This window comes from Ictidomys tridecemlineatus, chromosome 3 (genome assembly GCF_052094955.1).
Source record: "Ictidomys tridecemlineatus isolate mIctTri1 chromosome 3, mIctTri1.hap1, whole genome shotgun sequence".
NCBI classification, from domain to species: Eukaryota; Metazoa; Chordata; class Mammalia; order Rodentia; family Sciuridae; genus Ictidomys; species Ictidomys tridecemlineatus.
In genome coordinates, this window is record NC_135479.1 from 214071678 (window position 1) to 214140536 (window position 68859).

At 58.4% G+C, this 68859-nt stretch overlaps 1 protein-coding gene and 1 long non-coding RNA gene across 4 annotated transcripts; one reads left to right on the plus strand and one right to left on the minus strand.

Moving 5' to 3' along the window:
* Positions 1 to 37897: 37897 nt before the first annotated feature.
* Sik1 (salt inducible kinase 1) lies at positions 37898 to 48422 on the minus strand. The gene is made up of 14 exons (XM_078044721.1): positions 48292 to 48422; positions 47298 to 47468; positions 46724 to 46840; positions 44437 to 44500; positions 44112 to 44273; positions 43849 to 43973; positions 43639 to 43762; positions 42851 to 43074; positions 42445 to 42594; positions 41965 to 42087; positions 41637 to 41853; positions 40883 to 41167; positions 40348 to 40579; positions 37898 to 40042 (listed from the first exon to the last, which is right to left on the minus strand). The coding sequence occupies exons 2-14, from the start codon at positions 47451 to 47453 to the stop codon at positions 39691 to 39693; spliced, it is 2331 nt and encodes a 776-aa protein (XP_077900847.1). The 5' UTR covers positions 47454 to 47468; positions 48292 to 48422; the 3' UTR covers positions 37898 to 39690.
* On the plus strand, positions 45787 to 54426 carry LOC120890411 (uncharacterized). Of its 3 annotated transcripts, none has more exons than XR_013437098.1 (2): positions 45787 to 46328; positions 53694 to 54426. It is a non-coding gene; the product is annotated as an uncharacterized LOC120890411 (long non-coding RNA). The 3 variants fall into 3 exon arrangements; XR_013437097.1 differs by lacking the exon at positions 45787 to 46328 and adding an exon at positions 48701 to 51105; XR_013437096.1 differs by lacking the exon at positions 45787 to 46328 and adding an exon at positions 51122 to 52761.
* Positions 54427 to 68859: the final 14433 nt, after the last annotated feature.

Below are 68859 nucleotides of genomic sequence, written 5' to 3' on the forward strand. Positions count from 1 at the left end.
AGATGGCGTGTGCCTGATAATGATGCTGCTGGTTATCGTGACAAGTCCTGCTCCCCACATGTCGATGTTTCAACATTAGAGAAGCACGTCGAGGCAAGCACATAAGCAGGGTTTATCTAAAAAGGGGTCACATAGACTTCTCCCGGGAGGGAGAAGGGGCCATAGCTGGTGTCCTGGTATCCCAAGAGGCGAGGTGTTCCGCCTTTTTATAAATCCTAGGCTTCCTGTGTTCTCCTGCCCTCTCCCCTTTCTCTCTCCTTCCTGTGGACGTGACTAGGCCCAGGAATGCTCCGTGGGATGGCCCAAAGGTGGGAGCCAGGTGGGCTGAAGGGGGAAGGGCAGGTGGAGCAGCCCAGGACACAGTATTAACAACCTCCCTGCAGGGAGGGGCAACTCCTGGGACAGGTCACCTTGGCAACAGGTTGGAGCAGGGGCAGGTTCTTGATAAGATCCCTCAGGGGACAGTCTCCAACTTCCCAGACTCACTCAAAGTTGGCCTCCTAGATCTGACCTGACTCGATTTTTCTGGCTACTTCAAAGCTGAGAGGGAACGAAGTGAGGGGGGCAAGCCGCTTTGGAGTTCCCTTATAGAAGTCAGGTTGGTTTGGAGTCTGGCTGGGGCAGAACAGGTTGTAAGTCGTCTGGGGATGGTGCTTCCATGAGAGAAACAAAACCATGAGCACTGAATAAACGTTGCAGCAGCTGGAACATGTCACTGTATACTAGCAGTTCTCACCAGGAGGTGTGAGGGCTGAGAAGTTGTCCCCAATACAAGGTTGGAGAGGACAAGGCCTTTATTTGGGAATGTAGATCTTTAATATCCCCAGTTATCAGGAATGTAAACACTACATTTGACTTTTAATATTACAGATATCCATCCCCATAAGATGTAGTTAAGTAATTTAATGTCATCTGATCTTGTAAAATCCTTCTACTGTTATGACCTCTGTGTCTAGTAGAGAATCCTTTAATTCTGTTACTAAGGGCAGGATAATTATATTAGCAGACATCAAGCCTACCTGTGTAGGTTAGGAATAGCAACAGGCCTTAAACTAAAAACTTTCTCTGCAGTTGCTCTTGATAGTTAGTTTCTTTTGATAGTTATCAGGCATTCCTGCTTAAGAATCTCTCTTTTGTAGCCTTCAGTCTTACTTATTCTTGGGGGCTAACACAAGGTGTATACCTTAAGTTACAATTATTATTATTATCTAAAATGCCCAGGAATGGCTGTGTTTTGGTTTTAACTGACTTTGCTAAGTGTTTAAGATGGAGCAGTCAAACTGACTTTTGTTTCTATCTATTGTTAACAGTCAGCTGAGTTTCCTTGGGAGTCCTGGGGGAACTTGAGGGCAGCTTCTCAGTTCTGCTAGTGCCATCTGTGCTAGGAGCAGCTTCTCAGTTCTACTGGTGCCCTTTGACCATGTGGCTTCCCTTGGAAGCATCAGGGATGTCTCCCTTCTCCTTGACCCTCCTCTTCATAGCAAATGCACTGATTGGCTTTCTGTCCTCCACTGGTCTCATCAATCTCCCTGATCAGGAGGTTATGTGGGCCCAGAGTTGCAAAGCTCTTTAGAAAAGTGCCCTGTTCCTTGGATTCAGACTGACTCAGAAGGCCAGAGCTAAATATTGGTTTTCTTGGCCCATTTAATTTAATTTTAATTTTTAAGTATTGATCTTAAACATCTAGCAAATCAGTCTCCATCCATCTTAAATTAAAAGTACTGGGCTTTAATGTCTATCTCTCTGTCCTGTAGGTGATGGCTCATTATCTTAAATTAACCCAGGTTGTGTGTTCTTAAAGCAATACTCTGCAAACATTAACAGGCAATTTTCTGACCATTTATAAGGAAAACACAAAATAAAATTAACAAGAGTAGAACATTTTTAGTTCATGTAATAGCTACCTTAAATTTTGGCCGAGTTAGACATTATATCCCCTGAACACAACTTTAAATGAACTGAAATCTGGCCCACTGTGGAGTCATTCTGACATGTAGTGAGACGGGACACAGAACCTTATCTCAGTAAGGCAGGGCTCTTCATAAGTCTTTACAAATCTTAAGTGTTCTAGTTCTGAAGCTGATCTTTGCTTCTTAAATATCATTTTACAAACTTTACATCCCATGAATATTAGCTAACACAATATGATATCACATTTAAAACATGATTTAAGAAAGGCTGAACGCTTTTAATCTTTTGTGAAAAAGTAGCAAAATGCTTTTGTGTTTTACAATATTAATCTTTACATAGATTAGACTCTCATTAACTTAAAAATACATTTAAATTGTACCCCAGTATAAAAAGTAACATAAAACTTTATATATCTTATTGACAATAGGTCCTGTTATAGAACATTAAATGATATAAACAAATCCCCAATATGTTATTCTTTTAAGCCTAAAATTACCATACAATTTTATTTTGGAGAACACCAGCTTGATATAATGCTCTTTTAAAGCTTCTACCTTAAAGACTTTTATACCTGGAAGATATGAACATATATAATATACAAGGAAGGGTAATAGCACCACAATTACAATGCTCTAAAATAACAGCTCTTGCTTAACCAGTTGTTTAATTCCTTTAAGAATACTTGCTCTAGAAGAAAGAAACAAAACTTAATGAACATAATGTTATGGGTAAACTAGTGTTTTAAGAAATCTTTGTCCTTTCAACCAATGACTGATTGTAAAAACAAACTTACACAGACCTTCTTTACTACTTACCTAAATTCTCTTATTTACTTTATCACATAAAGACTTTCTTTTCCAGAAACCCTTTTTTCCCTTCTATTAAATATGGTTTCCATAACTAGAACCTTCTATTCCTCTTTCTCATCTGTTAACCTCTTTTTCTGTTCACATTTTGAAATAATTCTTGTAAATTTCTGAATTTAGGCAAAATATTTAATTTAAAAAAAATAAATACTTTATTTTATTTACAGTACTCTTAATTGGAACAGTTGAAAGGCCTTTGTCTATAGAAATCTTCTATAAACCTTTGTATATAGAATCACATCTGTTTACCATTTTATGAAAACACAATGTTTAAGTATATAGAATTATACCTGTTGGGACTTTAAATTTTCAGTCACCTTTTTCAGTGACGACAAAGCAACTTTAAATCCTTTTTTTTCTTCATTTACCAATTTATGAAAATATCAATACTTGATGGGATATTTAACATTTAGCATTTTCACCTTGTAAATTAATCAGATGTCTAACAAAATTAGTCATAAATATGAGTAATCTCATGTCAAATCTACTTTACTTATTTTACCAAAATATCAGACAAGTGTATTGAAGAGTATTAGCCATTTCTTCCTTGTTGAAGAAAAGTCCTAGAACCAAGGGATATTAGACATTTTATTAGTTCTTTGACCACCTAGAAAGACCTGTAAGTTTAATTTTAAAGACATCTTTATTTTTATCTATTTACCCAATTTAAATTGAACTGTTTTAAATCATGTGAATTAAAGGTATTTGAACCCATCTTTTAAGTTTTATGAGCACTCCTTATATATCTGCCAATTTTTATATCTTGTGCATGATATATGGACATACATACAGGCACACAACACACAAGTGTGCACACAGCACACAATAGCAAAGGCCTTGTAGCTTTTCACAGGTGGAATCTCCATTGCAATGTTTAAAAACTCCCTAGCTGAGTAAAAATAGAAACCATCAGAAGAACATTAACCTAGGTCTGTAAGATCAAAATCATGAGCTAAAAAAAACAAACATCTAAGAAAAAGCAAGAGTCCTAGAAAAAAGACCAGCTGGTAATCAGCAACGTGTCGAGCAGTCTACTTTCTGGTCCAGTCTAGTTTGAGTTCAGGTAAAAGACATGTTTCCTTCCTTTCCTGGGCCTCAGATCAGTCTCCTACGGAGCTCGCGGGCTTCTTCCACTTGCATTCCGCCTTCAGTCCTGGCCGAGCTCAGGAAGGAGCAGGGAGAACTTCATTCTGAGCAGACACCTCGGGCCGGAGGCATTCTAACCATTTTTCCTAGTTGGTAATCGGGCAGGTCTGGATGTGGAAGATCATGATGACTTATTTTCTGTTAATGTCGAACACAAAACTGCGACATTAAGCTCCTTTCTGAGCAGGCCCATTCTTTGGTGTGGCCGTTCCTGGGCCTCAGCGACAAACAGGTTGAATTTTGCTCCACAGATAAGTTGAGAACAGGGGCTCACGATAAGGCTTCCAAAAACCTGTTCACAACTCAGAGCAGGAGTGAACTCTTTTGGTAAATTTATCCTTTAAAAGTCGGTGGCCCTTTATGGATTCAGGGTTTAGGGGGTGCTTTTATTGTCTCCCTGAGTTTCTCATGAAAATAGCAAGGCTTTCCCGGGAGCTCTGAGTGATTTCAGAGACTGCGGAATAGTGACCGGGGTTTTCCTGACCCTCCTGAGGGCTTCAGGGACCAACATTTGGAGCTGGGCCATCTTCCAAGCATCCTGTTCACCACTGGGCCGCAGGCAGGATGTTTCTGGGAATTTGCCGTGCTCTAGATGAATGCTTGGGTTTGTTTCTAGTTTGTGATGCTGGGTCATGGGAAAGATGTAGGTCCATCCCCAAATTCTTTAACTCCTTCTTATTGGAGACTAAAGTTTGGCTAAGTCATAATATAATAGCTTTCCAGGTGGGGTCAAGCACCTGGCATAAGTTTGAAACATCCCAATATATTTATTTAGATCCTCCAAAATTCTCCCTGAATTTGTTCTTATTTGCTTTAAGTTGGGGTGCGGGTCCTCTTGATTTCTCTTCCTCAGCAGTTGATTCCTTAAGGTCCTCTCTCATGGTGGAGACTGAGGTTAGCCTGACTGTCAGGTCTGGGGTGGTGACTTAGAACAAAGCAGCCCGCGGGGAAAGAAACATCCATCAGACACCTACAGAAACGCCTGTCAATCAGCAGGACCCCCTGGCCCTTCCTGGAGTTCAGCCAGCTCTCCCGACCAACTCCAGTGGGACAAGGGACTCTAAAAACACCTTTTCCTGTCCCAAGCCCTTCCCTTCCTGCCTCAGCCCATAAAAGTCCAGTCCGGTCGAGCTCCCACGCGGTTTCTCCTCAGGCCCTCCTCCTGTCCTCTCTGTGGGTCTGATGGAGCTCCTCCCGGGAGTGAGTCTCAGATAAAGCCTCGTCGGCGGCTGCCCGCCTCGCCCATCTGACACTGACAAAGCATGAAAAGGAGGCACTTTTCCTGACCATTGCAATCTCCCAGGGTGTTGACCAGTGGTCCAGCTACACACGGCCTTGAGAGAGAGGCTCCACCTGAGCGATGGAAATTTTAAGTTTTCTCCCGCATCAGAGAAAACTCTTTACCCGATGTATCAGGGACTTGAGCTTCATTACAGTCCAGAAAACCCATCTCTCATCACCTGGCTTTGCCAAAGTTATTTCTGCTTCCTTTGACAACGTGCTAGGGTCCCAGTTTGCCCTGTGCCAGAGACCCTGGGAGGATTCGACTTCAGGGCGTTACTGCTTTCCTCCCGGCCACTGCAACTCCTGATTATGAAAAACGAGGATAATTGTATATGTCTTAAGCTTCTGTGCCTAACTGCCGTCCTGTGGACTAAAGGAACCTCCTGAGGATAAGGGGAACATCTGTCGGTTGTTGAGCGCATAACAAACACCATTTTCAGGAGGAATTTATGGGAAGAGTTGGTTAAAATAGAGTGCCTCCCTCTTGCAGCGTTTTTGGTTTTTTTTTTTTTTTTTAAATACATTGAGTATCTCAGCACAGGAACAGTAAAGGGGGACTTTAAACTGCCTCGTGAAGGTAACTATGCAAACAAAGGGAACTGGGTGTTATCTTACTAATCATCCCATGTCTTTCCCTCAGTCCTACAATCTTGATTGCTAGTGTTTCTGATTGGCAAAGGAAGGAGCCTCCAGCGGGGAATGGATGTGGGGGTGGGAGTGTTGCCCCGCCCACGGGAGGCAAATGCAATTGGGGCTTTCCCTCCGTGTAATTGGTATCACCCTAGATACCCCTTAGGGTGGTTGGCAGAAGGAACCTTAGGATTTTCCCCTGAGTGTAGCCCAGGTCAGAAATTCTGCAGTTGTCCCAAACTCCTTCCTCCACCTCCACGCATCCAAGGCAGATGGGGACTAGGGACACTGTGTACTCATGCCAGTTGCTCTCTGGGCCTGAGCGGAGAGTAGGAAGCGGCTTCGGCAGAACCCAACAAGCCTTTTCTGTAGGGAACAGGTGATTGAAGCTCCTAGGCCAGGAAACCTCTCACCTGAGTCTTGAAGAGTGGCAGCTGCACTAACTGCATTTAAGTAGCCAACAGGTGCCCATCATTCCTCCAAAATGAGAGAGGCAGAAAGGTGCACCTCAAACAGATGTGGGGAGTGTGGAGAGGAGCTTACCTCGGTGTACACCTAGGTGGGACCTCCAAATATGATGCTGCTGGTTACGGGTGACCAGTCCTGCTCCCCCACACGTTGAAGTCTGAACATTGGAGAAGCACTCTGAGCCAAGCAGGTGAAGCAGGGCTTATTTAAAAAGGAGGAGAACATGGACTCCTCCCGGGAGGGAGAAGGGGCCATAGCTGGTGTCCTGGTATCCCCAGAGGCGAGGTGTTCCGCCTTTTTATAAGTCCCAGGCTTCCTGTGTTCTCCTGCCATTTCCCCCTTATCTTTCTCCTTCCTGTGGACGTGACTAGGCCCAGGAATGCTCCGTGGGACGGCCAAAGGTGGGAGCCAGGTGGGCTGAGGGGGAAGGGCAGGTGGAGCAGCCCAGGACACAGTATTAACAACCTCCCTGCAGAGAGGGGCGATTCCTGGGCCAGGTCACCTTGGCAACAGGTTGGAGCAGGGGCAGGTTCTTGATAAGATCCCTCAGGGGACAGTCTCCAACGTCCCAGACTCACTCAAAGTTGGCCTCCTAGATCTGACCTGAGTTGATTTACCTATCTGCACTGACTGTCTAATTGGGGCTTCAACATCAGCTCATGCTAAGTGAACAGTCACTGTGCTGTATTGCCAAGGGGACATGATGGGTGACATCTGCACATACGTAATACAGATTCCATGTCCCCAAATGTTCCCATTTGCGGGGGATTAAATGCCCTCGCGGAGCCGTGGATAGAGGCCAACGGTCTGCAGGTTCCACACCAGCTCCAGCGCCTCTGGGTGGGTAAACGGACCTCCAGCTCCATCTCTCTGGTGCTCCCGCCCTACGCCCACCCCCTGGGCTGCTAGGTGACAGCTGCTGAAAGCCACGGATGCGAAGCCACAACTCTGTGCTGCTCAAACCTGGGAATTCCCAAGCTCAGGGACGACATGTGCTCTCCCAAGAGCCTCACCCCTCCACTTCTCACCCCGTTGGCTCAGAGGCACAGGCACCGGCTCAGTGGCTCAGTGGCTGGGGGCTGGGGGCTGGTTTTGATCCCAGGCTTCCGCAGCCTTCTGAGTCTCTGGGAGGCTGCTGAAGAGCCGCGGCAGGATAGAGGCTCTTTCTTGCAGGAAGTTAAGCCTTAATGAGCTTTTTCTCCCTTGCCACACTGGGACCCAAGGGCTCTGCCCTGCTGAGGAAATGACAGCCCATTCCGTGTCTAGCTGGACCAGGAACCCAGAGCCTGGAAACAGGGAGAGAAGCAGGGAGGGAGCCTCCTCCGTCCACGCAGTGTCCTCCGGACCCCCCTCAGGCTGGGCTGAGAGCCCTCTGCTTCTGCCCAGAAGCAAGGCGTGGATTCCAGGATGGCCTTTCATTGCTGAAGAAGGCTGGTGCTGCGTTTGCATTTTAATTAAGGTTGACGAATCCTGCTGGACCCCTGGCCCTTCTGTTGGTGGGGGAGGGAGGCGTGAGCCGCTGCACAGATGAGGGTCTGTCTGCAGTGATGTGGTCAGGTCCCACAGCCCTGCCTGGCTGGACACCAGTGAGGGTGAGGACCCTGGGCTGTGCCCCTCCCATGGGGCTTCAGCAGCGTGTCCCCAAGGTCACTGTACCCCTTCCTCAGCCGCGTGATCTGGGATTCTGCCTCTCCACAGGAGGGAGCACGGGACGCAGTTACGCAAAAGCTTGTTCTGTGACGTCAATAAAGCCAAGTTCACGGTCAAGTTTGAGAAACGCCAGGTTAGACAAAGGCCAACAGTGTGGGTGCTGGTGAGCGCAGGACTCCACTCTCTCTCTCTCTGAGCTTGTGAGGCCCCAGGTCTCGGGAGCACAGGAGGCTCATCCTTCCACACAACTCTGGAATCAAGGTGTGGAACCCGCAGTCCAGGAAAGCACCCTGTGCAGGTGACAGCTCCAGCTGTCCCCAGGACGTGCAGGCACAGGTCGGGCGGGCTGGCAGGAAGGCCTCCTGCAGAACGCGTCACAACCACAGTGCTCTGCTTGCGCCAGCTGACATTGTCCCTGTCTGGCCTGTGGGTGCCTGGGGGTCTTGTTCCCTGGGAGCTCGCGGTCAAGGCCTCCTTTATGGGGAGACCGCGCCCCCCCTTCCAGGACCAGGAGGACAGAGGAGGGCAGGCCGATGACCTCACAGAACAGTTAGTGTCACGGACACCACGGGGCTCCTCAAGAGGGGCCCTTGGTGAGCCGATAGATGCAGCACCGAGGTCCGTGGCAACCCACCCCAGGACGCGGGGACCCGGAGCCGCCCTGCCCCTGAGGAGGGAGGAGCACCTCGGCCCGGGGGCCGCAGAGCACGGCTGTTGCATCTGTTTTTCAGGGAGTTCCCCCATGTCCCTGTGGCTGTGGACGTTGCCCACGTCAAGAGTCGGGCATCAGGGGAGGGGAGGGTCTCGGGGTTTGGGACATGGCCTTTCCACCTCTGCTCGCCCACCACCGTGCACTGAGGTCAGCATGGCCCACCACGGAGCCACATCCAGGCCCTGGCTCTCGTCTAGACCTCCACAGACGAGGGAGACCAGGCCCAGCCAGGGAGGGACTTGGGGAGGCTCTGGGGGCCACGCAGGGCAGTAGGGGCCAGGAGAGTGTTCTGGGAGGGGCGTGCAGGGCCCTGGTGAGGCCTGCAGAGGCCCTGGAGGGACCCGGGGCTCCCCCTGAGGCGCAGACAGCCTTACAGCTGGGCTGGGCGCCTGCTTCCCAGGCTCCCTGTCCACCTGGGGTCTGCCCTAGCAGGGGACAACATCTCTGCTGAATGTCATTCAAGCCAGCAGCCAAAGTCTCAGCACCAAGAGGGCCAAAGGGATGGGCGACCTGCACACCCAGGACAGAGTGGGCAGTGAGGTCATGGCTCTTCTGATGCCCACCATCCAAGGCCCATGTCACCAGGAAGTCCCAAGGCCACCTGTCCAGGGGTGGCATCCCCAGGAGGCCTCAGAGCTGCCAGGACCCTTGCCTTCAGCCAGGGCACAGAACCAGGCTGGAGTTTGGCTGCAGGTTTGCTGAGACACCTGGGCTCTCGGATACCCGCTGGGTGGACATCTCCAGGGGACAGGATGTTAGGGCTCTCTGTCCAGAAGTCAGCAAAATGAGTCTCCTGCTCCTCACTAAGACACCAGAGAGCCCAGAGCCCCTGCCCCATCTGGGAGGGCCCGAGCTGCAGCCTGCCCAGCAGCCAGACGTGGGGTCAGGAATGAGCTGGTGCAGCAGCTCCCTCCCTGCTGGGGCTGGAAGGAGGAAGAGGAGAGGGCGAAGGGGCTGGTGTCCCCAGGGCAGAAGGAACGGGTGTCCCCAGGGCAGAAGGAACGGGTGTCCCCAGGGCAGAAGGAGCGGGTGGCCCCAGGGCAGAAGGAACGGGTGTCCCCAGGGCAGAAGGAACGGGTGTCCCCAGGGCAGAAGGAACGGGTGTCCCCAGGGCAGAAGGAACGGGTGTCCCCAGGGCAGAAGGAACGGGTGTCCCCAGGGCAGAAGGAACGGGTGTCCCCAGGGCAGAAGGAATGGGTGTCCCCAGGGCAGAAGGAACGGGTGTCCCCAGGGCAGAAGGAACGGGTGGCCCCAGGGCAGAAGGAACTGGTGGCCCCAGGGCAGAAGGAACGGGTGTCCCCAGGGCAGAAGGAACGGGTGTCCCCAGGGCAGAAGGAACGGGTGTCCCCAGGGCAGAAGGAACTGGTGGCCCCAGCAGAAGGAACGGGTGTCCCCAGGGCAGAAGGAACGGGTGTCCCCAGGGCAGAAGGAACGGGTGTCCCCAGGGCAGAAGGAACTGGTGTCCCCAGCTGCATGAGAGAAGGAGCAGGCAGAGGTGCAGGGCCAGCCAGGAGGCTGTGTGGGGAGTGGTCCTCCCTGAGGGAGCAGCGGTCCCCAGGCCACCCAGGATCCGGGACAAGCAGGGTGGCAGGGCCTGGGTCTCATGTGTCTGCACATTCGAGTGGCCGGCCTGCAGCTCCCCAGCAGGCCGGTTGATGGGCAGCCCTGGCCACGCTGCCTCGGGTTCCCGTCTTGAGTGGAGCCATCCTGGAGGTGGGCATGTCCAGGGCGGGGCCACCTCCCAGCTCCCGGGCGCACTTCCTGGGGCCTGGGGCTGAGGCTGGCCATGCAGACAGAGGTGACTCTGCCGGGAGAGGCCGCAGGAGGAGCTTCTCTGCAGGCGGGGGTCCTGCAGGCCCAGGCGGGTGGCACAGAGGCACCGAGACGGTGCTGCCTGGGAAACTGAGGCTCTGTGGGGCTCCGCCTCCCGCCACGGCCTCCGTCCCTCGGGAGGGCAGTGCCTGTCTGGGCCCACGGTGGCCGAAGGAGAGGCCCTGACGTCACCTTCTCCCACGGTGAATGTTGTCCGTGACAATTTGTGGAGCCCTGATCTTCAGGAGGAGCAGGAGCGCGTCTGGGGTCCTCTTCCCCGAGGCTCCCGCAGAACGGTCTGGGGCTGTCTGGAAGGGAGCCCTTTCCAACCAGGCACCCCGCACCCTGCCCGCCCGACTGCTGTCTCCTGGCCGGCGACCCGCCTCGGCCTGCGTGACAGTGAGATCCTGACCTCTGGGGCACTGCTGCCCGCTGGTGTGGGATCCCAGCAAAGACGCTGCCCAGGAGCCCTCGGCTCCAGGGGTGCTGGGGCGAGCCGGAGGGACTGGGGGTGCCTGCTGAGCATGGCTGGGGGCCCGGGCATAGCCTGGCCACACCCTACCGTCTCCCCACTTCTTCCTGGCCAGCGGCTTCCCGGCTCTGTCCAGGTGTTGGGAGGGCTGTCAGCAGAGGACCTGCCACTGAATACAACTAAGGTCAGCCATGGCCATTCCCCATCCCTGTCAGAGCCTGGAGGAGGCTGGGTCTCAGCTCCGACCAAGAGGGAGGGGCGAGTCAGGGGGCAGTGGGGAGCCGTCTCCTTCCCTGATGGGAAGAGCTGCTCAGGGAGAAACTCCCCTCCCATTCCACGCATGAGGATGTGGGACTTAGAGCCACGGCAGCCACTTTGTGGTGAGTAGGGAAAACCAGGAGAATTGCCGAGTCCTCAGAGAGGGCTCCAGAGCCCTGTCACCAAGCAGCTGGGCTCACCACTCGGAGCCAGTCGGGGTGAGATTTTGCTACTTTGAGCCATGAGTGTCCCAATGCATAGAGAGAAGACACTGGGCACACTGAGAGGGAGCTCAGAGAGGGCGCTCCAAGGGGACGGGACAGGGGCAGCAGAGGAAGCTCATTGACCAGTCTTCACCTCACTCCTCAGTGGGCACCAGAGAGAAGCCCTGCTGACTCCCCAGCCCTCTCCGTCGCTCGGTGGTGACGTGGGAGGATGTGGCACTGTCTGCCCACATCCCAGTCTGGGGCAGATCACTCCAGCTGAGGGCTTGGCGTCCACGCAGTGTCCATTGATGACTGACCACAGGGCAAGACCCCGGAGGGTGTCACTCATGCTCACCCAGCTGTCCCCTCGGCCTCCATCTGGGGACAGAGACAGATCCATGTGGAGGGAGGGCCACCAGCCACAGAAGCCATCCTGTGCCTGCCAGGTGACCCCCTCCAGGGAGGCTGCGGAGGGAGGGATGGGGCAACCGGGGGAGGCACAGGGAAGAGCCAGGCGTGGGGAGGAGGTGGCCGGCCGCACACCTGGAATCCCAGCAGCTCGGGAGGCTGAGGCAGGAGGACGGCAAGTTCAGAGCCACCTCAGCAACCCAGTGAGACCCAAGTGACTTAGCAAAACTCTGTCTCAAAAAACAAAAGGGCCGGGATGCGGCTCAGTGGTTCAGGGCCCCGGGTTCAATCCCTGGCACCAAAAGGAAAAAGGAAAGAGGGAACCGAGAAACCACTCGTCTGCCCTCGGGAAGGAGGGGGCACAGGGGCGGATGGCAGGGGCTGAGCCAAGTGGCCTCCGTCTCACCAGAGAGCGTGGAGCCAAGTGGTGTCCTGGTGCCCCTCCTCGTGGCCTAACAGGGAGGAGGCGACCCGCCCCTTCCAGCAGCATCTGCAGCCCTGACAACCACACCGCACACTGGGCCCGCGTCCTGGGCTGTGCTGCTGTGTGTCTATCCCCTGTGTCTTTGAGGCACACGTCCATGGGTGTGTCTCTGTATGCGTGTACGTCTAAGGAGTGTGCGTGTGCTTTGTGTGTGAGCCCTGTGTACCCAGGTATCTTTGCAGTGTGTGCCACTCGAGTGTGCAGTGGGGTGTGCGTCCATGGTGTGTCTGTGAATGTGGAGTATGTGTGTGTGTGGAGGGTGTGCCTGTGGTGTGTGTGATTCTGTGGAGTGTGTGTTTGTGAGGTGTGTGTCTGTGGAGTGTGTTTGAAAGTGGAGTGTGTGCCCATGGTGTGTGTGTGTGTGTGGAGGGGGTGTGTCTATAAAGTGTGTTCATGGTGTGTGTGTGTGTGTGTGTGTGTCCATGGAGTGTGTGTCTGTGGATTGTGTGTTCATGGTGTGTGTGTTGTGGTGTGTGTCTGTGTAGGGTTTATCTGTGGAGTGTGTGTGTGTGGTGTGTGTGGTGTGTCTGTGGAGTGTGTGTTCATGGTATATGTGTGTTGTACACTGTGTGTCTGTGCAGTGTGTGTCTGTGCAGTGTGTGGTGCAGTGTATGTCTGTGCAGTGTGTGTCTGCACAATGTGTCTGTGCAGTGTGTGTCTGCACAGTGTGTGTCTGTGCAGTGTGTGTCTGTGCAGTATGTGTCTGTGCAGTGTGTGTGTGCTCAGTGTGTGTCGCGCAGTGTGTGTCTGTGCAGTGTGTCTGTGCAGTGTATGTCTATGCAGTGTGTGTGTGCTCAGTGTGTGTCGCACAGTGTGTGTCTGTGCAGTGTGTGCCGTTAAGTGTGTGTCTGCGCAGTGTGTCTGTGCAGTGTGTCTGTGCAGTGTGTGTCTGCGTGGTGTGTGTCTGTGCAGTGTGTGTCTGCACAGTGTGTGTCTGTGCAGTGTGTGTCTGCGCAGTGTGTGTGCAGTGTGTGTCTGTGCAGTGTGTGTCTGCGCAGTGTGTGTGCAGTGTGTGTCTGTGCAGTGTGTGGTGCAATGTGTGTCTGTGCAGTGTGTCTGTGCAGTGTGTGTCTGCGTGGTGTGTGTCTGTGCAGTGTGTGTCTGTGCAGTGTGTCTGTGCAGTATGTGTCTGCGTGGTGTGTGTCTGTACGGTGTGTGTCTGTGCAGTGTGTCTGTGCAGTATGTGTCTGCGTGGTGTGTGTCTGTACGGTGTGTGTCTGTGCAGTGTGTCTGTGCAGTGTGTGTCTGTGCAGTGTGTGTCTGCGCAGTGTGTGGTGCAGTGTATCTGTGCAGTGTGTGTCTGCGCAGTGTGTGCCGTGCAGTGTGTGTCTGCACAGTGTGTGCCGTGCAGTGTGTGTCTGCTCAGTGTGTGCCGTGCAGTGTGTGTCTGCGCAGTGTGTGTCTGCGCAGTGTGTGTCTGTGCAGTGTGTGTGTGCTCAGTGTGTGTCGCGCAGTGTGTGTCTGTGCAGTGTGTGTCTGTGCAGTGTGTCTGTGCAATGTATGTCTGTGCAGTGTGTGTGTGCTCAGTGTGTGTCGCGCAGTGTGTGTCTGCGCAGTGTGTGTCTGTGCAGTGTGTGTGTGCTCAGTGTGTGTCTGCGCAGTGTGTGTCTGTGCAGTGTGTGTGTGCTCAGTGTGTGTCTGTGCAGTGTGTGTCTGTGCAGTGTGTCTGTGCAATGTATGTCTGTGCAGTGTGTGTGTGCTCAGTGTGTGTCGCGCAGTGTGTGTCTGTGCAGTGTGTGTCTGTGCAGTGTGTCTGTGCAATGTATGTCTGTGCAGTGTGTGTGTGCTCAGTGTGTGTTGCGCAGTGTGTGTCTGTGCAGTGTGTACCGTGCAGTGTGTGTCTGCGCAGTGTATGTCTGTGCAGTGCGTGTGTGCTCAGTGTGTGTCGCGCAGTGTATGTCTGCGCAGTGTGTGTCTGTGCAGTGTATGTCTGTGCAGTGTGTCTGTGCAGTGCGTGTGTGCTCAGTGTGTGTCTGTGCAGTGTATGTCTGCACAGTGTGTGTCTGTGCAGTGTATGTCTGTGCAGTGTGTCTGTGCAGTGCGTGTGTGCTCAGTGTGTGTCTGTGCAGTGTGTGTCTGTGCAGTGTATGTCTGTGCAGCGCGTGTGTGCTCAGTGTGTGTCTGTGCAGTGTGTGTCTGTGCAGTGTGTGTCCGTGCAGTGTGTGTCTGCGCAGTGTGTGTCTGTGCAGTGTGTGTCTGCACAGTGTGTGTCACGCAGTGTGTCTGTGCAGTGTGTGCCGTGCAGTGTGTGTCTGTGCAGTGTGTATCTGTGCAGTGTGTGCCGTGCAGTGTGTGTCTGTGCAGTGTGTCTGCGCAGTGTATGTCTGCGCAGTGTGTCTGTGCAGTGTGTGTCTGTGCAGTGTGTCTGCACAGTGTGTGCCGTGCAGTGTGTGCCGTGCAGTGTGTGTCTGTGCAGTGTATGTCTGTGCAGTGCGTGTGTGCTCAGTGTGTGTCGCGCAGTGTGTGTCTGCTCAGTGTGTGTCTGTGCAGTGTGTGTCTGTGCAGTGTATGTCTGTGCAGTGTGTCTGTGCAGTGTGTGTCGCGCAGTGTGTGTCGCGCGGTGTGTGCCGTGCAGTGCGTGTCTGCGTGGTGTGTGTCCTCTGTGCGGCTGCCCTGCACAGCTTCTTGGCCAGGTGCCTGGTTCTCGCAGGGCCTGCCAGGGGCTTTCCCGGCCGGGTGGCTGCTGGAGGTGGGAGTGGGGCTGTCCTGCGGCGGGGATTCCTGCAGAGGCCAGCTGGGCCCTGTGGAGGTCACACCACAGGACAGAGGGTGTCCTTGGGGCACTCTGAGCCCAGGCCACCACATGAGGACAGACGGGAGATGGGCTTTCCTGAGCCTGGAGGGTCTGGGCCTGAGGCGGGCTGCCAGAGGCCCAGGGGACTGGGCTGGACTGCTGCGCCTTGGGCCCAGGCCTCAAGCCCCTCTTGTCTCCGAAGGCCCCAGATGTCCCCAGCCCTGCCCAGGCTGTGCTCTGACGGTGGCTGGCATGGGTGGCACGAGGAGACCCGGGTGCCCAGGGCTGCTGCTCATGGAGCTGCTCTCTCCTGGCCCCACGGTCAGGCCCTCTGGTGCTAGTGTTTGTCTGGCTTCCGTCCAGGCTGCCCAGGGCCTGGTGGACACTGAAACCCCCTCCAGCCTCCAGAGTCTGTTCCAATGGCACCCAAGCCCCGGTGAGCTCTGCTGACCCCTCGTCCCCCGACGCACCTCCTCCTTGCCGCGGGCCCAAGCGAGGGCCAGGAAGCCCCAAGGAATGACGGGCACCCCAGGGACTCAGCAGGTCGGGTCCAGGCCTGCTGGCCCCAACCCCCTCCTGTCCTCCAGCTGCCCCCACTCTGTCCCAGAGAGCAGGAAGGACCAGGTGCTTGAGCTGGTGCAGAACTTACGGGGCTGCTAAAATGTCTCGGTCGAGTCGGGTATTTTAGTGCAAGACCTTTAACAATCAAAGTCAACACAGAGCTCGGGTGAACAGAATCCAAACTTGTCGCCCAGTCAGCGAGCGCCATTGGCCCACCCGCTCTCCCCAAGCCCAGGGGCCCAGGCCAGCCAAGGGGCTGCAGCCCCTCCCCCAAGGCGGTTTCCCTGGCAACCAGTCCTGGCGGTGGGAGGCTGGTGAGGTCAGGCTGAGAGCGCCTGGAGGGGAACCCTGCAGGAAGAGGCTGGGGACTTCCTGAGAGGACACAGCACCAGGAGGGACGAGGAAATCCCCGCGGGGCTCTCCAGGGCCTGGCTTTGCCTCCTTAGAGTGGATCGGACAGAGGGAGGGGCTGCTTCCTCCCGTCCCCGTCCTGCCCACAGTCGTCCAGGAGGCTGACCGTGGAGTAGGAGCCGCACCCCGGGGCAGGGCCTCCGAAGCCGTGGGGTGACTCGGAGGAGGGTGGAGGTCGCTGCCAGCTTTCCCCGTGGCCAAGGCTCAGGGAGTCCCCTTGATGGCAGTTGGCTGTCAGGGGAGGGGACGATGCCAGGCAGGGGTCTAGCAGGAAGCAGGCGCTACGGTCAAACTGGGTCACAGTGAAGGGTCACAACAGCTCAGGAAGGGGCTGGCCAGCATGGGAGGCAGGCACCAGGACTAACCCCGGAGCTTCCCAGCCCTGTGACAGGGAAGCTGGGGACAGGTGCGTCAGCCTCCCGTGGAAGGACGCAGCCCGGGAGCAGCCAGGGTCTCAGGGACACAGCTGGCCCTCCTCTCCACAGGTCCCACAGCCCGCACCTCAGTCACTTACACAAAATGACACGTTTGCACAGACCTACCCACGCCGGTGTCCACCTTACAGCGACCTAGGTGACACGCCATGCCCCACGCAATGTCAGTGCCATGTGAATCGCTGTTCAACTGTGTCGTTCAGGGCACAAAACAGGGACGACGTCGACCTCTGTGTTCCCTTCACCCACCCAGGCCTGGCCGCGCTCAGCCGTGGACCGCAGAGCTGCAGGCAGAGAGCCGACCGTGCTCAGGGGACCGGCCCACGCCACCGCGGAGGCTGACGCCCGGAGCTGCGGGGCAGGTGGCTGGCGGGACTCAGACAGGGCTGGGGCGGAATCCCTCCTCCTGGGAAGCCTCTGAGGGCCTGGGGCGACTGAGTGAGGCCCCCAGACAACAGGACGCGGCCTTCCTTAACGCCCACTGACCGCAGGTGTCACATCTACAAAATGCCTTCCCAGCGACACCCTGACTAGTGTTATTTACCTGGGTGCCACAGTCTGACCGCAGTGACCTGTGAAACTGACCTCATACCTGCCAGTTTCCCTGTCCTGTTGGCCAAGCCCTGGGACGGCCGGAGGCGGAGGGGTTCCAGCCCCTCTGTCCCAGCCGCAGGATGGGAGGAGGTACCCAGGGCCAGAGTCCTTGGCCCAGACGGGGGTCCAGGGTGCCCGGTGGCCCTCTGCAGGCAGACCCCGGAGGGCTTCTCAGAGCCTGGCCACTGGCCCCCCGCTGGAGAGACCCCACCTGGCAGGGCCTTCTCCTCCCCCACTGCTGCCGAGCATGGTGACCGGGACATGTGCGCCAGCTCTGCCAGGCCCTGGTCTCCTCCAGCAAGAGGTAAGGGAGAGGGAGATGTGGGAGGGACCTCCCCAGGGCCAGCACCAGCCATGGGTGTGGGTGACACCCTTGGCCCCCAGGCACCAGGCGTTGGGGTGCCTGGCTCCTGGTGACAGCACGCACCCCACGGTCTGCAGTGCAGGGGTGGGGGCTTGAGGCTGGGGCCAGCTCCCCACCAGGCTGCGCCAGGGCTGCCCAGGGCCTGTCTCAGCCCACCATCTGGAACTGCCACCACGGGCTGCGTGGGCCCTGTGCCTTGACTGCTCTTGTCATCTACTCTCCGGGCTTGGAACTGGAGTGTCCCCAACGTGTCACGTGCTCAGAGGCAGGCTTTTAGGACATGATTGGACCATAGGGCCTCATCAGTGGACTCACCCTCTGGGTGGGACACTCATTGAACCAATCTGGAGAGATGGCAGAAGGTGTGAGAGGTGGAACCACAGAACGGGGTCGGGGGTGTGCCTTAGGGACTAGATCTTGCCCAGCTCCCTCCACGAGCAGAGCCGCTGTCCTCCCCGTGTCCTGCATCGGTGCTTCTGCCTGGGTGCCAGCCAACCGTGGACGAAGACCTCTAAAACTGTGTGTCAAATCAATCTTTCTTCCTTTAAGTTGTTTGTGTCAGACACTTGGCCACAGCAATGGAAGGCTGACTAACACGTCTGCCGTGGGTGAGTCAGGACAGGTTGAGCCATCATGCAACAACAAACACGCCCCCCAACCTCAGCTCAACACCATGACAACAGACGTCTCCATTGCCAAACACTCTGCAGATAGGCCTGGTCCTCTCCACCAGGTCAACTGTCCCTTCCACCTTGAGATGCCACCACCAGATGGGGCCCACAGCAGGGGAGGAGTGTGGAGCACAAAGCCTGGGAGTCTTTGGGAAGGAAGACTCCCAGGTTACTTCTGCCCAGAGCTAGAGGGGCCATGGCTAGCCACAGGATCGCACACCAGGGAGGCTGGGAGGCCGGGAGGGGAAGAGCGCAGGGGCATATCTGGCAGATATCATCGTCCCTCCTCCTGGGGAGGGGTAGGGCAGGGCCCTCCCGATCTAACCCGTCTTGAAGGATGTTCAGGTGTGTATGGGGAGCAGTGTGTCACCTGTCACCAGGTAGCAAGTTACCCCAGGACTGGGCAGTTTCCATGGGTAGGGGTTGGAAGCAGGCTGGCGGGGTGGTCCTGGCTCCGGGTCTGTCACGAGGTACAGCCCAGGTGTCACGGGGCTGTGCCACCTCAGGCGTGGCCAGCCAGAGAAGCCGTGGCTGAGGCAGCTGAGTCACCTGCTGCTGGCAGAGGCCTTGCGATCCTCAGGCCTCAGCAGGCCTCCGTCCCAACCCGTGGGCGTCTGCATGGGGTGACGGGAGTCCTCACAAGGCACCAGGTCCCCACGGGCAAGTGACCCAGGAGAGAGCCGGGGCGACTCCAATGTCATCTGTGACCTCGGCTTAGATGTCACCACCACATCCCAGAGGCACGCAGACTCCGGGACCCGGGGCTGCTCTGATGTGTCCACTTGCCTGGGCCAGAGGCGGCCAGACTCGGGCTCCCACGGTGTTCCGGGTGGTTCTCTGAGCGTATCGCTGGATGTTTGACTCAGAGTGAAGCTGAGCGCCCTCCCCAGATGGTGGGGCTCAGCCCCCCGCTGGGGATAGAGACCAGGGGGCTGAGGCAGGAGGGCTCGCCTCTCTGCTGAGGGTCCCGGGGCTGGGCCACCCCGTAGGCTTTCCTGGGGCTCTTGCCTCTGTGGTCACATGATCCAATTCCTTAAAATAAGTAAATATTGGCCCATTGGTTCTGCTTCCCTGCAGGACCTTAGGCAGGTCTGAAGACCACCTGGAGTCCAGCTACCGCAGGACTGGGCTTTGCCAGAAGCCGGGTACAGTGGCAGACACCTGTAATCCCAGTGACTCAGGAGGGATTTGATTTTATATGATTAAAATAAAGCAAAATTAAATTCAAAGGATGGCCAGATGCAGTGGTGCTCACCTATAATCCCAGTGACTTGGGAGGCTGAGGCAGGAGGATTGTAAGTTTGAGGCCAGCCTCAGCAGCTTAGTGAGACCCTGTCTCAAAAAATAAAGAGTGCTAGGGATGCAGCTCATGGGTAGAGCACTCGGATAGCATGAATGAGGTCCTGGGTTCAATCCCCAGGACCAGAAAAAAAAAGGAGAAGAGGAAGAAGAGGAAGAGGAAGAAGAGGAAGAGGAAGAAAGAGGAGGAGGAGGAGAGGAGGAAGAGGAAGAGGAGAGGAGGAGAAGTTGTTTTATAAGAGCCCTGGTATCAGAGGCCAAGGGCCACAGATGGACATGGCAGAGGCCCCTTGTCCCCCAGCGCCCCACGCCTACCAGGTCACACTTCCCTACAGACCACCCTACTGCGGGTGCCGGTGTGAGAGTCCTCAGGGTCGGGCACCCGGGGAGCCAGCCCAGAGACTGGGGGGACACGGGGACAGTAATCCCCAGACGAAGAGGCACCAGCCGAGCCCTGGAAGGGCACCCACGGGACAGGAAGTGCCGAGCTGGTGGGCAAACTCGGACCACTTCAAGTGACCAGTGTCGGGGCACCTGCCCCGGGGTCTCCAGGCCAGGGAGGAGAGCCTCCAGGGCCACCATCAGGCAGTGTCCTGGGGAGTGCCCGTCGGTCACTGGTGTGAGTGAGGGAGTGCTGCGGTCACTCTGCGTGTCTGTTTTCAGGAGGTTGGGGGAGAGGGAGAGGGCAGCCAGGCTCGGCCAGCGAGCCTGGGCCGCCCGCGTGCACAGCGGGCCTTCGTCCCTCGCCGCAGCAGTCGGTCCTGGGGTCTGCCTGTGATCCCTGTCCCCAGGTCTCGGGTCAGCGTAGGGGGGCTCAGCAGCCTGGGGTAGAGCAGGCGGGCCTGGCCTGGCCGGCAGAGGGCCTTGGCTCCAGCCGGGGGACAGGCTGACGAGACCCACCCCTCCATAGGAAGCGGATTCATTGTCCTCCCTGCCGACCCGGGAGTGGCAGGGTCAGTTGACAATGGAGCAGAGGGCAATTTTATTTAAAGTCCGCAGGGCTCTCAACAGCAGTCCAATGAGCTGGAGCCCAGGGGACTGTTGGCTTCCGGGACCCAGGACCCCAGTGATGGCCAAGGTGCTGCCCTCGCCAACGGGACAACCTTCTTGAGATGACCCTGGTGACCTGCCCCAAACTTGCTAGGCCACTGTTCCCAAGGTGAACCTGCAGGCCCTGAGCTTGGGTCGGAGTTGGGTGATGGGACACTATGGGACGAGCCGCGAGGCAGGGAAGCCCTCCCTCCCTCAAGCCATCCTGCTGCAGCCTCAGTCCTTCCTCTGGAAGTCACCACAGGAGCAGCCACGACTGACCGACGGCCGGAGGTGGCCCTGAGGCTCCTCATCTCACCTTGTCCCCAGGGCCCCGCTCCAGTCTCTGGTCAGTCTCTGGGGCAGCCCGTAAAGATGGTGCTGGGCACTGGGAAGGAGCCGCTTCAGGGCTGTGTACTCAGGGTGGGACGGCCCAGCTGGGAGCCCGGGGGCTGCAGGGCCTTCCCCAGAGCACTGGGCCAACCAGGAGCTTGTCACACTCCAGAAAGCTGCACTGGCCCTCGGCTGAGGCTGGACACGACACCGAGGGGGGCTTTGCCTGGAGGGCTCCTTGGTGGCCACAACCCAAGGTCAGAAGTGCTAGTTTTGCAGTCTCTGAGCAGAGCTGGGGGCAGGGAAGGGCAGCCTCCGGAGACCTCACCCCGGTGAGTCACGGCCCCCGTGTCACTGCCAGGGCACCAGGTGCCTCCCCTCCACCCACACCTCCCCCGCTCAGGCCTCAGGAGGGAAGTCGGGAGATGTGACTTCCATGTTCTCTAACGGGTGGACACGGTGTCCCAGCTGTGCTGGGACAAGCCTGGAGGCCAGAAGTCACGCAGAGGACAGCAAATGCCTGCGTTCCCGGGCTGAGGAGGGTGCAGCCTCTGGGGTGACATCTCTGCTGTCACACGGAGCCTGGACAGGGGAGGGGCTCCTCCAGGGCCTCTCAGAGCAGGGCTGAGCTGGCGATGGGAGAGCCAGGGCCACAGTTGCGCCAGCCCCTCTGCCCGGTGCGCAGGGGCTGCTCGGCCGCAGAGAGGTCTGCCCTGTGGTTTCTGCACAGCAAAGCCCGCCTCCGTCTGCGCAGGCCCTGGCCCTTGTCCTCCTGGACAGGCCCCACCACGTGGCCTTGCTGTGTCCCACCCAGGCCTAGACTCAAGCGGCGTGGGCACAGCTGCTCCGCTCCCCTGCCCAGGGGCTGAGCTATAGGCTTCCACGCCCTCCTGCCCAAGCACAGCTCGGCACAGCCCTGCCTGGCCAGCAGCTGGCCTGCGTCACAGCAGCCTCAGGGCCCAGACCTCAGGGGGGCTGATGCCTAGGCAGGGTGGTGGCTGGGTGGCAGAGGGACAAGGCACTGTGGATTCCAGGCCCCCAGAGTCAGTGAGCCTGGGCTGCAGGCCTGGGGAGGCAAGGCCCACTGCCCATGGGGGCAGCATCTGTCCCAGGAGCACAGCACACAGGGCCTCCCGACAGGCCAGGACACAGGTGGTCACCCCCACTGAGCAAGGAGGGCATCGTCCCTGTGGTCACCTCCCCCTATGACCATCTCCCCCATGGTCACCTTCTTTACCCCAAGGTGATTTGCCCCATGTGGTCTCCTCTTCCTCTAGTGACCTCTATGTTCACCTCCCCTTGTGGTCACCCTTCTCTCTGCGGTCACCCCCTCCTCTGGCCATCTCTCCCCTGTGGTCACCTCTCCTCTGTGGTCATTTTCCTCCTTGTAGTCACTTCTTCCTATGGGCACCTCTCCCTCCAGGTCACTTCTTCCCCGTTTCCTCCAGGTCACCTCTCTGCTGTGGTCACCTCTCCCCTGTGTTCACCTTCACCCTGGTGGACACCCCCTCCTGTGGTCACCTCTCCCTGAGTTCATGCCAACCATCTTGAGAAGCCCTCTGCCTTCTGCCAGAAGCTGGCCTGTGTCCACTTGGTCAGCCAGGCCATGTCGGTCTTGGGCACCTGACCTGGGGTCACACCCCAGCTCGTCTGACAGGCTGGCTGGCCCGCTGGGTCTCCGGTGTGCCTGAGCCTCAGTTTCCTCCCCGACACGGGCACAGAACAAGGTGCCCTTCAAGCCTGGCGCTGCCTGAGTCAGAACTAGCAGAGGGCAGCTCTCAATCCATCTGCACACCCAGGTTCACACACGTGTGTGTGCAGCATGCACGTCTGGTGGCCCAGCTTGGGCTGCTCCTGGTGAAGCCCTTCCAGCCCAGTGGCTGTCCAGGCTCGAGGGCTGCACCTCCCTGGGGTCAGGGGTAGAGTCCTGGTGGGAGCCTGCAAGCTGGGCGGCACACGGTTCCCCTCTTCTGCTTTCCGCAGGCCAAGTTGGGTCCACTCCCTCGCCTGGCCCTGGAGCTGGCTGGGGCTGCAGCGCCGCCGGCTGTGGACCTCACCTTAGGTTCGTCACCTGCGAGGCAGGGGCCAGCCCACCTGGCTGAGCCAGGCCCATCTGGCCGTGGGGCCATGTGCTGCTCTGCAGGGGTGCTCTGGGGGCGCGGGCGTGGAGCATCTGAGCACAGCCAGACCCTGGTCACAACAGTCGTTGCCTCTCAGGGCCAAGGCCCCTCCCACCCACTGGCCGCTCCTCGTGAGAACTGCTGGTGAGTGGCCTCCCGGGGACCAGGACAGAGGCAGCCTCTCTGCAGAGTGGGACCCCACCCCCGTTGCTGGAATCGGGACAGTGCAGTGAGGACCACCCCGGCCACCCCCGGGAGGCTCAGCAGGGCCCACATGTGCCCAGGGTTCTGATGGGGGTGGGGACCCTGCTAGCCCCATCTGCCACCTCCTCGTCCTGGTCCTGGCGCTCTGCCCTGGACGAGCCCCACCAGTTCAGGGAAAGTCATTTTCCTCGCAGAGTGATCCCATGTCCCTTCTTCCAGTGGGCAGGCCACCGGCCCTCTGCCCAGGACAGGCCCTTCTGTGGGCCCAGCAGCAGTGACAGGCTGGCACATGAGGCTTGGGCCAGCCTGGTGACAGGGACACAGGAGATCTATGAAATTGACCTTTCTCAACACAAAGTCAGGAAGAACCACTGACCCCAAAGTGGGGGGACTTGGAAAGGGCCGTGTGGCCGGCCTCCAGCATGGTCGTGGGGCCACTGCGGCCTTCCCCTCAGGTCCCCGCCAAGGCCCCTGGGCTACAGCTGCCTGCCAGCCCCTGGGTGCCCCAGTGGACAGACCAGCAGGTGGGACTTGGAGCGGGGAGGAGCAGGTAAGCCTCAGCCCCATGGAGAGCAGCAAAGGTCTTCCCCAGACACACTGCCCAGGGATGGCCTGGAACTGCTGGGGGGGGGGGAGGCTGGGGGAGAGCGGAGGAGGCTGGGGATGAAGGTTCCGTGGCCCAGGAGGCTGGGGGGTGGCTCAGGAGGCTGGGGGAGAGGGGCTTGTGGCCCAGGAGGCTGGGGGATGGCTCAGGAGGCTGGAGGAGAGGGGCTCCATGGCTCAGGAGGCTAGGGGGTGGGGGGCTCCGTGGCCCAGGAGGCTGGGGGATGGGGGGGCTCTGTGGCCCAGGAGGCTGGGGGGTGTGGGGCTCCGTGGCTTAGGAGGATGGGGGATGGGGGCTTCATGGCTCAGGAGGATGGGGGATGGGGGGCTCCGTGGCCCAGGAGGCTAGGGGTGGGGGGCTCCGTGGCTCAGGAGGATGGGGGATGGGGGCTCCATGGCTCAGGAGGCTGGGGGTGGGGGGCTCCGTAGCTCAGGAGGATGGGGGATGGGGGCTCCATGGCTCAGGAGGCTGGGGGTGGGGGGCTCCATAGCTCAGGAGGAGGGTGGGCTCCGTGGCTTAGGATCCCAAGGCTGGGGCCTAGGTGGCTCGGGATCAGAGTGACGCGCATGATCACGCACCTCTGCATCCCCTGCCGCAGCCCTGTGCCCACCTGCTGGGGACTCACTGGCTCTGGATGTAGCTGCCCACCTCCTGCCCTGCTAGGCCCCTCATGTGGTTGAGTGGCCATGTCCTCTGCAGGACCCACCTCCACCCTGCTCTCCTGGGCTGCCTCCGTGGCCCCCTCTCTGGGACTGGTCCTCCAGTAGATCTCTCCCGCTTCTAGGCCTGCCCCGTCCCTGCCCTGGCAGGAGTGGCCCTGCTCACCTGGGCCCCCTGGCCTGGTGGCCCCTGGCCTGGAATCAGGCTGCAGCTCCAGCAGGGCCTGGGGGTCTCAGCCTGGGGACTTCTCAGGAAGGACCTGTTTCCAGGAGTGGGGCTGGGGCTTCCCAGGCGGCCAGCCGTTTACCCAGCTGCAGGAGAGGACGAAAGGGCTCTTCAGCTGGCCGGGTGAAGCAGGGACAGAGTGCGTGGCCTCCACATGGGTCAGCCTCTGCTGGCCCAGGCAGTCCAGCCCTGCCCCTGCCTGGGAAAGCACTCAGTGGCACTTTCCGCTGCCTAGCCAGGACCCCTGCCGGTGACGGGACAGGGTCTGATCTCTGTGCATGGTGGTCCCTTCTGAGGCTGTGGGGTGAGGGCCCTCTGGCACCCCGCAAGAGGAGGAAGCAGATGTGGGAGGAAAGGAGGTCGGCGGTGGCTGGGCCATGTCCATGACCTGGAGCCCCCCACACAGCTCCGGGCTCCCCACCAGCTGTCCACCTGCTGAGAAGGCGGGTTTTAGATGCTCTTCTCCAGGCAGAAACACTGGCCCTGGTTGGAGGAGAGTCTCTCCTCTTTACAAGCCAGGACCCTGGGGCAGGGTGTGGGCAGGAGAGCAGAGGACATCACTGAGCCGGAAACCAGAAAGGGGGCTGCGGCCCGGGGTCCGGGGCTGCCGGCATTCTTCACCAGCAGACACCGAGGCCCGTGCCGGGGGTCCTTGGTCCTTCGTGGTGGGAACTTGCCTGTTTGGGTCTCTGAGGGGGTTCTCTGGCTGGTGAATCAAATGGCCACCAAGCGAGGCCTAAGACCCAGGAGTCCGCTCTCAGCGCTGGGGCAGAAGTCTGACCCCAGGTGTTGGAGGGGCTGTGCTCTCCCCGGTTCCAGGAGACAGCCCTTCTTGGTCGAGCACCTCCTTTCCGGCTTCCACCACCCAGGGGGCCTCTGCCCCCACGTCACACGGCCTCCTGATTGACATGCCCGTCCTCCTGTAGGGACATGGGTCATGTTGGACTTGGGGATCCACCCTGCTGGGCCATGTGGCCTCCTCCTAACTCACCGAGTTACACCTGCAGTGACCCCATTTTCAGATGAGTCACATTCATGTGCTTCAGGGCTGGGACTCACGCACATTGTCTGGGGACACAGTTCAACCCCTAACTCACTCCTTCTTAGAAAGAATGAGGGACATTCGGAGCCACCTCCTGAGGCTGAGCCCAAGGCCTTGTCCTCCCCGCTGCTCGGGCAGGACGGGCTCCACAGGCAGAAGTAGCAGGAACACAGAGGCTCCACGGGCAGGCCCTGGCCCCAGCGTCCTGCGCACACCCTGCCCTTCGCCATCCCTGGGCCTCCACCCTGGGCTCGGCCCTCTGTGAACCGGGCTGGCCAGAGGCTGGGGGGAGACGACGTGGGGAGCCCGGGGTGCCCCACGGAGCCCAGGGACACAGAAACTCCTAACCGGGCCAAGAGCGGTGGGCCCATTCCACCTGGACTCTGCTGTGACAGTCAGGCCAGCAGGGCCCCACTGACCCTGTGACCTGTTTCCCCAACTGAAACCCTGTGAGGACCAAGTGGCAGCCACCCATGGGGCCTCGCCTGTGCCTGGGAAGAGGATCCCTGAGCACAGGAGGTAGACACAGCCCGGCCACTCCCACCTCCAGAGTCCGCACCTGCCTCCATGCCAAGGAAGTATCCCCAATGTCCCCAGGTCTGACGGTGGGTCCTGCAGCTGGGGACGGGGGCGGGTCCATCCCCTGCTAACACTGTCCCCAGGCACAGGACCACGCAGACCCAGGTTCCCTGACCTGTAAGACTGCCATGAGCGCCAGGAGGTAGACAGAGGGGGCCACTGTGACCACACCGGGGTAGGCCTCTGTGGGAGGAGCCAGGAGGACGGTCACGGGCCGGGAAGGGGGCGGGGCTTCAGAGCCAGAAGCTGGTCTGGGGGCTCCTGTGGGTGAAGCCCGGCAACCTCACAGGGGGTGGGACTGTGGTCCCTGGGTGGGAGAGGACTCCACACAAGTGCCCACAGCCCTGAGAGCTCAGGCTGAGAAGAGCTGTCCCAGCTGCCCCTGCAGACAGGCCAGTGGCACAGGTGGCTGTCACTGCACCCCTGTGCTGGGCCACCCCCTCCTGCAGCTCCGTTCCTGGATCGGCCCAGGAAGAGTGACAGCATGCCCACAGCACGTGGGGGACAGAGGGGCCGACCCAGGACCTGCCCCACCCCCTCCCATTCTGCCCACTGCTGCTGACCGGGGCAGGCACAGCAGGACGGGTTCCTCTCCTTCTGACGGTGGCATTGCTGAGGTGCGGCCCTTCCCCCAGCAGGATCTGGCTTGGGACTTTATTCACAAAGTGGCTCCAGCTGCCCCCGTCAGCTTTCCTGGGGTCCCCTCCCCCAGCAGCCTGTATACTCTGCAGGGCAGAGTATCCTGTGCCCCCTGACCCCAGTTGCCACCCCAGCAGGGCCAGGGACAGCGGGCCCTCTGAATTCTGAGTGGTGGGTGGCACACCATGCCCGAGAGAGGCAGTGATCACCAGCTGACTCAGACAGGCACAACCACTGGGCCGCCCTGCCTATTTCAGGAAAATTAATTACACCCCGTGCTGAGAGGGAGTTAGGCCCACCCTCCTGAACTGCTGGCCTTCAGCCTGCCTGCAACCCAGGCCCGGAGAGGGTGGGCAGTGCCCAGGAGCCCCAGGTGTCTGTGGGGCTCCCAGGGTGGTGACCAGCAGGACACCAGGCCCGTCCCTCCCTTCACCCTGGAGCTGGAACTGCAGCCTCTACTTAGGGAGGCCCTTGTCAGCCTGGTACCAAGGGGCCTGGTTGGGGCTGGCAGGAGGACATGCTGGCCCTGGGTTGGCCTTGGGAGGCTCCAAACCTCACAGGCTGGTGGTCACCACACATGGGGCAGGCTGCTCTCTGCCCATCCGGCCCTGCCCAACCTGCCTTTCTTCCTCCCACTTGTCTTGAGGGTCGTGTGAGATGGGAACCGGCTCTGGGGCCCCCGGGCTGAAGCAGCAGCTCTTTGCCCAGGTGTGTCCACGCCACACTCTGCTGGGCCTGCCCTGCCGTGTCCTGGGCCACACGGGCACCTGCGGCTGTTATTCCCCCGGCAGGCAGAAGAAACGGGCTCAGGGCCGTCCTGCCACTCACCAGCCTCCGCCCTAGCCAGGGGCTCTGGAAGCCCGCGTGGACAGGCAGAATCCTGCGGGAAGCTGGCCGCCTCCGTGCCAGGCCCAGGACCTGTGGGAACATGAACCCCTCATCCTGGCCAAGCCTTCTTCTAGATCCATCAACAGAGGCAGTGGCTTTAGTTAGTGGTTTTCAAGTTTTTATCGTCATCCTTATAAAAACATACGACCATCATTCCCCGAGACACAGTCCAAGAGAGTGAAGCCCACAGCCCGCCCAGGAGTCCCAAAGCTCCTTGAAAACAAAATAGAAAATCTGAACAGCTCCGAATAGAAGTCTATGCCAAAAAGTAGAGTTGGGAGTTTAAACAAAGCAGCTTGAGCCCCACAGGCCTTCAGTGACGAACTCCATCAACAGCCACTCTGCATGAATAGGTAAGCCGAAATCAGTTTGTATGTTGAAGTTCTGTGGAAATGCCCAGGACTTAGGAATGCAAAACTAATTCAGAGAACAATGGTGCAGACCCAGATTTCTTAGACAAAATACAAAAAATAACTAAACAAAAATAAAATGATGTTGGAGTTCACAAAGTTCATAGTTAAATTTATGGAAATCTTCAACTCTTCAAGTGAAAGGCAAGTCAGAGTGAGAGACGCTGTGGATATCTGCTTGTGCCCATGGTCAGACATCCTCTGTGAAGCGCTTAAAGGTCTCCTGCCGTTCAGGCACACGAATCCAACTGCCCGACTGAAGGTGGACAAGGGCCAGCTGTGGCTCCATGTCAGGGCACGTGCTCAGCACACATGAGGCCTGGGAGTGATCCCAGCATGACGCACACAGGACTAGTAATAAATCTAAATCACTTGAAGAGCAGAGTGGCTAACAGCCCGTTAGACGATGCTAAAGATCAGTATCCAAAGAAAACTAAACACACACACTCAGTAAACTACCGCTGCCCACCATGCAGACGGCTGCAGCGAAAAACAAGGGGATCCACGGTGGGTGAGGATGTGGGACCAGTGGGGCCTGGTGGGGCCACCTGGGGGACAGCCGAGCAGCTGTGTCATCACCTGCCATCCGGAGGCTGCAGTTGAGAAGGGAACCCGCCCACACGGGGACTTGCAGGCAGGTGTTCATGGCAGCATCAAAAACAGCCCCAAGCTGGAAGCAACCCAGATGCCCATCACCAGGGGAATGGATCAACAAACCACGGCACACCCTCACACACTGGGCCGCAGGAGAGGAGGGGCTGGATCGTGGATCTCCACCCGTGGGCGCGTGAAAGAAGCCACAGAGCACGCGCGGCACTTGTAGGGAGCTCTAGAAACACAACCAGCCCACAGCGACAGGAAGCAGGTCCCCGACGCTAAGGGCAAAGGGGGCGCCCTGGGGCAGAAATGCCCCACGGCCGGCTGGGACGGCAGGCGTGTGGGTCCATCGGTGTCAAAACCCCTTGGACTTCACCCTTAGAGTAGGGCCTGGGGTGGCAGCTCGGCTGGGCCTTGGTGGACTGCTCTGCCCTGGGGACCCTGCTCTGCAGAGCTGCCCCTTCTGTGGCCTCGGTCATCACACCCCCACCTGGAACGGGGTTCTGAGCCTTCCCCCCCCCAAGGCTGCCAGTGGACCTGGGGAGGCCCGTTCCACCCCCCACAGAGCTGTCAGAGACGCAGCAGAAGGGCCCGTGCTCCGGCTGCACGAGCGTTTTTAGGTCCTTTTGGTTTTCACATTCAAAGACATAAACTGTGATGACTCAGTGGACCGCGATGCAGGCAGCCCGGGGCCGCCGCAGCGCCCCTCCCTCCGCCGCTCTGCCCTGCCACGGCCCTGCTGGTTTCTGTTCCCTCTTCCCAGCGCTGACAGGAGGCCCGAGAGGGAGCACTCTCCTGGAGACCTGCCCGAGGACCCTCAAGAATCCTCCCCCTGATGACCCAAGGTCAAGTCCCGCCAGGGCTGAGCTCCTCAGGGCCTGGCCGCCCGCCCACACACCTGCTGCCTCTCGGGGACAGCTCCAGCCAACGCTTCTGCTCCCTTCAACCCCGTTGCTCTAAGTCCCATTCAGTTCCTGCCCCCGAGGACCGGCCTGGAACTCCCTCTCCCTGTCCAGTGACCCTGTGCTGGGAGCCACAAGAAGCCAGTCCACTCCTGGGCACAATGCTGCTAGAGGCCCAGGATGGCTCCCTCCTGAGAGCAAGGCCCATGGTGAGACGGGCTGTGGCCCAGCAAGGGGTGTCCCGTCCTGGCCCAAGAACTGAGCTGCTGCGTGACAAGAGGGGCCGGCTCGCTCCACAGAGGCCCGAGGGTGGCAGGCCTGTGCGGCTGGTCAGCTGACAGCTCTCCTTCCCTTGCAAATATTCTGTGCCATTTATACTGGTGGTGACACTCGGGGACACCACTGTATTTACTGAGTGCTCAATGCCTGCTAGGCACTGTGCCAAGCCTCCCATGGGTGGGTGGGCACAGGGTTCCCATGACCCTAAGGCGTAGACACCATGGTGGTGGGTGCCATCTTGAAAACACCCCAGTCATGTCATCTGCCCGGGTCACAGGACTAGAAGGACGCACATGGGGACGCAGACCCCAGTGTGTGACCGCACAGGCCCTGTCCCTGGCCACGACAAAGCTTCATGGGCTGGGCCACAGACACAGGAGGGCATAAGCAGCCAGTTGCTTGGCAGCAGGGCCTGCTCCGGGCTATCCCTGGACCTTTGCCACAGGATTAGAGAAGGAAAACTCAGAACCCAAGCGCCCGGCTGCTCAGAAGCACAGGCATGCAGTCAGGGGTGTGCCCAAACACGGCTGGGCTCGGCCAGGCCCGACAGGAGCCAACCCATCCTCAGCGTCAACGCCTTGGGAAATGCCCTGGGGAGGGCACGGCAGGCTGCAGAAATGTCGTCTGGGCAAGACCTGGGCCGGGTGCACAGGGACTCTCCCGCTCCCCTGGCCCTGGAGACTCCTCCACGTCCGAGGGCAAAGGAACCAGCAGGCTGTCCCAAGGCAGAGCCGGAGGGCCCCAAGCAGCATCTGAGAGCTCCCTAAGGGGGGCCCCAGCTGTCACCTGAGAAGCCAAGGAGCCTCGTCGTCACCATGCGCATCACAAGTTCTAGAAGGACCCGTGAGGGTCCTAGCAAGGACTCATGAAGGGGCCACCACACGGGACTGTTCTCAGTGCCACCGGGCATAACGAGAATCACTCCTCGTCTGCCGGAGAGTGACCATCTACTGGGGAAATGAGACACGTCAAACCGCCATTCAGCATGACAAGAATACCAAGGCCAGATGCCGCGAGAGGCCCAAAGACAAGGTCTTCCTGAGACTGCCTGGTTTCCAAAGTGTGTCACCAATAAAGAATGGACTCCGCTTGGCTCCACCCATCCTCAGACAGCAGAAGCCATGGGACGCCAAGGAGCTGGGCCCCTCCCCTCAGCCATGGCCGTGGAGGGCAGGGACTGGAACCCTGGTTTCTGATCCCCTTCAGGCCTTTGCCCTGGAGCTGGCTGTGGAGAGTGCAGGTCGCGATGCCCGGGGCCTTGGTAACACCAGCCCTAGGTGGCTGTGTGTGAGGGCACAGGCCTCTGACAGTCAGAACCTGAGTTGTCCCAGGGGTAGAGGACTCCAGGCCTAACAAGGTGACCTCCATGTCTTGCCAGTTTCGCTGCGTCCTTCAGACTGCCCGCTTTGCTAAAGCTTTCTCACAAATAACCTTCTGACGACAAAACCTGTATAACACACGTGCTGAGCGAGCTCTGTGTCCATGCAGCCTCACCAGGGCTTGGCCACCCCCGGGGCCAGCGTCCTCTCTCCATGTGTCTCTGTGTGTTTCTCGATCCTCCATCACCCCTGGGTTCCTGAACCAGGGGCCGCTGCTGGCAGCAGTCAGGGCCCACACAGGGACTGGATCCAGGGCTACTTCTTCAGTGGATTCAGGTGGAGGACCCTCTGAAGGCAGGCCTCGGATAAAGACGGGGCGCACACGTTTCCAGCCAGGTGTCAGACACGGGAAAGCTGGATCCAGAGACAGGGCTCCCTACGTTGACACGTTAAAGTCACGCTTAAGTCACGGGCCGCCCCGTAGAGAAGGCGCAGCTGTCACAGGGTTTGGGATTTGTTCCTGAAACCTGTCCTCGGTTCCCTGACGTGGGGAACCTTGTGAAGAGCTACATGCTAGGTGTGCCGCTGAGGACCGCGAGAGGCACCCGCAGCGCCTCTCCCTTCACGGTCATGGGTACGAGACGGTCTCGACCCATCGTAGAAGGTGTGGAATGGTAGGCTCCTGACATGATTCCCGGCTTCCCAAAATGCCAGGAAGATCGTGAACATTCAACGCATCCTCTGCCGACTGCAGCGTTCCTCCCCGCAGGGCCCTTACCTTCTGAGAAGGAGCAGGACCTGGAGGAGGACCCTGCCCGAGAGAGCCGAGCGGGGGACGGGAGACATCTCAGAAGACTTGGGAGAGGAGTGGGGGGCAGGGAGCTGGTTCACACCTTTGCTAGCCTGATAGTGACTGTCTGCTCCCGTGCCTCAACCCACACCCAACACAAAATTAAAAGCACCCGGGTCCCCATGTTCACCACGTCAGGGTCTCTGGGCAGCAAGGGCAGCTGGGGCAGACACTGGCAGCTGGTCAGCCCATTGGATCCCATGCACCCATTTCTTTTAAAACCTCTAAGAACTAAGTTGCCTGCTCCGTGTGGCCCTCCTGCTCCTCCTGCACAGGGCCTGTGGGAGACTCTTGCCCAGGAAGCCTTTCCACCTAGTGACCGGATCACCTAGCCAAAGCTTGTGTATCAGGGTGATGGTTTGAGGTGGACATCTAAGTGGATGGAGCTTAGTGCAGAACAGGCTGAGAGGGTGGTGACACTTGGGGACACCCCTGTATTTACGGAATGCTCGATGCCTGCAACCCTTTCCTTTTCAGTATTTGAGCAGTTTAATTGAAGGATGTATAATTCATCCACAAAATTTACAAATTAGAACTTAGGTTTTTCATACTCTTACTGATTTTCAAAAGTTACTGGGAGATATTAACTGGTTAAGGCCTCGCTTACAACTGTCCACTGCGGGTTTGAGCCCTTTATTTGACACCTTATGTGCGGATCCCTCTCCGGTCTCAGCAGCTCACTCCAGAAGCAAGGGCTGCCCTCGAGACTGCACAACTGAGCAGGGTTAATTGACAGGCGCCTGTACGTGCGTTCATCCTTCCTGCTTCTCCTACCCCCCAACCCTCAGGAGCTATCCAACGGCTCCGCCTGGCTCTCCTCCAAAATCTTTAACCCCATTTCCTGATTTCGTTGCTCAGCTTATTATTAAAGTCAGAAGTCGAGTTCGACCATTGGTGGTTGCTTGAGCCCTTTCACTGTGGTGCCCTTTTCAGGTCAACGACAATGTGGCTTTGGCAATCCTCTCATACTCAGCAGGTGGCTGGGCTAATTTTCCTGGCCGAGTAGAAAATTACTATCCTGGTAATAAGGTTGTTGGGTTTGCTACTAGAACTTCATTCATTTTTCCAAAAATTCCGTGTCCAGCCAACAGCTGATGCAGTTACAGTATTCAGTCACGGCTCCAGTTCAGGTGAGGCTGGTCACCGCAGCCTTGCTCACACAAGCCCCTTACACCTCTGCACAGCGAGCAGAGCTTCAAGCTCTGTTTGTGCCCTAATGCACTTTGCCAATGAAGTTCATACCACAGGACAGTGCCGACGGTAGGAGTTGCTGTGCACATTGGAACCACCACTGTTGGGTGGCCTACAGAAAGCTCTCTGTGGGCGGCAGTACCCCCGCTTCCCTGGACACATCCCAGCTCATGCTCCCAGGCCCTTCGGCGGCTGCTGTCTGTGCAGCCTGTCGGCGGTTGTCTGTGCAGGCCTGGGCTCAGTCCGCTCACACAGCATGTCATCAGAACGCTCTCGGCCTCCGCGGGGAATTCCACAGCACCCGAGAACGAGCTCGCCAGGTTCTTTGCCCATGTCCTCCTTGTGTCGTACACACTCCAGTTTTAGCCACTGGCGTTCATCCCCGAGGTCTGCGACCAAACCGGTGGCGGCAGAAGGATGTGACTCGTACCCCTGAATCTGAACGAACTGCGTGGTGCTCACTTTACTGCCAGTAGTTGTTCTCACTTCATTTTTGCCACCCCTCGAACAGGACAAAATACACACGGAGCCATCGCTCCCTGTTTCGCTGCCCTGGAGTCCTGGGCTGCCTGCAAGTTAACACCGATGACGCTTCAGCTTATACCAGTTCTTCTTTTCAACACTTTTGTGATCAATACCATATTGATCACGAACTGGTATTTCCGATGATCCTCAAGGCCAGGCCATCGTGAAGCGGGCTCTCTTACCCCTTACGTTGCAATTGCAAAACCAAAAGGGGAGGCGGAGCCCCACAGAGTCCTTGGAAACGCGCTGTTTGTTGTAGATTTTTGAATTGCAACCCTGAGGGTCCGCTGCAGTTGAGGGCCATGACTCCCGCTGCCCCAGCTTCCAGGCCTGGACTGCTGGAGAGACTCACAACAGGGCAGTGGAAGGGACCAGATCCAGGGGTCATGTGGGGGACGGGCCACGCTGTGTCTTTCCAGAAGGTGCCGTTCACCCCATCTGGGTACCTGAGCCTGCTGTTGGTCACCACCGTGGAGGATCCGCAGCCACAGTCCACACAGCTGAAGCCCACAGCTGAAGCCCACGTGTTGGCCCCGACTTCCACCAGGAACAGGATGCGAGGAGGAAGAGGAGGGGTGCGAAGAAGGCTCGGCAGACCCAGAATGCCTAAAGCCAACATGCGGACGACTCGAGAGCCCACTGCAGCCGTGAACAGGGGGCCCACCACGGGAGGTCATCCCGTCTGCAGCCACCATGTTTGTGCTGTGCTGGCTTCTGGGAACTGTCAGGTAGGTGGGGTCACGGGGAACTTCTGGACTTAGTTCCCAGATCCACCCTGGTGCCTCTGACTCTGTGGATGGGGAACCCGCTCCAGTACTGACCTGTGGCACACGCGGCGGGAGTTTTCAGATGAACCTGTTACCCCTGTTCACACAACTGGGCTTAGGGATACTGGTCACACTGGGGAACGGCCTCTATGCTGGTCCTCAGTGAAAATACTGGCTGTTTAAAATCAGCCCAAGAGATGAAGATAGTGTAAGGGGGACCCAGTAGCCCTTGTCACTGGCCTCTGGATTTAAAAAAGTATTTCCAGACAATTAGAAAAATAGGACGTCCCAAGGACATAACTGTCTCCCGTGGGGCATCCACCAACACCTCGTTGCCCTGATGACACTACAGTAGAATGGGTGCCTTTCCTAAGTGGGTGGAGCGTGCCGATATCATGCCAGTGCCACACGATGTCCCTGGCAGTAGTGGATTCATTCTAGATTGGTCTCATAGACTTGATAGGAGACACCCACACTGAAATCATGACTCCCGGAGGGTTTGTCGGTACGACTCTGCCTTCAGCCATGGGGGCATACAGAAAGAGCTGTGGTGCGGGACCGCTGCCTCGGACCTCATCATACACCCCAGTACCACCAAGCTGCCCGGGACGAGAGCGGTGAAGCGTCTCCCTGCGTGGCCTGCAGGCCTGGGTACAGTCTCCTTATGTTTTAATTTCTGGGAATATAAAAGTAAACAGGGCAGAAGGAAAATACCACGTGACTTGTCAAAGTTGCAACCTGGCTGATTGCATTCCAGGTAGAATAAAGGACAGGAAGTGCTTGTGCTTACCAACCCTCCTTTGTTATGATCCCAGCCAACGCCTCAGAGCCCTGGTGTCTGATGCTGGGGTTCAAGCCCCACAACAGATGCCTATCCAGCTGAATCGACACGGGTGCCCTCTTGCCTTGTGGTATCTGGGGTAGTCACTTTAGTATCTGTGTTGGCCTCTGCCCTGACGTCCACCGTAGCCTTAGCTACAAGAATGCAGAATGCTCACTTTCTTAATGATTTGGCTCAGAATACTTCAAAAGCCCCAAAGAACCAGGTAAATATTGATGACAAGATAGAAACTAAGTTAAATGCCCTGGAAGCCACAGTCATAAATACAGCAAATGAACTGCTGCTCTTGGATTCAAGCAGTGGCTCCATTGTCCTGCTGACTACAGATATGTTTGTGCTACAGCAGCAAAGTGTCATACCCTCAGGGGGCTTGGGAGAACACTAAGAATCATCCGTGGGCATTTGGTGAAAAGTAATGACAGTTCAGTCTCCGAGACCCTCATCATCACATTCAAGATATTCAAGAGAACGGGAAGGATCTTGTGGATCCCACGTGGCTTGCTAAACAAATACTTAATGGATCAAATGGTTTGAATCCTTAGAGTATACGTTAAAACACAGTAGGGTACATTTTTGGAATTATGTGTTTGCTACTGATATTCTTCTGTGTTATCACGGTGAGATGCTACATCTACCAAAAGAAGTCCAACCACTCCCAACAATAGCTCATCACTTGCATTTGAAAAATAAAAAAGGGGGAGATGTGGAGAGCAGTGACTTGAACCCTGGTCTCTGATCCCTCTGTGGCTGCCTTTGCTCTGGGAGCCGACTGTGAGAAAGCACAGGTCACCATGCCCCAGCTGCTACAGCAGTGCCGGCCATAGGAGGCCATTGCAAAGACATACGGCCCTAGCAATCAGAACCTTGGATCCGCACGCCAATTCCCAGGGGTACAGGATTCCAGGCCTAACAAGATGACCTCCATGTCTTGCCAGTTTCGCTGCGTCCTTCAGACTGCCCGCTTTGCTAAAGCTTTCTCACAAATAACCTTCTGGTGACAAAACCTGTAGAATACACGTACTGAGCGAGCTCTGTGTCCTCAAGCCTCACCAGGGCTTGGCCACCCACAGGCCCTAGCTTTTTCTCTGTGTCTGTTTGTCTTTTCTTAATCCCCCATCATCCCTCGGGCTCCTGAATTGAGGCCATGCTGGCCCAGGACAAGGCTCTTGAGAGTGCAGACTGCTGTGGGCCCTTGGCTGCCCCAGCCCGGGTCCCTGTGCACAGTGGGGCACAAGTGAGAGCCCAGGGCTTGGGCCTGGGTTTCTAGCTCTCCTGGAGGGTGTGGTTGGCTTGGCCTTCCTGTCCCCACGTGGCCTCGTGACGGTTAAGGCTGTAGTGGCCACAGCCAGGGAGTGGAAACATGCTCACTCCGCTCCTAAGGGCGTCCCACAAACCACCAAGACTCCTCACAGGACACAGGGAGCCCCCACCTCTCACCCCAGTCCTGCTGCCAAAGGCCCACTGCAGGGCCACTGACGGCTGGGATGGCCTTGGAAGTAGCACTCCTTGCGCAAAAGCCCCAGGGCCCTGGCCATGTGCTGAGGTGCTCTGGCCTTCCTGGCAGGTCCTCTCCCCAACAGTGGCCGGCCCTCGCCTTCCCTCCTCCTGGCTCTTTGTGGACACTATTGTGCACGCACTGGGCATCTCCCCTTGAAGATCCCTTTTAGTTTTGGTATACAGGCTGAACCCAGGGGTGTTAGCCACTAAGCCATATCCCCAGCCTTTTACATTTTTTTTTTTTTTTTAATTTTGAGACCAGGCTCATTAAGTCCTTAGGGCCTCCCTAAGTTGTTGAGGCTGGCTTTGAACTTGCAATCCTCCTGCCTCGGCCTCGTGAGCCATGGGGATCACGGTATGCCATAACACCCAGACACCTCTGTGAATTTGATCAAGTCCTAACGGAGCTGCTTCCACCTTTTGACTCTGTGTACTGCAGCCAGCAACCTGCCTGGGAAGCTCTCTGAGACCCTGCTCTCCATTCTTTGGGTGTAGACCAAAAGAGGAGCTGACAGGTCACTGGGGAGCCCTGTCATTCTGTGAGTTGCTGTGTGGTGTCCCGGGGCCTTCCCACCAGCCAGCACAGGGCTGTGATGATGGCCCTACTGTGTGTGAAGCTGAAATTATTCTGCAAGGAACTGAGCCTCTGTGAGTGTGCGTGCCACCTCTGCCCTGTTGCTGGGAGGAGCCCAGGCTCAGACCAGGCTGCGGTTTCTCTGTGAGCTTCTTCCCAATCCTGACCTGTGAGGGCCTCCAAGAACGTCCTGGGAGGGACGGCCCACCGAGGAGCCCTGCTGAGACCTCAGTGACCTGGGGGCCGGCGGCTGGCAAGGCTGGAGGAGCCCTTATCGCTGGGCCACCTGCCACTGTTCCTGGGGGGCTCTGGTCTGCCTGGCAAGGCTGGGGCCGCGCCAGCGTCACGGCCTCTCTGGTTCCAGTGTCAGTGAGCTGGAGGCTGAGGCCACGGCCTCTTGATGAGATGCCTGGAAAAGTAAGCTCCCAGAGACGAGCGGGAGAGGAGTGAAGGGTCCCCAAACATTTTATTTAAATATTAAATTAAAAAAAATATGTCAACTCATCATTTGGCATACATTTATCATGTTAACAAAAGAAATAAAACAATTCAGTTATGGTAAAAAAAAACACAACAATTATGTACATCTCCATCAGATCACGTAGTGTCTTAAATAGGCTACGCACTACAGTCTGGGACAGCGCTGTCTGGAAACAGCCGCGGGCCCAGGATAGCGAGAAGTGAAGACGCGACTTCATCCTCCTCCAGAGGGTCTACAGCATAAGAAAAACCAAAATCCGCTATGAAAGTAAAGTGCTTGTCGTTGCTTCAGAGAACACAGCGGCAGGAGGCCTTGGATGGGTGGCATGCCGCGAGCAGAGGCCGGGGTGCAGCCCCGCTGTGACATGGAGGCCAGGCTGGGCCAGGTGCAGGCAGGCGAGACCCTGGTGCTTTCTCAGCAGCCTGGCACCAGGTCTGCGCCCCAAGGACAGTCCTCCACAGTCACTGAAAAAGCCACAGCCAGTGGTGGCAGCAGCAGACACAGGCAGGGCCACAGGCCACGCCGCGCACGGGGCGCACCAGCCTCCGTGACCCTCAAGTAGCTCGGTCAATCTTTGGCTTTTGAAAACCCCCTTTCCCCTTCAGGATGACTCCGACCTCCGTAACACTGCGGGCCATGCGCCCAGCAAGGCACCTGGTCAGGGAGGGGAACTCTCAGAGCAGGGACCGTTTCCTGTCCCAGGGAGCTTCTGGCTGGCTGGGTGGGTGGCCACCTGTCAGGCCAGGCCACTCCTCGGCCAGCTCCAGCCGCGGCCCCTTCCTCAACACAACCTGGTGCTGGGGTGCTTCTCAACGTGCCCGGGAGAGGTTCAAACAGGAACACAAAAGTGTAGTACAAAATATAGAAAATAATAGTGTCTATTTGTCCCTATTTATATACATATACAGTATCTGCTTAAAAAAGAAAGCTTTACAAACACTGACCTAAGCTTCCCATTTCACTCTCCGTGAACAAAAGCCAGATGACCAGCGCTCGGCCGGAGCTGGCGCCAGGGGCAGAGGCAGCAGGCGGCCCTGCGCCCACCTCCCACGCCCGACACCGCCCGGTGGCCCCAGTCAGGTGTTGCTGTTGGACCCTGATAATGAAATGCATAAAAACTCAGTAATTAGCAGCAGAAACGAGATGCGCAGCAGGAAGAAACTGAGGCTTCCTCGCAGTGCCCAGGGCTCTGAGCCAAGTCGCGCCCCCCAGCTCCTCCTTGGAGCTCCCCCAGAGGACCCCGCAGCACTGCCCTGAGCAGCGTCCGGGTGACACTCCTCTGAAGGAAGGAGGGCAGGCCCCGGCTCTGGTTCGGGGAGAGGACCCACCACCTGGCGGCCCTCGGGAGGACTCTTCTACATGGATGCAGAAGCAGCAAGTTCACAGTTTTCGTTACAGCATAAATGTTTCAAGAGGTGAGAACTAGAACTAACGCCAACCGGACACCACGAGCATGTGCGGGGGCAGGCGTACTGTCACCGCCAGGGAGGGGAGCCAGGCCCCACCCTCGCCCTGTCCCCCACGACACTCACTCCTCGATTATTATTTTTCTTCAATAAGTTTCCAGTCCCTACTCAAAGTTGAGGTCACTCAGTGCAAGAAAAAAACATAATAATAAAACAAAAAATAACCTAAAAAGCCCATACACCTAACGTATTGCTTGTTTTGCTTCTAAAAAGTTCTTGGCTCTGAGTCCAAAATGTCTTCACATACTCTGAAATTATTGCTTGGAAAAGTCAGTGGGCACAGTGGGGCCACCTCACTGTACCAGGACAAATGTCCCCCGCTGGCCAGAGGTCAGGTCCTCCATCTCGCAATCCCCCTGTGGCAGCCCAGCAGGGTCGTAGCCTGGGGCCAGCCGAGAGAGGCATGGTGGCAGGGACCCGGTGGGGAGGACGGCTGGGCCAGCGCTGATGTGCAGGTGGGCATCCAGAAGCCGTGCCGTTGACATCACAGGGGACACACCGGCCTGGAAGAGGGGGGCGGGCAGCAGTGGGAGCCCCGACACAAGGGCGCTGTCGCAAGGGGCGAGCACATAGGAGGTGGGGGACAGCGGGGGTGCCTGCTGGCAGCTGGGCGGGGCAGTCGGGTGATGCTGTAACTGGAGCAGCCTGGGGGACAGAGAACAGGGAGGCGACAGGTCACCCTACCAGCTCTGCTCAGAGGCTCTCAGGTTTCTGCACTGCCCAGGTTGGTCCTGCCCGCCCTACGCAGCTGCTGGTTAGGTGGCCGAGGCCCGCAGAGCTGTGTAGGACAAGCTCTGAGCCATGTTCTCACCGAGCTTCTGTTTACCTCTCAGAGATGCCCATGACGGGCCAGCTCCGGTCGCTGCTGCCCTCCACCCACTCACGAGTAACCAGCTGACCCCTGCCTGCCCCCTTCCAGGAAGCGCCTGGTGGGCCTGGGAGCGGCCTACCTCTGCTGCTGCAGCACCTCCTCCAGCAGGCTTCTGCCCTCCCGGCCACTGGTGCCACTGCCCTGCAGACCTGGGCTCTGGGTGGGGGCGTGCAGAGTGCTCAGGCCGCCCCGGGAGGCCCGGCTGGAGGAGGACTGGCACACCTGGCGGGCCAGCCCCTTGATCTTGTTCAGCCCCAGGAACCCCTTGGTCCTCGCATTCTTCCTCAGCTGCTGCCGGAAGGCCTTGAGCCCTGGGGAGGAGCAGCACAGGGATGAGGGCTGGCTCCCGGCTCCAGCGCCCCAAGCCCTGGAAGGGGCAGGAGGGACGAGCGCCTGGCTGTTGTGGCGTCCTACAGGGAGACAGAAGTCCTCGCTCCCCCCCTGAGGTGGGGGCGGGCTCGACCCCACCTGGGCAGCCTTTGCACAGACGCTCCAGGGAGGATGGGCACAAGCAGCACTGTGGACCCACAGGCTCCTGGGCCCACATGGGCAGCGTGTCTACGAGGGACAGGCGTGTTCCCGCAGAGGAGGAAGTGCACAGGAGGGTGCCTCACCTTGAGTCAGTGAGGTGTCTGATGCCCTCCGTCCCTCCTGGAAACTGACTGGGAGCAGCACGGCTCTGCCCAGGCCACCCTGAGCCTGCAGCATGGGGGTGGCAGACTGTGCCCCCAGGAATGGCGAAGCCAGTCGGACTGGGGAGCAGGTGCCCAGAAGCCCCTGGGTGGCCAGGCTGCTGCCAAGCCCAACGGGACTTTCGCCTGCGGAGAGGGTCAGACAGCTGTCGGAGCTGGTTCCTTCTGAGGCGGTGGCCGCGGTGGAGGAAGAGGAGACGACTATACCTGCAGGCAGAGTAGGGTGTTGGTGAGGGCAGGACAGCCTGTCTCTCTAGGCCAAGGCAAAGGGACAGGCCCCTGGCACTTGCCCCTGGTGAGGAACGTCAGCTGGCCTTTCCCAGCTGGACCCTCGCCTGGGCAGGAAAAGGGTGTCCACCGAGGACTCCAGAGCCCCGGAGCCCAGGGACCTCACAGGCAAGCCTGTGGGTACAAGTACAGGTGGGCAGGCTATCAAGAGGCTCAGACCCCAAAACAGGGAGGCCCGGGCCAAGTACCTACCCTCCCGGCACCCGGGGCAGCCCCTCCACCAAATGAGCAGGCCCACTAACTCTAGTCACCAGGGCCTGGGAGTAAAGCACACAAGCAAATCCTGAGGACTCTGATCGACGGCGGATACCAGGCAAAAAGGTCTGTTCTAAGCAAGGCTGGGGTGGCCTAAGCCCTAAGCCATGCACCAGGTCCTGAGGGCACTTACAGGGAGGGGTGATTGGGGAGAAGTGGGTGGAGACCTCAGCCAGTGTGTGCCTCCGGCCTGTGCTGCCAGGCAGGGGCTCCCGAGCCTCCTGCTCCTCCTCCAGACCAGGACCCAGCCTGGCTTCCCCGCTGATGGCCGTGTCCAGAAGGCTGCTGGGGGAGACGGAGCGGTGCTGGAACACTCCATTGCAGTTGACATCCACTGGGAAGAACAAGGGCTGCAGGGAGGGAGACCAGTGACCGACTGGGCTCTGTGAGCACAGGCGGGGGGAGCCCAGCCTCTAGGAAGGGTGCCACCTGCCCTGGGCATGGCTGTGGGCACTACACACCTGCAGGGAGCTCTGGAGGTCACAGTCCATCTCAGCCTGCAGGACAGACTGCGCCAAGGCCTGGGGCTGTGGGCACAACAGGGAGGATCGGAAAGGGTCCCCGGGGAGGCTGTCCTGAGGCACCTGGGTCAAGAGAAGAGAAAGACAAGTTGGCACCGAGACTGGCGCACACAGACGCAGGATGCTAAATGGCTCAGGACACGCCCTCCTCTCCAAGGTCACATGAACGTGCAGGTGACCAGGAGCAAGTGCCAAGGTGCCAGGACCAAGCAGGAAACAAGGGGCTGCTGGGCAGTCCCAGTGCAGCGGCCCGCACCTCTTCACTTCCGGGCAGCCGTGGCCTGCCGCCTAACTTGGGAGAGCCAGGGGGCGGGGGACTCTGAGTTTCATCCCCTTGGTCCAAGCCAGGGATTCACAGTCGAGGACACGATCCAAGGCAAAGCGCCAAGAGCAAGGCTTGGAAGGAGTCCTCCCCCTCACCTCACAGCTGCTGAGGTCTGAGCTTCTGGGCCGGGGCGGCCTGGCAGGCCCGGGGCGGGCCGACGGCTGTGTGCTTCGGTACTCCTTGAGGCGCTCCAGCAGGAGGTAGTAAATGGCAGCAAAGTGGTTGTAGCTGCTATTCTGCAGTGACTGGGGCAGAGGAGGGTGGGGTCAGGCGTGGCTGGCAGCATCTTGGGCCCCTGTGCTGGCTGCTGGGATCCCCTACCAGGCTATTCCCAGGTTACTCCTGGGTGGCGCAGACTATCTCTAAACTAAGCTGCACCCACAGGGACTCCAGTGCCGAGAGCCCGTCTCTACACTCCACGTCTCTACTCCGCTGCTCCCAGGCTGTCTCTACACACAGGGTAAGACAGTGGCAGTCAGGGCAGGTAGGTGGTGTGCTCACCTCCACGGTCCTCTGCCGGTCAATGCCAAGGGCCTGCATGATGCCCAGCACCTGCTCGTTGTAGTCACCCAGGTTGGAGGTGTAGCTGTGCACAGAGAAGGTGGGATCAGCCTGCTGAAGAAGGGAGGGGTCGGCCTGCATCCACCGGTGCTGCCAGATCTGTGCGATGGTGATGCGTTTGGCAGGGTCCACCACCAGCATGCGACGGATCAGCGTCTCGCAGTCTGGGGGAGAGGAGGACATACCCTGAATGCTGGGGACCAGGCTGTGCACCCACTCTCACCGTGCATGGTGACAGTCCTAACAAAGGCTGAACCCTGGGCCCACACCTGCCCCCAAGGAGACCAGGGCTCTGGGAAAGGCACACTTTGGTCCCTCAAAACATCCCCAGGAAGAACCAGACCCCCATCTTGGTGTGACACACTAGGGCAGCAAAGGGTCAGACACGTGAGAGAAATAGAAGAGCACGTGCACAGGGGCCGAGAGAACTGGGGAGAGGCCAGCATCCCGGTCTGGCCCTGGGGAGACTGCAGACACCCGACTCTTGAGAGACAGCCTGAGGGAGGACTCAGCCTGGACCCAACCTGGCCATAAGCAGGACACTAAGGAGGCACCCCATGGGTCAGGTTTCTCTTGCATCCAGTCACCTGAGCCGGATTCAACGACGTGACAGTGGACTCAGTAGAAAGCCCAGCAGCCATGCAGGAGACCCACACCCCTGCTTCTCTCCACAGCCATCACCCGCTCACCCCCTTGAGCTACAGCAGGCCGGCTCTGTGCCCACCCACCTTGAGACATGAAGAAGGGGATGCGGAACCGGCCCTCCAGCACCCGCTGCCTCAGCGTTGGAAGGTTGGGCCCATCAAAAGGGAGAGAGCCACAGACGAGGACATACAGCACGACACCAAGGCTCTGTGAATGACCAACAGCAGTGTCAGTGCCCAGCAGGCTGCCAGACGTGGCCTTGAGCTGCAGAGTCCACGCTCACAGGCTCTTACCCAGATATCCAGCTGGGGGCCTTCGTACTCCTTCCCCTCAAAGACTTCAGGGGCTGCGTAGGGTGGGCTCCCACACCATGTGGACAGAGGCTCTCCCGGGTTGTAGAAATTCCCAAATCCAAAGTCTGCAAGGCAAAGAAACAGACGATGGACGTCAGCCTAGAAACGGCAGGAGCTGCAGTTTCAAAGTGGACTCAGAAAGCTGGAGACCTCCCGCACGGCCTCCACCCCAGCCGCTGTCCTCTGGATGCAGCCCCCCTCACCCGCCAACTTGATGTCCATGTTGCTGTCCAGCAGCAAGTTCTCCGTCTTGAGGTCACGGTGGACGATGTGGTGGTTGTGGCAGTACTCCACGGCCGACAGAATCTGCCGGAACTTCTTCCGCGCCTCATTCTCACTCAGGTGTCCGTTGGAAGTTAAATAGTCTGCAGAACGAGGAAACGCAGCTGTGTCCCAAGATGCACAGCATGGCTGCCCTCGGGGATGGGAGGCACAGGGTCCGAGGACGAGTGGACCCAACCACATGGGCAGGTCCTGCCAAGTGAGCACACTTGGTTCCAGTGGGTATTAAAAACGAGTGTGGCTTACCAAACATTTCTCCATTTTTTGCAAATTCGGTAACAATGTAAAGCATATCCTTTGTTTCCATAACCTAAAACAAAACAGAAAAAGACCTAACATTAACCCAAGAAAAGAACACACTAGGGGTACAGATGATCCACCTGAACCCGTACATCTCTACTTCTACAGGATGAGCACAGTCAGAAAGGGAAAAGGAGAAGCCCCTGCAGTAAAGAACCCGGGGGCTTCCTCCCCACAGTGACCCCGAGCACCTGTCCGTGACCTGATGCCTTACATGTCTCTGCATCCTCCTATGTCACCTACTAACTCAGGTTGCCCTAAGTACCTCCAGGACTTTGGGGGCCACTGCACTTGATCTGGACCCTTCACACGTGACAAGTGATTCAAGTCGCAGCCAGAGCAGACTGAAGGGTGGCTGACACTCCAGTCCTGCTTGCCCGGGCGAGACAGAGGCCCTAAGAACATGGTCCTGCCATCAAGCTGCAGGAAGCCCCTCTGGTCCACAGTGGATTGTCAGCATGTACCGGGGGCAACAGTCAGTATCAATATACACCTTGAAAGTTCATTATCCACTGGGAACTTTGTGTTACCTAAAAAAAGGACTTTTCACCTAACTAAGAACAAGGCAAAATTCAAATCTTTTGTATTGAAAGAAAACAAACTCATGCCTGTGTGTGTTTGAACATATTTTAGAGGAAGAGAGTCAATATTCTTATGAGGAAAAAAAATTGGGGGGGTTCAAAATACAGTTATTCCTTTAAAAAGACACTTAGAGACAACTGCTTGGATCCAGAAATCTAATAAGAAAAGTATTATTCAAATTCTAGCTAAATTGCCAAGCTAGGGTTTAACGGCCCCACCTCATGTGTGGAGTAGACAGCACTGCTCATTCTCTCTCCATTAAAAAAAAAAAAGAGGAGGAGAAGGAAGAAGATTCCAGAATCCCTTCAACTTTTTAAAAACTTGATGGAAAGGATGAAGCAGCTGGGCAGGTTCCCAGGCCCGGGCAGCTGCTCGCACATCAGACAGTACTGTCCAGACCAAAGGACCGCGCCCTCGCTCCCCCCCACCCAGACAGCCATCAGTCACTGTGGCAACAGCAAGCACCTCCAGAAAAGACCTCTGGCATTGACGGCATGGGCAACAGACTTCCTTCACTGAGCCAACTCCACCCAGGGGACAAAGTGGAAGAGCAGGGACACAGGAAGGACTGACGTCGTGAGTCAGCTCTTCACAAAGTCAGAAGCCACAGCAGCTGGGGAGGCACACTTTCCAGGCACCAACATCGGTGGCCCTGGAGGAGACTTCTTATCTCCAAGCACAATTTAAACATGACAACCAAATGAAACAGGAGCTCTGAGCACACGGCCCTGAGCTCTGTGCTTAAAGACACCGGGGGAACTGTCCCTGCATGAGAAGCACAAGCTCCAACCACACAAGTCCAGGAGCCAGGGTGGGGGTGCACTTAGATCACACTCTCCTACCACAGCGCATGCAGCCTGCCAGCCGTGCACACAGGTCTCCCACAATCACCTGATCCACACAGCTCCACCCGAGTCTCTAAGAGGAATTTACAGTCAACATGAGCAGATGAAGTAGTGACTACCTGCAAAGCCTTCACTTCTCTGCAAAGCAGAAGTGACTTCATCCTAGCAAAAGTGGTCATTATCACCAGGAGGTACAAGAAGGAGACTGCTTTGCTGTCCTAATTATTTACTTGTTTCCCAAAGATATAATTAATGTATTAATTTTAATAAGAAGAATAAATATAAAGTCAAAAAACAAAAGATGGTCACAGGTAAGTCATGTTCCTAACAGGTAACAAGTGGCAAGTGTCTGTGAATTTCCCTGTGCAAAGAAGAGTTAAACAGGAAGAGGAGTGCTCACTGATGCCATAGGTAAGTTCATGAAAACTGGTACGAACAGCTCTTTTAAAGTTTAATAATCGTGTGCAAAGGTAGAAGTTTCTAGTTGTACTCAAATTTGTCCTTCTGGACCAAGTCCAGGACCTGCATCAACACTACAGAAGTGGTTCTCAAAGTGAAGCCACTTACACAACAGACCTCTATGCATTTAAACTGGAGAAAGTTTTGATACTAGATAAAATTTTAATGAAACAAATCTCCAATTATAATCCAAAAGCAAGAAAATAGTTGCAAATACATCTGCATATCTTATAAAAATCACAACCAGCTCACTGTCTCCCATACACATCCAGAAAAGGGGCACCTTTCAGAAGCCCCAGGCTTTGGCTGGCAAGGACTACCTGGGAAGGGAAGGCAGGGGACCTCACCTGGTAAAGCTTGATGATGTGGGGGTGGTTCAAGAGCTTCATGAGCTGGACTTCACGGTAGATTTTCTCCAAATTGCTCGAATCTAATCTTGTTTTATCTATTATTTTTATTGCAACCTGCGTATTTTAAAAAGGAAAAGGATATTAGAAAAACAAACCACTTATCCACATTTATAAGTTTCATTTTTTGCCAGTTAATTATGCAAACACTTTATAAATCATAGAAGGTCACAAAAAGTTGGGGAAAATGAACCAAAGGAACCACTGATATTTAAAGAAATCAAAGTTAAATGTCTCAAGTGAATGAGGCCAGCTTAGCTCTGAATCCAGGAACCACTCCTCCCCTGTGTGCTCATGGTTTTTCTTTTTGTTTTGTCTTTAGTTTGGTTATTATTCTCATTGCTATTCTTTAAAATTTGTACAAATTATAGATAAACGTATCACAGGACTTTTACTCTTTACCAGACTAGAGCGTTAACAATGACTGACAATCAACCCAGCAGGCGGTGAATCCGCCCGCCCGCCCGGGGTCTCTGGTCAGGCTCCCTGGCCTCCCCGGGGCGCCCCTGCGCACCTGCGTTTTGGTGACTCGATGCCGCGCCAGCTTCACCACCGCAAAATTGCCTTTGCCCAGCGTCCGCTCCACATCGTAAAAGCCCACGCGGAGGGGTTTCTGCTGGCCCTGGTCGGCGCCCGCCGGGGCCGCACTGAACTCGGACATGATCACCATGGCTCCGGGCCGCACCTGCAGACCAGCGAGGGGCGAGCTCAGCGCGGACGCCGGCCGAGGCTGCGCACGCCCCAGCCCGCCGCCCGCGGTCGGCTCCACTCCAGCTTCCGGACCTCTTCGGCCACTCGGCCGAGCTCCGCTCGGACACTACCTGCCCACAGTCGGCTCCACCGGAACCTCTATTCCCCTTGGGACTTGAGGGCCCGCTCCCACACCTGTCGCTCCGGGTCACCTCGAGCCTAGTAGCCCCGGATCGCATTAGCTCCGCGGGGCGAGGGACCCGCCTCCGCCGCCCGCGGTTGGCTCCTCCTGATGCCAAGACCCCGTGAGCCCCGCAGGCGGTGCAGAACCGCCAGCCCCCGCCGTCGAGCTGTTCCATCCCGCCGCGGGGACCCCGCTCCCCACCAACACCGCCGCCCGCGGACACCGCCGCCGGCGGTCGGGGTTCCTCTGACTCAAGACTCCTGCGCCCCCCGGGCCGTGCAGACCCGCTCCTCCCCGCCCTCCGCCGCCCGCGGTCGGCTCCATCCCGACTCCAGACCCCGCTCCACGCGATCCGCGCAGTGAGTGAGGACCCGCTCCTCGCCGAACCCCGCCGCCCACGGTCGGCTCCATCCCGATCCCGGGACCCTATCCCCGTGGCCGTGCGGACCCGTTCCTCGCCGCCCGCGGTCGGCTCCATCCGATCCAGAGACCCCCGGCCCCCGCGGCCGTGCGGACCCGCTGCTCCGCGCCCCACACAATGGGGAGCCGGGGGCTGCGCGCCCGCCCGAGCCCCCCGCGCGCTCCTGCAGGGCCTCCCGCGGCGGCCGCCAGCCCGAGCCCCGCCGCCGCTCACCTCCGCCGCCGCCCGCGCGCCCCGGCCCGGACGCCGCCGTCCCCGCTGCCCCGCCGCCCGCTCGGCTGCTCGCGCTACTCGGGCGCCTGCCGCTCGCGCCGCCGCTGCTGCCGCCGCCCGGGCCGCGCCGCATGTCAGCGCTGAGGCGCCCGCTGGCCGCACGCGGCGGCCGCCCCGCCCCGCCCCGCCCGCCGCCCCGCCCCGGCCGGCCCGCCGGCCGCCACAGCCCATTGACGTCGCTTTGACGCCAGAGCGACGCGCGGCCCCGCGCCAGGCGGAGGGAGCGGAGATCGGGCGGTTGCCAAGAGACGGGCGGGCTGACGCGCGCCGGAGAGGCCGTCGCCCTGGCGACCGGGGCGGTGACGTCAGGGGCGCCGGCCGCCCGAGCCGCCCGCGCCGCCGCCGGCGCGCCCCCTGCCGGGCACCCGGGGCCCTGCGCGCGGCCCTCTTGCCCCGCTGCGGGAAGCACCGCCCGCGCCCCCGCCAGCACCCCGCCGCGGGGACCCGCGAGCCCCGACCCCCGCCCGGGTCCTCGCGCCCCGCTAGAGGGGACGGCTCCTGGGCGCCGCCGCAGCTCCCCAAACGCGAATGGCCCGGCCCGAGGTCCGCGCCGTGCAGCACGGCCCCCTCCGTGTCCCAGAGTCCGCGGGACGGAGGGCCGGGGAGCTGCGGGGCGGCGCGCGGGAGGATGGGCGGGCGCCGGGTGCAGCGCGAACTCCCTCCCCGCCCAGAGAGGCGGCCAGCTGCCCCCACTGGCGGCCGAGCCCGCGCCCCAGAAGCCTGAGCCAGCCGGTCACAGTTACTTTTGTTCTTAAAAAATCTCAGTGTTCAGCAAGTTGGAAACTCAAAACACGAGAAAACGTGGTCGGCGTCTTGGGGAGCCCCGCAGCCCATCCAAGGGTCGCACTCGCAGCCGGGGCCCAGCGCCCTGGTCCTGCAGCGCCCTCAGGGCCCGCGGCCCAGGTGAGGTGCTCAGCACACAGGCAGAAGGACACAGCCCCTGCCAGCAGCCCTGGCCCCAGCACAGATCATCAGGGCGCAGAACCTGACCCCTTGAAAGACTGGGCATTCTGTGGCTCCCTGGCGACGGTCACAGTAGGCCAACTGGCCGGCCCCACCATGCCCCCAGACTCCACCGCAGCAGGGGACTCTGGGGACCTGGATCTTCTGCACAGCACCTGGGACCTTGGGGCTCACCCTGAGGGCCACCCAGAGACTGGCTGCTAAAAGTAGGGACCATCAAAGGGGAGGTGGCTGGGGAGAGAATGGAAACAGCACGTGCTTGGTGACAAAATACTCCGCTTCTTAAGGCAAGGGCAAGTGGTGTTTCTCAAACAGCAGGAAGGCAGCAGTTTGGCGCATCAATCAAAAATAAGTCTCCCCCTAAGTCAGACTTCTGCATCTGCCTGGGACTGGTTTTCCTTGTGTTAGATAAAAACACCGCTTCAGAGAGGGGTGGGGAGCAAGAATTAAACAAAATTGATTCAGGACTAGAACCTTCTCTAGGAGGTTTCCTGCGTGGGAGGTGACCTGGGCAGGCTGGCCTGGGAGACGGTCCCTTGAGGAACTGTAGATAGGCTGCTGACAAAGAGCCCAGCCCACCAGAGATTTCCCAGTCACCCCCACCTGTGCGGGCTCTTGTCTGGGGTCAGCATGTTGAAAGGCACCCAAGGACACTAGAGTCCCAGCTTCCTCAGTCTCTCAGAGCGCTTTCTTTATTTGTCCCAGGTTCATACACCAGAATTTAGAGGAGTATTTTTAGTTCCTTCCAGTTGAACAGTTTGCAATTGCTTTTCCCCACTTCTGGGCGTCCCAGCACCCTCCTCTGTCCCCGGGCGCAGGCTGGGGGTGGGGGCAGAGACCTGACTGCACACAGGGTTCGCCCCTCACCCTGTGACTGACCGCCTTTCTCCTGGAATCTAATGCAACATCCGGCAGCAGCCTTCTCAGCACCCACTCACCGCCCACCAGCCCCAGGTCCAGCCAGAACCTTTCAAAAGGCCTGAGGTGTGTGCAAACATCCGGCTGGTGGTGTGGAAACATTCCTTCAACAACAACGAAAAACTGCAGGTCAAGGAGGGAGGGAGGGTCCCACAGTAGACCCTGGACCCCAGTGCCGCCTGGCCCTAGTTCCTCTTTAGCTTCCACCCCCAGCCCCACTGTGCCAACAGCCTCTACTGTCTTTCCTTCCAAGCCCCCAGAAAGGCGGGAGAGGGGAGGGGAGCACCCGAGGGTCATCATCTGTCCCCAGTGGGTCTCTCCGGGCACCCCCTGAGTCCCTTTATGTCTTTACCACTGATGGGCCTCTGCTTCCTGTGGCTCTGCTTGTCCTTTGTGTCCTTGGCCCCTGGAGGTTGATTCCTTCCAGAATCCGCTCTTTCCTTCAGTTTTCTCTCTTCGGTGGAGGAAGCCCTCTGCCTCAAGCTCTGCCAGAGGGCCCCGTTTTTATGTCACTGTGACTCGGGAAGCGGTCATCAGTCTCTTCCATTTGGGACTCCTTACCCCTGCCTGTCCGCACTGCTTCTAGAGTCCATCTGATTGTTTCTGGACCTCGAGACTGGACATCTCATCCACTGGAAGTGGGTCCTTTAACTCCATGACTCTAGCAACTGAGGTGACCGCCGGGGGCATGCTGTACACTTCTCTGCACAAGTCAGTCACGCTGGAGACTGAAGTCCACAGCAGCATTGATCCAAGTGGTGAACACACCCCTGTCCTGGGCTGTCCTGACCCTGCGTCTGTCCCCTCTCTAATGGGGAGGGGGCAACATCTTCGCACCTTTCCAGGGTGGCCCATGTCACCTCCAGGAGTGAGGTGAGGCACCCCCACCCCTCCCAGGTACCTAAGGCTTTGTCCAATTTGGGTTTGTGCTTTGGTTTTTGCTTTCAAGTCAGGGCCTTGGTCTCCTTAGCCCATTGAACTTGGGGAGTTTTGACAGAGTAACACGTGTGCTGAGTCAAGGGGTCATGGCCCTGGCCCAGAGAGGCCGCTGGGAGGAAAGCTCCAGACTCTCTGGCCCGCGGATGGCCCAGTTGACCTGGCTGGAGGCAGGAGCTCAGCGCAAGCAGGCTGGCCCAGAGGCCGCTGGGTTTTGCCCTAGGCTGTGTCCCTCCCGCCCTCCCCCGTCCTGGGTCTGCTCAAAGCTGTCTCGTTGGCTTGGACCTGGCTGAGGAGGTGCCCAGGTCAGCAGCCAGGAGCCACTAAGCCCCTCATGAAAGCTGGCCCTAGCAAGACGTCTCTGAGCTCCCAGTATGGAGCAGAAGTAGGGGGAAGAGAGCGGGGGAGAGTCTTGGGCCTTGGTGATGAGACAGGGTGAGAGGGACTTGGGGGGTCTGGAGGGACAGCCTCTGGTGGGCAGAGCAGAACGGAACAAACAGGGCTTTCAGCACACCCCAAGGGAGAGCTGGCTATTCACAGACCCCAGGGCCCTCACCATCCCCAGTTCTGGGGTCTACTGCTCATGAGGAATTCCTGATGTAGCTGGGGGTCTGTCTGATACTCTAGAATGCCAAACCTGGGGACCCAGAGGCTTTTCGGTGTGTGTCCCTGACGGTGTTCTAAAGTCAGGAGGACACTGCAGGTGGACGTAGGATAGGCCGACATCAGGGAGGGGCAGCAAGGCCAGCAGTGAGGACACTGGTAGTAACTGGGAATTCATTTAAGAAGAGCAATACCAAACCAGCCAGGGGTGGCTGCTGGCCCCGAGGGGCATCTATAGGTGGAAACCCCATCTCTCCAGGTGAAAGGAGACCTCATCTATAAATGCCCATTTCCCACCATTTTATTAGAGGTGCCAAGCAACTAGGGGGTGTCTTAGTCTGTTTTCTGTTGCTATAACAAAGTACCTGAAACCAGGTGATTTATGAAGAATACTGGGGTTTCTTTGCTCAGATTGTGAGGCTGGGAAGTCCAGAGCATAGCATCTGCCTCTGCTGGGCACGTGGTGGGGCCTTCTTGCTGCATCAGGACATGGTGGTGTGTGTCACATGGGAGACAGCAGCAGTGCCAGCTTGGGTCTCTTCCTCTTCTCATAGAGCCACTGATCACCTTCTGCAGGCCCATGTACTATGAGCACATGAACTTGGCTGGATGCATTGAAACCCCGAGTAGAACATAGTCCGCTCCTCCACCTTGCAGAGCGCGGCCCCGGGCTCTGGTCCCAAGATAGAACAGTCCTGGAGCCCAGTGTGGGCTGTGAAGTGCTGGCCACATCCTTCCTCCCGTCCTGCAAGGGCAGCACAGAGCACAGCTAGCCCTCTGGGAGTGCTAGGTGGCGTCTGCAGATGCCCCCAGCACCGAGCACGGCGGGCTGTCATCTCCCCATGACTGCCCATCACTGGTCTGCATGTGTCTGCGCTGGGAGGACTAAGGCACAGCAAACGCGAACAGGAGTGAGCATGGTCCAGACTGCGTGTGGTGCCAGACACATGCTGCTGGTGTCACGATGGGAAGGGACAGGTCCTGAGAGAGGTGAGATGGATGACCCAAGCCTGAGTTCTGGAAGGGCCTTGCACCTGAGAGTCCCCAAAGGCTCTGGTGAGAGGGGCGAGCAGTCAGATGTCTCCTCTCCAGGGCCAACAGAGGTGAGGCAAGAACCTCACCCCCCCACACTGGTGCATAGGCCTATCCACAAGTATAGCTGTATGCTGGACTGGTAGTCAGTGACGGGTAAGATCCAATTGCAGTGGTACCAACCTGAGACAGGAGGCTGATGCCTAGAGGTCAGCTCATCCGATGACGGGGAAGGACCATATGTAGTATTGGACAACCTAAGGCAGGCACGGTCCCTAAGCCACATGCTTGTTGTTTAATTAAACAGAAGGGGGGAGATGTTGAGAGCCATAGCTGAGTAGGAATGAGACATGGCATTTTTGCCAGAACGGAGTGGTTGAGAGGTGACGCCAGCAAGCCATTGAGATGATGATGGTTATATTAAGCTGTGTATTCAACTGTATATTAGACCCCTGCTGTCCGCTTCAGGCTACTTTGGAGTTCTCGCGGGGATTCCTGGGGAGTTCATGTTGGTTGGGGAAGTGCCAGAGGAGGAATTTCTGGTTGGTGTGTGTGTGTGTGTGTGTGTGTGTGTGTGTGTGTGTGTGTCCCGGGAGAAGGCCGTGTGCGTGGCGTTCGAGGGAGTTCAAAAATAAAGTTTGTTCCTGCCTGAGTGGCTCGTGATTTGTGCCCAGCCAGACTGCGGCACCCCCAGTCCTGGGCAAGGAGACGGCAGAGACCGAAGACAACCAGAAAGCCACTTCAGAGGACAGTGACGCAGGAGGGCAGCAAACCAGGGCTGTGGGGCAGCAGGCTTGGCAGGGAGAGTGGCCTGGGATGGGCACTGCCCCCGGGCAGAGGTGTGGACACGGGACGTGCCATTTACCTCTCTCTCTCTGGTCTCTGCACAGAGGTCCTCGGTGACGGGGGAAGAACTGGAGAGAGAAGAGCGGGATGCGCCCTGAGACTGGAAGACAGATACAGTGGCCGTATGCAGTAGCATCAAAGGTCCATTTGCAATCTGTTGCCCAGATATTTGTGTGATTTTCTCCAGAGGTGCTCGGAGGGCAGATGTCTCACTGCTGTGCTCCCCCAGGGCTGGAGCATTGTGGCAAGGACGATGGGACAGAGGAGCCAAGGCACAGAGGTTGAAGACAAGGGAGGAGCCCAGCCCCACGGCCAAAGCTATGATTCCTCACAGCTGAGCGGCCAGGCGGACCGTGGGGGTTGGGCTCCCCTCCTCAGGAGCAGGCCAAGGAGGGACAGCAGTGACCAAAAGGTTGGGACTCTGCCTGCTTCCACGGCCTCTGCATGGATCCCAGTCAATTTCAGCGGCCTTGGCGTGAGCCAGGTGAAGTGTCCCCTCGCAGACGGGGCTTTTCCTGTAAGAAAAAGGTGTCGTCGAAGCCTAAAAACCACTGTAGTGCCCCTTGTCCTCAGGAATGAGTTTCCAGATCCTCTGTGGAGGCCGGACTGAGGAAAGCACCAAACCTACAAACACAACGCTTCTCCTCTGCACAAAACCTGTGATAGAGTGCACTTCATAGATCCAGCTTAGTAAGAAAAAGACATCGGTGACTCATGTTAAAACAGAATAATTACAACAAAATATCTCAATAAAGCTGATGAATGTGGTCCCCCCCATCTCAGAATGCTGATCATACTGTCCTCAACCTTCTTAGGATGGTGCTGTGGGTGGGATGAGATGAGTGTGTGATGTAGGCAGAGTGACACAGCATGCTGGGGGAGGGTCACTCCATCACAAGCACTGTGATTCTGCGATGGCTCGATGACCGAGACTGCCGCGTGGGCAGGTAGTGCATACAGCAGGGATACACTGCACAAAGGGATGGCTGTATCTTGGGCAGGACGGAGCAGGATGGGTGAAGATTCCATCACACTACGCCGATGTCATGCAATCACTTACTTCTGGAATGTTCCACTTAATATTGTCAGAGATTGATCACAAGTAACTGAAACCATAGAAAACAAAACGGGATGAGAGGATGATTAATAGAAAATATTCAGCAGAAAGTTTAGAAAATAGAGACACACAAACACGAAGACAGAAAGCAAACCAGCAAGGCTCCTGGCAGTGCGGTGTGCCCATCTCGTCTCTTTACAAAGGCACCACTGTGTCGTCGGGATCTTGCGAGAATTCCCATGGAAATGGGTGAGCAGGTCCCCGTGGTGTTGGGGACCCCTTGGTCTTTTCCCCCTGGGGATCGGGTCTTTTTGTAGGGTCTGTCATAGCAGAGGCCTGTGGCTTGGGGGGACAGGATGACCCAGTTCCAGCCCTCAGTGTGCTCTCCGCCCAGGCTGACAGATGACCACTTGACCACTTTTCTCCCCATTTCCAAGCAGATCTGTCGGAGACAGCGTGACCACCTCACAGCGGACACCAGGGAGGCCTGGACTCGGACCCAGCACTCTCAGGGCGGCCCAGGCCCAGGGAGGAGGGTGCTGCCAGAGACAGGGATCTGGAGACGGAGGCCCTTAGCGGCCTCTTGGTCCTGGGAGAGGCCAGCATGGCAGGACTCCCCTCAGAGGTGGGGAGCTGTCCCTGGGTAGCGAGGCATCCCGCCTGGCAGCTCAGCACCAGGCTTTCTCCTCCCGGCCAGCAGGGGGGCTTCCACCTCTCCCACCTGGTTCTTTAGAAAACCCAGGGCTTGTGTCATAAGGAGGGGAGAGACCTTCCGGACCCTGTGAAACCCACCCAAAGGCCCTCCACAGGTGTGGCGGGGCAGCCCCTGACCAGCACAGGCCGGGGACGCCCTCCACAGGTGTGGCGGGGCAGCCCCTGACCAGCACAGGCAGGGGACGTGGGTGGTGTCAGGCAGAGACCAGGAAACCCTGCCAGGCCGGCACTGCCTCTGTGGCCCCTGAAAGAGCAAACACGGTGGGGAGCAGGGGTGCACTGCCCCTGGAGCACACGGTGGGGAGCGGGGGTGCACTGCCCCTGGAGCACACGGTGGGGAGCGGGGGTGCACTGCCCCTGGAGCACACGGCGCATCCCAAACTGCTGAGGTCAAGGTGAGAGTGGAGCTGGACTGAGCCTCTCAGGACCAGCAGGCCCAGAAGGAAGTGCAGCACCCCTTCCTCAGGGCTAGGAGTCCTGGTCACCTGAGACCCGGAAGGTTCCAGACCTTCTCACAAGTCAACCACAGACGGGAAATCAGCCAGCAAGGTCCACGACCTGGGCAGCAGGATTGCGGCCTCAGCAGCCTCAGCGCCCCATCCCACCTGGGCTTCCGTTTCTCAGGACCGGCACAGAGGTCAGGGCTGCGGAGAGGGAGCCCCTGCAGACTGCCCTGGGAACCAGAGGGCAGGGAGGACACGCCCCGGGAGACACAGGTGATGGGACCTCCATAGAACCCAGGGGCGGCCAGGCACTGAAAGACAGCGGAGGCCCTGGGTGCGGGCCTCCCCCTTCCTTCTCACAGAGGGACCCCAGCGTCCTCCGGAGACCCCGGGACTCCAGCCAGGGCTCGGCCCTGCAGACGCAGCCGCTCTCAGTTCCTGAGGCCGGCAGCCAGAGCTCACGGTGATGCTGGCTCAGGGGAAGGGCCTCCGGCACCTCTCCTCCCCCTCGGGCTCCTGGCGCTCCTGGGTGTTTCTGGAGCCACTCTGCCCCCGCTGGCTTCCGTCTGCCCAGGACATGGACTGTGCCTGTGGCTTCACGGGGCCTTTCACTAGGACAGCAGTATGGAGCTGGGTCGGCCCTGATCCAGTCAACCTCAGCTTCATTTAACAATTTCCTCTTCAAAGACCCTATTTCCAAACGATGTCACTTTCCGACTTTCCAATGGACGTGAGCGTCAGGGAGACGCCACTCAGCCCGACCAGCACCCAGCAGGGCGGGCAGGCAGAGGCCAAGGCCCAGGACAGGCAATCTTAGCAGTGGTCAGGGAGGGTTCAGGCTGAGACCCCCGCAGGGGCTGGAGCTCAGGGTGGTCCACCCGAAGGGCTGTGTGATAGGCACTCCCCGGGCAGGGACGCCAGGCTCAGAGTCCAGGGGAAGGGGCAGCAGAGCAGGCCAGAGGCCGGGGCAGCAGAGCAGGCCAGAGGCCGGGACCTCAGGACACAATGGGGTGGGGGGAAGAGGGGGGTGGGAACTGAACGGTCCCCTGTTCCCCATCTGCCCTGCTCCAGGGTCCCCTCCTCCAGCCTCCTGTGCGCCAAGGGAATGCCCAATGCATGCCTGTGACTTACGCAGTGAGGATGTCCCCAAGGTAGGGGTCGCAGACCAGGCTGCCACACGCGCCTCCTTCCCCCAGAACTTCCCACCCCACCCTCCTCCCTGGGACTCCCATGGGGCCCGTCCCCTCAGAATTGGGCTGAGACCCTGTCCTCCTGGACCTTACCCCATCTGCACTGACCCCCAGGCCTGGTGGTCCCTGTGAGTCCTTTCTGGACCAGATGTTCTCCTACCCCCACCCCCCAAAACAGTCAAGAAACGGGGGGCAGACACACAGGGGCACACTGGTCCAGGACCCACGTCCCCTGAGGCTGGCCCCCACTGTGGGGTCCTCACAGGTGCAGGACAGGGCTCTGTGGGGCTCACGTGGAAGGTGCCTGCTCTCGGGGTCCACTGAGGGCTGGGCCGTGGCCCTGGCCTGCTCAGCTTGGTCATCCATCAGCGCCCTGACCTTGGGTGGAGGGCAGAAGCGTGGGTAGGAAGACGACACCTCCCCACTCCTGGGGTGAGCGGCTCTGGGGAGAGCTGGGGGGTGGGCAGTGCCCTGGGCCCTGGGGAAGCAGAGCTGCGGCCTCCTGGCAGCCGGGCAGCAGAGAGAGGGAGGAAGAGGAGCAGGCTGGGCACTCAACTCTCCATCAGGGATGCCCCGCAGCCCAGTTCCTCCGACGCGGCCTTGCGTTTCCGCCCCTCCCGGTGTCCACTTGGGCTAAGAATCCATGAATGGGTAGTCCACTGTGAGGTCACAGCCCTCCTGACCCAGTGCCCTCTGAAGTCCACCCAAACCTCTGCACTGAGGACCAGCCCTGCACACATAGACTTCGGGCGGACATTTAAGATCTAAACCGTAGAGCAGTCGCGTTTGTCGAGGCGGAAAGCAGCCTGGTGGGTGTCGGGCTGGACGGGGAGGTGGGAGGTAGTGGTCAGTGGGTGGAGTCTGGGAAGATGCCCTGTCCTGGAGGAGGGTGGCCGCGGTGGAGGCTCCCTGATGTGGGTGTGCTTAGTCCCCTGGACGGTGTGCCCTCGGCCTTTGCAGGGCTCAGTCTCTACTGGGTGCTTTGTGCTTTTAGAGTGGCTAACCAGGCCCCAGGTCCCACCAGAAACAAGTGCCAGTGACCCCCTGGCAGGCCTCGGCCCCAACTCAGAGACCAGAGATGGCCAGGCCCTGAGGCCAGCCCCGTGAAGAAGGCTCGTCGGCCATGCTGGCCCAGGGTGGCGGCCTCAGGCCCGGCTCAGCACCGGAGCCCACACCTCAGCTCTCCCATGCGCAGCACCCTCTCCTCCACCCCAAGCGAGGTCTCCCGGCTCCTCACACGCCACAGAGTGGAGGCCCTGCCCTCGGCCACCCCTGCCCCTGTGGGCCCTGACGGAGGCCCTGGGCACAGTGGGCAGCAGCTGGAGAGGCTGGATGAGGAGGCAGGCGCCCTGGACCAGGGTGCGGCTGCTCCTCCAGGCCCGGGCCCGCACAGCGGCTGCACACCCCGCGCAGGAGGGCCCAGGAGCCCAGGGCACGGCAGACCTCCTCACCTGCTCCTGTTCCTAATCACACCTGAAACCAGGGTCACACTCCTGTGCTGATGCACGCCGTCCAGGTAGGCCCCGAACTGCCTGCCACACCCCTCTCCCAGACCTGTGCCTGCACCCTCACCACCCTGTGGTGGACGCTGGTCGAGACTCTGTGGTCAAGGCTGCTTTGAGGCCTCTCTGGGGACCCAACCCCCAGGAGCTGATGCACCCTGACTCTTGGGGTGACTGTCACTGGAGCACCCTGTCAGGGCTCTCAGCGGATGCCACAGGGGTAGGCTGGGGGACCTGCCTGGACAGTGTTCCTCCCTCCACAAGGGGTGGGGTCGTGGGTCGTGGGGGCTGCTGGACCCGGCCTGGAGGGGCAGGTGTCCCTGCGCCATGCCTGGGCAGCCAGGCTCTGGCCCTCAGAGGTCCTTGGTGGCTGCATCAGATCCAGAGACTTGAGAGCCCCTGGGGGGTCCCCCACGTGTGGGGCAGGTGACCGTGGTGGCAGTGAGCAGGAGCCAGAGGGCCACAGTGGGGTCGTGTCACTGTGCCTTGAGAGATGGCAGCTATTGAAAGCCCCATCAAGGTCACAGAGCAGTTGTCCAGGGCCACGGCCCCAGGTCCCCCGGGGGAAAGCTGGGCTTCCAGGGTCCCTGCGGCGGTGCAGACAGGACAGTCCAGAGCCGACGCTGGCGCTGCAGGACCTGGGGAGGACCTGAACTTCCCTGGGCGTGTCCTGCAGCCCAAGGGCAGTATCCATGGCCACAGGGAAGGTGGTCCCTGGGCAGGCAAAGCTGGCCTTCCAGAGAGACCCCAGGGAGCTCGCCAGGCACCTCAGGCTGCAGGACCGCAGGCTGCCCAGGGAGGTGGGGGGGTCAGGCAGGGTGGAGAGTGAACCCCAGAACCCAGCCTCAGTCTGGAAGGCTCGTGAGCTGGAGGGAGGCGGGAGGTGTGCAGAGAGGCAGGGAGGTGTGCAGAGAGGCAGGGAGGTGTGCAGAGCCAGCCATGCAGATCTGGAGGTGATGTCAGAGGCAGCCAGTGACACTCGTGTCCCTGGACAGTGGAACGGGGACTGCATCTCCAGGGAGGGAGCCTCCCCACGTGTCATTCCCCAGGCCTGAGCAGGGGGAGGCCGGCAAGTCCCAGGTCCTGTCCTGACTTTGTCCTTGACCCTGGTGTCTGGGGAAGCCACTCGGCCTCCCTGGGCCTGGGTGATCATCTGTGTCCCTGTCCTTCCTGACCAGAGCACTCACAGGTCCCGGGGAGAAAGAGAGGACAGGCCGGGGCCACAGACCGAAGCAGCCCGAGGTCCTGCAAGGGGAGGTGGCGGGCTTGGGTCCCACCACGCCAGCCCAAGAGGGTTGAGAAGCGCCAGTGTTTGTTTGGCCGCTTGGCGGTCACTTAGAAACACCATGCCCCGTCATTAGACCTTGGCTGCCAGATTTCAATCACTTTATTACTCAAACCCACACGAAGGTAGCTGGTCTTGGTCGAGCGTTATTATGGCATCCTGGTTTCTCAAAGGTGGTTTTCTCAACATCAGTTTCCAACCAAGCTTGGTGCACATCAGGTCTGCAGCTTTAAGACTTCCCCCCATGATAAAACTGAAGCGGGTGTGCTGGCCTCGTCCAGGTGGGAGGGTCCCCAGCCCAAGAGTTGCAGGTCAGCCCCCCACCCCACCCCCCACTGAACATAGGATTATTTTAAAAATACACTATATAAGAAATGATCTTCCACAAAATTAAGATCGTTTGTGATCTTATCACTCGGATAATCAAAATGACTGATATTTTAGTGCATTTTTAGTCACACTAATGTGTGCCACGGCCTTTAAGAATACATTAGGATCGTGACCTCTGTGAGCAGTCTGCTTTTCTATTTATGTGGAAAGAACTCCTTGGAGTGTAGTGTGTCACCCAAGACGTTGTTTTCAGTGTCTCAGTTTCGTCGTGGCCAATATTTAAGATCTCCACTGTTAGATGTCCGCCGTTTCTGCACAGTGTGTAAACAACGTCATCGTAACCTTTCCAGATTCCTTGCATCCAACATGAAACCTCTCCCTGGATGAAGCATTTAAACCGCAGTCATCAACTGAAAGGGGACGCGTTGTCTCCAAGCTGAGATCCGGGCTGCCCTGCGGGGGACCCTGCAGACCTTACCACTTCAGAATTGTTATTCAACAAATTTTTGCTGAATTCAGAAGCAAAAAGTATCATCTGCACTTGTTTCCCAGGCTGCCATAACAAAGAACCAGGAGCTGGGTTCAAATGTCAGGGACGGTCCCCTCGTGCCGGGGGCCTGGACAAGGCTGTGACACTCAGGGGAGGGCCTTCCCGCCACCTCAGGACCCTCACCCAGTCTCTGCCTCCACCCCACAGGGCTGTCCTCACCCTGTGTCCCTTGGGGGTTCAGCCCCCTCAGTGTGATGTCACCCTAGTGGGTGACACCTGTGAGTGTCCTGTTTCCACATCAAGTCCCACTCCCAGGTTCTGTGTGGGGACTGAACCTCTCTGGGGAGATGGGGATCCGTCTGGGCCGTGCGTGTCCACTACCGTCCAGGTGTGAGCCTCCTCCCCGAGGTGGCTTGGCCCTGGGTCACCCCCCGTCTCCGAGGGCGGCTTGTCAAGTCGGTCTTACTCGCCTACTGGGAAAGGCTCAAGTGTCAAGGAAAGCTAGCGCTGACCTAATGGAACGGAGCCCGCTGAGCTAGATGGGGACCCGCGTCTGGCTTCTCCATGTCCTCCGCCTCGGCCCACGCCCTCGGCCCCACCTCCCCGCACAGCACGGTACTGTGTATTCCAAGGCGGCTAGTTTGCAGGTGAGCTTGATGCCAGGGCTTGGGGGGGATGGCTGGGCTCTGTCTGGGTAGGAGTGGACCCACGCCATGCTCCCGGGCGCTTCCCCCCTCCCTCTCACCCTTCAGCCCTCCGCCATGGGATAATACCCAAGAAAGCCCTCCATAGATGCATCTTGGAGTTCCAAGACAGTAAACTTATGTTCATCATAGAGGGCCCACTCTGTGGCCTTGTGTTACAGCAGTGCACAGTGGACAAAGACAGGTGGCCAGCGTCTACCCAGCTCCTAGCCTGCAGAGAGAGGCCTTCCCTTGTTCCAGCAAGCATCTTAGGGAAGCCCTTTTTCCACCAAGGGTATTAACTTTATCCACTGGAGGTCAAGTGTAGGTCAGTCACCCTGATTACCTGAACTACAGGTGGGAAGGAGGTAGCTCCCAGGAGGTGGGACCAAACAAAGGAGTCACAGTCTTCTTTGAGTGGGCAAAATCAAAAGATGTTCCCAGAAGGGTAAATCCTTTTCTTATTTTTTCCTGAGAACTCTTTATATACGAAGGGTGTTATCCTTTACATCTTTCTTACCAGTACTTGTAAGTTGGCCTTTGTGGGTTTCGCCCCAGAAGCCCCAGGCTGCCTTCCAAGCTGGGTCCTGACTGCAGCACCCTTGCTGTGCAACACTGTTGCATAATCAGAGCATTTCATCAGGCCACATTCTCTGGGTATGAACAATGCCATTGCAAGGAAAAGAAAAAAAAACCATGCTTAGTGCTTCAGTAAACGAATTGGCATTGAAGAGCTTATCGTCATTTGTGCAGACGTCACAGGTGAGTGCTAAAGCCAAGAAGCCAACGCAGGCCCTAATAAAAGAGCGGTGGGGCTCATAAAGGCTCATAAAGTCTCGGTGTTTGTGCAGTGATAAGAACAGACGCCAAGGGCCACTCGTCCTCACTCAGTCTTGAATCCTGATAAGGAATGTGACTTTGAACTCCTTAACCTTGTGATGGGGCTGTGAACTGCGGGCAGAGAGACTGGTGGCCTGACCCCGCTCCTCCCAGAGGCTGGCACCACCTGCGGGGAGGAGCGGGGTCCCCTGGGGCAGGGATGGGGCAGCAGGCAGAGACCCTGGCCTCCTCCCGCAGGGCCTGAGCCACACGCTCTCTTCCTCTGCTGCCTCCCTCTCCAAGGACGGAACCACCCGCCCCATGGCAAGTCACTTTTAAATTCAGGGGCAACAGTAGCAGGAGGGGAGAGGACTCCTCATTTTGGGGTTGTGCACCGTGGTCCAGGGAGAACGCTCCACTCTAGGGGAGCAACAGGGAGGGTCCCGGGGCCAGGGTGGCTGAGGATCCTGCCCGGACCCTGACCCCGCCCTGGCATCCCTCGGGGTGCCTCCAGCTCTGGGTATGAAGGCTGAGCCTCCCTCCCCCCACAGTCCCCCGCCCCGGGGAGGCATCAGAGCTATGGCAGTGCCTGGGAGGTGACTTGGAGGGTTTAGGGTGGGGCAGGACAGGATTGGGCACAACGGGGAGGGGCCAAGTTAGAAAGGAGCCACCAATGCGGCATGCAGGAAGCCCTGGGCTCATCCCCACCAAAAATAGGGAAGGAGAGAAAGGGGTAAAAATAGGCACCCCAGTGTGGCCACGCTGAGGGACACTCCCCACGCGTGGTGCGTGCGTCTCCTGGGCACCTGGGCACGTCTCGCAGACACACCGGGCAGCAGGCAGGGGCAGCCCGAGCCTCCCCTTCGCTGGGCCCTGCAGAAGCTGCCCCTGCACACCCGTCCTGGCCCTGGGGCTGCCCCCACCCGGGACGCAGGTCCCAGCGCCCCTGGAGGGGAGCAGGCACTGGAGGGTGAAGGTCCTGCCCTGCTGGGCACCGGCTGCCCCTCCAGCCCCCGAGCCACCAGGGCACAGGCTGGTGAAGTGGAGCCAGCGAGGGGCCGCCATCTGCCTGCGCCTGCGGCCGGCCTGCAGCCCCAGGAGCGTCTTCCTCACTCCTGGGTGTCCTCTCAGCCCCTGGGGCTGTGGCTCCCTGCCCGGGCGAGGCTGGGGTCAACTCATGTCATCAGGAGCCCTGGTGGGTGGCCCTGCAGGGCCTGGTCACACACAGACCTCCAGGGCTGCTCCAGGACAAATGGAAGGAGGAGGCAGAGCTGGAGGAGGGGGCTGAGGTGGGCTCTGCGCCGTGGGGGGCTGGCCAGCGGACCACGCAGGACACCCGACACTCAGCCCACTGTCACCCTGAGCCCCGTGGCCCAGAGAAGTCCGCTCCGAGAGGGTGTGCAGTGTCCCCAGCTCTGAGCAGCCCTTCCGTGGGCCCCAGAAAGCCTGTGCCCACACTGCTGCCCAGCAGGACTGACCACGCCTCCCGTCTCGGCTGTGCTACAGGGCGGGGTTCTGCTCCCCGAGGGCCTGGGCACCCAGGATACAGCTTGGCCGCCGAGCCTCAGGGACAGTGTGAACAAGGGGTTCAGGGAGCAAAGGGAGCCCACCCTCTGTCTGTGCTTGCGTGCCTGTGTGCATTTGTGTGTCTGTGTGCTTGTGTGTCTGTGCGCTTGTGTGTCTGTGTGCGTTTGTGTCTGTGTGCTTGTGTGTCTGTGTGCTTGTGTGTCTGTGTGCGTTTGTGTGTCTGTGTGCTTGTGTGTCTGTGTGCTTGTGTGTCTGTGTGCGTCTGTGTGTCTGTGTGCTTGTGTGTCTGTGTGCGTCTGTGTGTCTGTGTGCTTGTGTGTCTGTGTGCGTTTGTGTGTCTGTGTACTGCCACAGCCTGGCTGGACACAAATTAACCGGGAGGTCACGAGCCACGTGTAGGTTCAAATAGGAACTACTTTATTGCCCGACCCCAACGGGAACTCTCTAGAACTCCACAGAGACTCCGCGAGAACCAACGGGAACTCTGCGGGAACTCAATGGGAACTCCACGGGAACTCCGCGAGAACTCAAAAGTAGCGGGCACCCGAGGCAGCAGGAGCCTCCCCACTGCCGGACAGCAGAGGTCCACATACACAACTGAATACACAGCTTGCCCCAATCCAGCATCACCCAGTCACAGCAATCAGCCACCATCCCAGTAATTAGACACAGCTTAACTTAACCATCATCACCCCAATGGCTCGCGGGCGCTACCCCTCAACCACTCCTTCTGGCAAAATGCCAGGCACCAACATGACGTGGCTGTGGCTCTCAACAGTGTGCTTGTGTGTCTATGTGCTTGTGTGTCTGTGTGCGTTTGTGTGTCTGTGTGCTTGTGTGTCTGTTTGTGTGTCTGTGTGTCTGTGTGCATTTGTGTGTCTGTGTGCTTGTGTGTCTGTTTGTGTGTCTGTGTGTGTTTGTGTGTCTGTGTCTTGTGTGTCTGTGTGTGTTTGTGTGTCTGTGTGCTTGTGTGTCTCTGTGCTTGTGTGTCTGTGTGTGTTTGTGTGTCTGTGTGCTTGTGTGTCTCTGTACTTGTGTGTCTGTGTGTGTTTGTGTGTCTGTGTGCTTGTGTGTCTGTGTTTGTGTGTCTGTGTGCGTTTGTGTGTTTGTGTGCTTGTGTGTCTGTGTGTCTGTGTGCTTGTGTGTCTGTGTTTGTGTGTGTGCTTTTGTGTCTGTGTTTGTGTGTCTGTGTGTTTGTGTATGTTGTGTGTCTGTGTGTTTGTGTGTGTTGTGTGTCTGTGTGCTTGTGTGTCTGTGTTTGTGTGCATTTGTGTGTCTGTGTCTTTTGTGTCTGTGTTTGTGTGTCTGTGTGTTTGTGTGTTGTGTGTCTGTGTGCTTGTGTGTCTGTGTTTGTGTGCGTTTGTGTGTCTGTGTCTTTTGTGTCTGTGTTTGTGTGTCTGTGTGTTTGTGTGTGTGCTTGTGTGTCTGTGTGTGCTGTGTGTGTGCTTGTGTGTCTGTGTGTCTGTGTGTCTGTGTCTATGTGTGTCTGTGTGTCTGTGTGCTTGTGTGTCTGTGTCTGTGTCTTTTGTGTCTGTGTTTGTGTGTCTGTGTGTCTGTGTGTGCTGTGTGTGTGATTATGTGTCTGTGTGTTTGTGTGTCTGTGTGCTTGTGTGCACATATATGTGAGTGCACATGCTTGCTTTGTGTGAGGGGTGCTTGTGCATGCGTGTTTGCCCGTATGCCCACCTGAAGGTGCACGGGCAAGTGTGTTCATGCGTGTCTGAGTCCAGCGCACCTGCGTGCTCCCCTTGACCCTCAGTCCTGGCCAGAGACCCTCAGCACCTGGACTGCCGGACTCGGGAGAGACGAGGGTGGGTCAGTCACGTTGGAAACATCTGGGAAAGGGTGAGTCCCTGCAGCTGGACGGGTCCGATGACCAGGCCAAGCGGCACACAGGGTCAGCGCTGTGTACTCGAACTTTGTATCAAAGTAGGATCCAGGGATGGGAGTGTGGTGGCCATCTCCATCCCCCGAGGCTCCCAGGGGACACACCAGGGAGGGGCCAGATGCCCCTCAGTCACGGGACCCAGGCCAGGTGGGACCCTGTTGGCCGCTCCAGATGCCAAGGAGACGCTTGGGCCCCCTTCTCCAGGGCCTGCCTTACGGGGGCCCCAGCTGAGCCAGGTTCAGTTTGGACCAAGGGGCAGCTCTGAGCAAGCCAGGCCCAGGGCCAGTGTCCCAGGCCACCCCCAGCACACAGGAGCTGGAGGGCAGGTGGGCAGGGGTGGGGTCCGCCCCGCCTCACTGCGGGCCGTGCAGCAAGGAGGACAGACTGGCGTGTCCCCCGCTTTGTCCACTCGGGGCCCTTGTCGCAGCGCAGCTCCTGGTGGTGCCTTTCTCTCTCAGAGCTGAGCCCAAGACCTTCGGTATCTAACGGTTGGAAATAGCCTCAGCTGCAACCCGAGGCTGATGGAGCAGCTCAAGAGTCACGGAAGGTACTAGAACTCAGGCTGCCAGGAAACCAGCTGCCCCCGAGCCCAGGGGAGGTGTCCCTTCCAGCCTGAGCGGCAGCACTCCCCTCCTGACCTGTGCCCAGCAGAGAAGAACCCTGGCACTGGGGCGTCCACCAGCATGACCTGGGGGGTTTCCTGGGGATCCACCTCAAGGAAGTCTGATGGGCTGAAATCTAAATTGACAAAATGCAGTTACTGAGCAATGCCTTGCTGCCCACAGTGGCTCCCGAGAGGGTCCTGGGGATCTGGGATGCCCCGAGTGACAGAGGCTCTCCATGCCACTAGACGCTCTGGTCGGGGCCTCGCAGCCCGACGGCACAGGAGCCCGGGGGTCCCTGCCCTCAAGCAACCTGGCAGAAACATGGTGGACACGTAGACACGTGCTCATCTGGTGAGGGTCAGGCATGCCCAGGGCAGAGGCTGGGCATCAGCCCTCAACATGCCGTGGTGGGGAGGGGTCCGTCTCGTCGACCCTGGCAGCCCCGTGGCAGAGCGTCACGGGCAGGAAGTGCTTGGCCTCCAGCAGGAAGGGCAAGCAGTAGACTCACCCTGGGCCTGGGACGGAGCCCATCCTGCCAGGTGTGACCCGTCTAGAGGAGGATGTGCCCTGTCCCCACACCTGTGCTGGGATCCCACTCATGGAGGGGTAGCACTGTGTGAACTGATGTGACAAGGCTGTCGCAAGCCCAGGGCTGCCGAGCAGACCACAGACCAGGCGGGCCACCAGCACTCGACGCTGTCTCCCTGGAGGCCACAGCCCCAGAGCAGGTGTTTGGGGGGTCCCTCCTGAGTCCCGTCCTTGGCTGACGGGTGGCAGCTCCTCATGGGCCACCCTCTGTGTGTCCGTGTCCTGATCTCTTCTTGTGGGGACTGCCGTGTTGGAGCGGGGACATCCTAATGATGCACTGGAGCTCAGCACCTCTGTGAAGACCCCTGTCTTAATAAGGCTGTGCGCGGGGGGAGATGTCAGGGGACCCGCAGGGGGTGCACAGGCAGGAGGACTCAGGATGCCGCTGGACAGTTCCTCTTCTGTCGGCTCAAAGTCCTGCCCTGTCCTCAGTAGAGGACAAATACCAACCATCCTACCTGAGTGGGCCCGGCTCTGGGCCTCACTGAGCAAGGCAGAGACTCAAATCCCACACTGCTCAGACCCTCCCTGTGTCCTTCAGCCCGACCCCATGATGGGCAGCGGGGACCGGGCCTGGCCTCTGAGCCTGGGGTGGTCTCTCCTGCAGGCCTGGCAGGGAGGGGCCTCTGGCCAAGGGGCTGGGGCCGGACTCTGGAAGAAGGGCAGGGCCTCCCTTTCCTGCAGCTCACCTGTTCTGACCACCCGCGGGAGGCACCAGCAGGACACTAACAAGCGCCTCCCTGGGCCCAAGTTTGCGCACTTATCTCCACCTTCTCGCGGGCTCCACCACAGCAGGTGCTGGTGACCCTTCCTCTCCCCGCCAGACGCCCCTCTGAGAGAGCACAGCTCCGTCCAGGAGAGTCCTGGTGGCCCTGCAGAGCCCCAGCCCCTGTGGGCGAGCCCCGTGGTTCCCCGACTCCTCCACGTGGCCCTTCTGCTGAACTCTGGCACAACAGCTTTGAAAACGACCCATTTGAATGAGCCAGCGGGTCAGCAGGGGACGGTGCAGGGCACGGTCATGCTGGGGGCAGTGGTGACCAGCCATGGCTAGAGCCCATGTGGGCAAAAGGGCACCTGGGTGGAAGGGGCCTGCAGGCAGAGGCTCTCTGGGCCTGACCCCCTCGGACCCCTCTGCCCCCTCCTTCCACACAGAGGCAAGGACCTGCCCTGCAGCCCCTCGTTAGGGGTGTGGGGCAGAGTCAGAGGATGCGCACATTTCCAGAAGGTTCTCTCCAGGCGTGAAGGGGGACGGGAAGCTGGGGCGAGCTCCCACTCGACCTGGCTGGGGAGGGGTGTCAGCAAGGCCTGCTGGGTGGGGGGTCTGTTCCTCCCCCTCCCCCCTGTGCTCTGTGCTGCTCTCCACTCCACAGGGTGCCCAGGTTTGGTGCAGTGTCCTTGACAGGCCAGCCCTGCTCCTGGGCAGGAGGTGCCTCTCCTGCCGCCCTCCCTCGGGCCTCCAGGGAGGCCCAGCAGGACAGCTGGTGTTTACTCACACCTACTTCTCTGCTCTCCCGCTCACAGCCCCCGACAGCCTCTGCTGTCGTTCTGTTTCATAGAGGAGGAAACGAAGGTTCAGAGAGGACCAAGAATTCTCTGTAGCTGAGAGAGGCAAAGCCAGGATCTGCACCCACGTTCCCCATGGCCACCCAAATGCGCCAACAGCTTCCGCGCGGGCATCTGTCTCTCAGAAGCCATCTGGCAGGGGGATCCGGCAGATGACTGGGGGCTGTTCACTCTCAGATCTGCTGGCAATTCAACACCCTGCTGGTGCGCCTCCCGACACACACGAAGGGGACCTGTCCTCCAGGCTGTCCCTCAGACCAGGCCGCCGACTTCTAGTGTGATCTCACGCACCTGTCCCTACACCCTCCACTGAGGCCCAGGTCCCCCGCCCTGGGGAGGCCCCAGCCCCCTCCAGCCCTGGCTCAGCCCAGGGGACAGGGAGGCTGAGACCCGAGGCACCCTTCAGGGACGAGGCCAGGAGGACCCGGGAGAGTTCTCTGTGGTCATCAGCCCAGAGCCCAGAACACCACTCTGCACCAGGCCCTGCCCTGAGCTGCCCCTTGGTTGAGACTTGGACTGCCAGGAG

What these genes read in the sequence shown, in the direction of transcription:
- Sik1 (XM_078044721.1), bottom strand. Translation starts at nt 47,453, where the DNA reads ATGGTGATCATGTCCGAGTTCAGTGCGGCCCCGGCGGGCGCCGACCAG. An exon ending in ACATCATCAAGCTTTACCAG is followed by an intron (nt 44,501 to 46,723) that starts GTGAGGTCCCCT and finishes GTTTTGTTTTAG; the next exon opens with GTTATGGAAACAAAGGATAT. An exon ending in GAGGTGCTGCAGCAGCAGAG is followed by an intron (nt 40,043 to 40,347) that starts GTAGGCCGCTCC and finishes TCTGTCCCCCAG; the next exon opens with GCTGCTCCAGTTACAGCATC.